We start from the raw sequence: 69998 nt of genomic DNA, 5'->3' as shown, positions 1-69998 counted from the left end.
AGAGTCTGTTTAGGAACACTCTCTGTCCCCTGCCTTGGATCCTGTTTAGGAACTATCCCAGTCCCTGGCCTGTGACTCCGTTTAGGAACTCTCCTGTCACCTGTCTGTGTTCCTCTTTATGAACTCACCCATTCTCCTGTCTGGGATTCTGTTTAGGAAATGTCCAGTCTCCTTCCTGGGACTCTGGTTAGGAACTCTCCCTGTCCCCTGCCTGCGACTCTGTTTAGCAAGTCTCCCTGTCCCCTTGCTGTGACTCAGTTTAGGAACTCTCCCTGTCTCCTCTCTGGGAGTCCCTTTAGGAAATCTCCCTGTCCCCTGCCTCTGACTCAGTTTAGGAACTCTCCATGTCCCCTGTCTGGGACTCCATTTAGGAACTGTCCCTGTCCCTGTCTTGGACTCTAGTTAGGAAATCACCCTGTCAACTGTATGGGATTCTGTTTAGGAATTCTCTCTGTCCCCTGCCTATGAGTCTGTTTAGGAACTCTCTCTGTCCCATTCCTTTGAGTCTGTTTAGGAAATCTCTCTGTCCCCTGCCTGTGACTCTGTTTACGAACTATCCCTGTCCACTGCCTGGGATTCTGTTTAGGAACTCTCCCTGTGCCCTGTCCGGAAAAGTGTTTAGTAAATCACCCAATCCCCTGCCTTTCAATCAGTTTAGGAACCCTCCCTGTCCCCTCTCTGGGACACCCTTTTGGAACCCACCCTTTCCCCTGCTGCGACTCTGTTTAGGAATTCTCCCTGTCCCCTGTCTGGGATTCTGTTTAGGAACTCTCCCATTCCCCTTTCTGGGACTCTGTTTATGAAATCTCCCTTTCCCCTGTCTGGGACTCTGTTTAGGAACTCTCCCTGTCCCATGCCTTTGAGGATGTTTAGGAACTCTCCCCGTTCCCTGTCTTGGACTCTGTTTAAGAACTCTCCCTGTCCGCTGCCTTGGGATCCTGTTTAGGAACTCTCCCAGTCACCTGCCTGTGACTCTGTTTAGGAAACGCCCTTTCCTCTGCCTGGCACTCTGGTTAGGAACTCACCCTTTCCCCAGTCTGGGACTCCCTTTAGGAACTCACCTTGTCCCGTGCTTGGGAGTCTGTTTTTAGAACTCTCCCTGTACCCTGTCTGGGACTTTGATTAGGAACTCACCCTGTCCTCTGCCGGCGAGTCTGTTTTGGAACACGCCCTGTCCCCTGTCTGTGACTCTGTTTAGGAACTCTCCCTGTCCCCTGTCTATGACTCTGTTTAGGAAATCTCCCTGTCCACTGTCTGGGACTCCCTTTACGAACTCTCACTGTCCCCTGTCTGGGACTCTGTTTAGGAACTCTCCCTCTCTCCTGTCTGGGACTCTGTTTAGTAACACTCCCTGTCCCCTGTCTGGGATTCTGTTTAGGAACTCTGCCTGTCCCCTGTATGGGACTCTGTTCAGGAATTCTTTCTGTCTCCTGCCTGTGAGTCTGTTTATGAACTCTCCCTGTCCCATGCCTTTGAGTCTGTTTAGGAACTCTCTCTGTCCCCTGTCTGACTCTGTTCTTAGAACTCTCCCTGTTCCCTGTCTGGGACTCTGTTCAGGGATTCTCGCTGTCTCCTGCCTGTGAGTCTGTGTAGCAACTCTCTCTGTCCCATGCAGTTGAGTCTGTTTAGGAACTCTCTCTGTCCCCTGCCTCTGACTGTGTTTAGGAACTCTCCCTGTTCCCTGTCTTGGACTCTGTTTAAGAACTCACCCTGTCCCCTGTCTGGGACTCCCTTTAGGAACTCTCCCTCTCCCTTGTCTTGGACTCTGTTTAGGAACTCTCCCTATCCCCTGTCTGGGACTCTGTTTAGGAACTCTCCCTGTCCCCTGTCTGGGACTATGTTTAGGAATTCTCTCTGTCTCCAGCCTGTGAGTCTGTTTAGGAACACTCCCAGTCCCCTGACTGTGACTCTGTTTATGAACTATCCCTGACCCTTCTCTCGGACTCCAGTTAGGAAATCTCCCTGTCTCCTGCCTGCGAGTCTGCTTAGGAACACTCCCTGTCCCCTGCCTCGGATCCTGTTTAGGAACTCTCCCTGTCCCCTGTCTGTGTCTCTGTTTAGGAACTCTCCCTGTCCTTATCTGGGACTCTGTTTAGGAACTCTCCCTGTCTCCTTTGTGGGATTCTGTTTAGGAACTCGCCCTGTCCCCAGTCTAGGACTTTGTTTAGGAACTCTCTTTGTCCAGTGACTGCGATTCTGTTTTGGAACTCTCCCTGTCCCCTCTCTGTGACTGTGTTTAGAAACTCTCCCTGTCTCCTGTCTGGGACTCTGTTTAGGAACTCTCCCTGTCCCCTGTCTGGGACTCCCTTTATGAACTCTCTTTGTCCCCTGCCTGGGAATATGTTTAGGAACTCTCCTTGTCCCCTGTCTGGGACTCAATTTAGAACCTCGCCCTGTCCCCTGTTACGTAAACTGTTTAGGAACTCTCCCTGTCCCCTGCCTGTAACTCTGTTTAGGAACTCGCCCTGTCCCCTGCCAGTGTCGCTGTTTAGGAACTCCCACTCTCCCCGGCCTCTGACTCTGTTTACTAACTCTCACTGGCTCCTGTCTGGGACTCTGTTTAGGAACTCTCGCTAAACCCTGCCTTGGACACTGTTTAGGAAATCTCCCTGTCTCCTGCCTGTGAGTCTGCTTAGGAACACTCCCTGCCCCTGCCTGGGATCCTGTTCAGGAACTCTCCCAGTACCCTGCCTGTGACTCTGTTTAGGAAGTCTCCCTCTCCCCGGTCTGGGACTCCCTTTAAGAATTCTCCCAGTCCCCTTCCTGTGACTCTGTTTACGAACTCTACCTTTCCCTTCTCTGGGATACCAATGATGCAATCTCCCAGTCCCCTGACTGGGACTCCCATTAGCAACTCTACCTGTCCCCCCAAGTCTGAGACTCCCAATCGGAAATCTCCCTTTCCCCTGTATGGGACTCTGTTTAGGATCTCTCCTTGTCCCCTGTCTGGGACTCTGTTAAAGTACTTTCCCTGTCCCCTGTCTGGGACTCTGTTTAGGAACGCCCCCTGTCCAGTGCTTGGGACTCTGTTTAGGAACTCTCCCTATCTCCTGCCTGGGACTCTGTACAGGAACTCTCCCTGTCCCCTATCTGGGACGCTGTTTAGGAACTCTGCATATCCCCTGCCTGTGACTTTGTTTATGAACTCTCCCTGTCCCTTCTCTGGGACTCCAATTAGGAGATCTCCCTGTCCCCTGCCTGCGAGTCTGTTTAGGAACTCTCCCTGCCCCATGACTGGGACTCTGTTTAGGAACTCACCCTGTTCCCTGCCTGGGTCTCTGTTTAGGAAAACGCGCTGTCCACTGTCTGGGATTCTGTTTAGGAACTCGCCCAGTCCCCTCTCTGAGACTGTGTTTAGGTATGCTCCCTATCTCCTGCCTGGGACTATGATTAGGAACTCTCCCTGCCCTCTGTCTGCGAATCCCTTTATGAACTCTCTTATTCCCCTGGCTGGGACTCTGTTTAGGAACTCTCCCTGTCCCCATTCTGGGAATCCGTTTAGGAACTCTCCCTGTCCCCTCTCTGTAATTCTGTTTATGAACTCTCCCTGTCCCCTCTCTGGGACTCCCATTAGGAACTCTCCCAGTCCCCTGTCTGGGACTCTGTTTAGGACCTCTCCGTGTCCCCTGTCTGTGACTCTGTATAGTACTTCTCCCTGCCCCTGCCTGTCACTCTGTTTAGGAACTCTCCATGTCCCATGCCTGGGAGTCTGTTTAGGAACTCTCTCGTTCCCCTGCCTGGTACACTGCTAAGAAACTCTCCCTATCCCCTGTCTGGGACTCTGTTTAGGAATTCTGCCTGTCTCCTGCCTGTGAGTCTGTTTAGGAACTCTCTCTGCCCTTGCCTTTGACTCTGATTAGGAACTCTACCTATCCCCTGCCTGTGACTCTGTTTAGGACCTCTCCCATTTCCCTGACTGTGACTCTGTTTATGGACTCTCCCTGTCCCATCTCTAGGACTCCAATTAGGAAATCTCCCTGTCTCCTGCCTGCGAGTCTGTTTGGGAACACTCCCTGTCCCCTGCCTGGCATCCTGTTTAGGAACTCTCCTTGTCCGCTGCCTGGGACTCTGTTTAGGAACTCTCTTGGTCCCCTGCCTGGTACACTGTTTAGGAACGCTCCCGGTCCCCTGTCTGGGACTCTGTTAGGAATTAAGCCTGTCTCTTGCCTGTGACTCTGTTTAGGAACTCTCTCTGTCCCATGCCTTTGACTCTATTTAGGAACTCTACCTATCCCCTGCCTCTGACACTTTTTAGGAACTCTCCCAGTCCCCTCTCTGTGAACTCTGTTTATGAACTCTCCCTATCCCTTCTCTGGGATTTCAATTAGGAAATCTCCCTCTCCCCTGTCTGCGAGTCTGTTTAGGAACACTCCCTATCCCCTGCCTGGGATCCTGTTTAGGAACTCTCCCTGTCCCCTGCCTGTGACACTGTTCAGGAACTCTCCCTGTCATTGTCTGGGACTCTGTTTAGGAACTCTCCCTGTCCCCTGTGTTGGATTCTGTTTAGGAACTCGCCCTGTCCCCAGTCTGGGACTTTGTTTAGGAACTCACCCCCCGGTCCGCTGCCTGCGATTCTATTTTGGCACTCTCCCTGTCCCCTCTCTGTGACTGTGTTTAGGAACTCTCCCTGTCCCATGCCTTTGAGTCTGTTTAGGAACTCTCTCTGACCCCTGCCTCTGACTCTGTTTTGAGAACTCTCCCTGTTGCCTGTCTGGGACTCTGTTCAGGAATTCTCGCTGTCTCCTGCCTGTGAGTCTGTGTAACAACTCTCCCTGTCCCATGCACTTGAGTCTGTTTAGGAACTCTCTCTGTCCCCTGCCTCTGACTGTGTTTAGGAACTCTCCCCGATCCCTGTCTTGGACTCTGTTTAAGAACCCACCCTGTCCCCTGCCTGGGATTATGTTTAGGAACTCACCCTGTCCCCTGTCTGTGAATCTGTTTAGGAACATCCCCTGTCCCCTGCCTGGGACACTGTTTAGGAAATCTCCCTGTCCCCTCGTGTGACTCAATTTAGGAACTCCCCCAGTCCCCTCAATGGGTCTCCAATTAGGGACTCGCCCTATCTCCTGACTGGGACTTCCATTAGTAACTCTCCCTGTCCCCAGTCTGGTCTATCTGTCGGAACTCTCCCTGTACCCTGCCTCAGACTCTGTTTAGGATCTCTCACTGGCTCCTGTCTGGGACTCTGTTTAGGAACTCTCCCTGTCCGCTACCTGAGATCCTGTTTACGAACTCTCCCAGTCACCTGCATGTGACTCTGTTTAGGAAATCGCCCTTTCCCCTGCCTGGGACTCTGGTTAAGAACTCTCCCTTTCCCCTGTCTGGGACTCCCTTTAGCAACTCACCTTGTCCCCTGCCTGGGATTCTGTTTAATAACTCTCCCTGTTCCCTGTCTGGGACCCTGTTTGGGAACTCCGCCTGTCCACTGCCTGGGACTCTGTTTAGGAATTCTCTATGTCTCCTGCCTGTGAGTCTGTTTAGGAAAAATCTCTGTCCCCTCCCTCTGACTGTGTTTAGGAACTCTCCCTGTTCCCTATCTAGGACTCTCTTTACGAACCCACCCTGTCCCCTGCCTGGAATTATGTTTAGGAACTCGCCCTGTCCCCTATCTGGGTCTTTGTTTAGGAACTTTCCCTCTCCCCTGCCTGCGACTCTGTTTTGGAATTCTCCCTGTCCCCTGTATGTGACTGTTTAGGAACTCTCCCTGTCCCCTGCCTGTGACTCAGTTTAGGAACTCTCCCTATTCCCTGTCTGGGACTGCCATTACAAACTCTCCCTGTCCTCTGTCTGAGACTCTGTTTAGGAACTCTCTTTATCCCCTGTCTTGGACTCTGCTTAGGAACTCTCCTTGTCCCCGCCTGGGAATCTGTTTAGGAAATATCCCTGTTCCCTGCCTGTGACTTTGTTTAGGATGTCGCCCTGTCCCCGGCCTGTGACTCTCTTTAGGAACTCTCCCTGTCCCCTGTCTGTGACTCTGTTTATGAACTCTCTCTGTCCCCTGCCTTGAACTGTGTTGAGCATCTCTCCATGTCCCCTGTCTGTGACTCTGTTTAGGAAACCTCCCTGTCCCCAGCCTGCGACTCTGTTTAGAAACTCTCCCTGTCCCCATGCTTGTGCCGCTGTTTAGGAACAATTCCTGTCACCTGCCTTGGGCTCTGTTTAGGAACTCTTCCTGTTCCTTGTCTGGAAATCTGTTTACGAACTCTCCCTGTACCCTGTCTGCGACTCTGTTTGGGAACTCTCCCTGACAACTGTCTGGGTTCATCTTTACGAACTCTCCCCGTCTCCTGTCTGGGATTCTGTATAGGAATTCTCCCTATCCCCAGTCTGGAACTCTGTTAAGGAAATCTCCTCGTCTCCTGCCTGTGATGCTGTTTAGTAACTATCCCAGTCCCCTGCCTGCGACTCTGTTTAGGAACTCACTCTGTCTCCTCTCTGGGACGCTGTATAGGAACTCCCCCTGTCCCCTGACTGTGACTCTGTTTAGGAACTCTCCCTTTCCCTTCTCTGGGACTCTGTTCAGGAATTCTTTCTGTCTCCTGTCTGTGTGTCTGTATATGAACTCTCTCTGTCCCATGCCTTTGATTCTGTTTAGGAACTCTCTCTGTCCCCTGCCTGTGACTCTGCTTAGGAACTCTCCCTGCTCCCTATCTGGGACTCTGTTTAGGAATTCCACCTCTCCCCTGCCTGGGACTCTGTTTAGGAAAACTACCTGTCCCCTGTCTGGGATTCTGTTTAGGAACTCGCCCTCTCCCCTGTCTGGGACTTTGTTTAGGAACTCTCCCTGTCCCCTGCCTGTGAGTCCGTTTTGGAAATCTCCCTGTCCCCTGTCTGTGACTCTCTTTAGGAACTCTTCTTGTCCCCTTCCTGGGACTCTGTTTAGGAACTCTCACTGTCCCCTGTCTGGGACTCCATTTACGAACTCTCCCTGTCCCCCTTATGGGACTCTGTTCAGGAATTCTTTCTGTCTCCTGACTGTGAGTCTGTATATGAACTCTTTCTGTCCCATGCCTTTGAGTCTGTTTAGGAACTCTCTCTGTCCCCTGCCTCTGACTCTGTTTTTAGAACTCTCCCTGTTCCCTATCTGGGACTCTGTTTACGAACTCACCCTGTCTCCTGCCTGGGATTATGTTTAGGAACTCGCCCTAACCCCTGTCTGGGACTATGTTTAGAAACTTTCCCTGTCCCCTGCCTGCGAGCCTGTTTTGGAACTCTCCCTGTCCCCTGTCTGAGACTTTTTAGGAACTCTCCCTGTACCCTGTCTGCGACTCTGTTTGGGAACTCTCCCTGTCAACTGTCTGGGTTCCTCTTTATGAACTCTCCCTGTCTCCTGTCTGGGATTCTTTATTGGAATTCTCCCTATCCCCAGTCTGGAACTCTGTTTAGGAACTCGCCTTGTCCCCTGCCTGTGACTCGGTTAAAGAAAAATCCATGTCCCCTATCTGGGACTCCCTTTAGGAAAACTCCCTGCCCCTGTCTGGGACTCTGTTTAGGAAATCTCCCTGTCCCCTGGCTGTGAATCAGTTTAGGAACTCTCCCTGTCCCCTCTCTGGGTCTCCCTTTAGGATGTCTCCCTGTCCCCTGCCTGTGACTCATTTTAGGGACTCTCCCTGACCCCTCTCTAGGACTCCTTTTAGGAACTCTCCCTTTCCCCTTCCTGCGACTCTGTTTAGGATCTCTCCCTGACCCTGTCTGGGATTCTGTTTAGGAACTCTCCCTGTCCCCTGTCTGGGTCTCTCTTTAGGAACTCTCCCTGTCCCCTCTCTGGGAATCTGTTTATGAACTCACCCTGACCCCTGCCTGGGATTTTGTTTAGGAACTCGCCCTGTCCACTCCCTGGGACTCCAATTAGGGACTCTCCCTGTCTCCTGACTGGGACTTCCATTAGTAACTCTCCCTGTCCCCAGTCTGGGTCTACCTTTCAGAACTCTCCCTGTAACCTGCTTCAGACTCTGTTCAGGATCTCTCCCTGGCTCCTGTCTGGGACTCTGTTTGGGAACTCTCCCTGTCCTCTACCTGAGATCCTGTTTACGAACTCTCCCAGTCACCTGCATGTGACTCTGTTTAGGAAATCGCCCTTTCCCCTGCCTGGGACTCTGGTTAGGAACTCTCCCTTTGCCCTGTCTGGGACTCCCTTTAGCAATTCAACTTGTCCCCTGCCTAGGATTCTGTTTAATAACTCTCCCTGTTCCCTGTCTGGGACTCTGTTTGGGAACTCCCCCTGTCCACTGCCTGGGACTCTGTTTAGGAACACGACCTGTCCCCTGTCTGGGACTCTGTTTAGGAATTCTCAATGTCTCCTGCCTGTGAGTCTGTTTAGGAACACTCTCTGTCCCCTCCCTCTGACTGTGTTTAGGAACTCTCCCCGTTCCCTGTCTAGGACTCTCTTTACGAACCCACCCTGTTCCCTGCCTGGAATTATGTTTAGGAACTTGCCCTATCCCCTGTCTGGGTCTTTGTTTAGGAACTTTCCCTCTCCCCTGCCTGCGACTCTGTTTTGGAATTCTCCCTGTCCCCTCTCTGTGACTGCTTAGGAACTCTCCCTGTCCCCTGCCTGTGACTCAGTTTATGAACTCTCCCTATTCCCTGTCTGGGACTGCCATTACGAACTCTCCCTGTCCTCTGTCTGAGACTCTGTTCAGGAACTCTCTTTATCCCCTGTCTTGGACTCTGCTTAGGAACTCTCCTTGTCCCCGCCTGGGAATCAGTTTAGGAACTCTCCCTGTCCCCTGTCTGCGACTCTGTTTATGAACTCTCTCTGTCCCCTGCCTTGGACTGTGTTGAGGATCTCTCCATGTCCCCTGTCTGTGACTCTGTTTGGGAAACCTCCCTGTCCCCAGCCTGCGACTCTGTTTAGGAACACTCCCTGTCCCCATGCCTGTGCCTCTGTTTAGAAACAATCCCTGTCACCTGTCTTGGGCTCTGTTTAGGAACTCTTCCTGTTCCTTGTATGGAAATCTGTTTACGAACTCTCCCTGTACCCTGTCTGCGACTCTGTTTGGGAACTCTCCCTGACAACTGTCTGGGTTCATCTTTACGAACTCTCCCCGTCTCCTGTCTGGGATTCTGTATAGGAATTCTCCCCATCCCCAGTCTGGAACTCTGTAAAGGAAATCTCCCCGTCCCCTGCCTGTGATCCTGTTTAGTAACTATCCCAGTCCCCTGCCTGCGACTCTGTTTAGGAACTCACCCTGTCTCCTCTCTGGGACGCTGTATAGGAACTCCCCCTGTCCCCTGACTGTGACTCTGATTAGGAACTCTCCCTGTCCCTTCTCTGGGACTCCAATTAGGATATCTCTCTGTCTGCTGCCTTCGAGTCTGTTTAACAACACGCTCTGTCCCCTGCCACGGATCCTGTTTAGCAACTATCCCAGTCCCCTGCATGTGACTCTGTTTAGGAACTCTCCCTGTCCCCTGTGTGGGATTCTGTTTTGGAACTCGCCCTGTCCCCAGTCTGGGACTTTGTTTAGGAACTCTCCTTGTCCCCTGCCTGTGACTCAGTTAAAGAAAAATCCCTGTCCCCTATCTGGGACTCCCTTTAGGAAAACTCCCTGCCCCTGTCTGGGACTCTGTTTAGGAAATCTCCCTGTCCCCTGCCTGTGAATCAGTTTAGGAACTCTCCCTGTCCCCTCTCTGGGTCTCCCTTTAGGATGTCTCCCTGTCCCCTGCCTGTGACTCATTTTAGGGACTCTCCCTGACCCCTCTCTAGGACTCCTTTTAGGAACTCTCCCTTTCCCCTTCCTGCGACTCTGTTTAGGATCTCTCCCTGACCCTGTCTGGGATTCTGTTTAGGAACTCTCCCTGTCCCCTGTCTGGGTCTCTCTTTAGGAACTCTCCCTGTCCCCTCTCTGGGAATCTGTTTATGAACTCACCCTGACCCCTGCCTGGGATTATGTTTAGGAACTCGCCCTGTCCCCTCCCTGGGACTCCAATTAGGGACTCTCCCTGTCTCCTGACTGGGACTTCCATTAGTAACTCACCCTGTCCCCAGTCTGGGTCTACCTTTCAGAACTCTTCCTGTAACCTGCCTCAGACTCTGTTTAGGATCTCTCCCTGGCTCCTGTCTGGGACTCTATTTAGGAACTCTCCCTGTCCGCTACCTGAGATCCTGTTTACGAACTCTCCCAGTCACCTGCATGTGACTCTGTTTAGGAAATCGCCCTTTCCCCTGCCTGGGACTCTGGTTAGGAACTCTCCCTTTCCCCTGTCTGGGACTCCCTTTAGCAACTCACCTTGTCCCCTGCCTGGGATTCTGTTTAATAACTCTCCCTGTTCCCTGTCTGGGACTCTGTTTGGGAACTCCGCCTGTCCACTGCCTGGGACTCTGTTTAGGAATTCTCTATGTCTCCTGCCTGTGAGTCTTTTAGGAACACTCTCTGACCCTCCCTGTGACTGTGTTTAGGAACACTCCCCGATCCCTGTCTAGGACTCTCTTTACTAACCCACCCTGTCCCCTGCCTGGAATTATGTTTAGGAACTCGCACTATCCCCTGTCTGGGTCTTTGCTTAGGAACTTTCCCTCTCCCCTGCCTGCGACTCTGTTTTGGAATTCTCCCTGTCCCCTGTATGTGACTGTTTAGGAACTCTCCCTGTCCCCTGCCTGTGACTCATTTTAGGAAATCTCCCTATTCCCTGTCTGGGACTGCCATTACAAACTCTCCCTGTCCTCTGTCTGAGACTCTGTTTAGGAACTCTCTTTATCCCCTGTCTTGGACTCTGCTTAGGAGCTCTCCTTGTCCCCGCCTGGGAATCTGTTCAGGAAATATCCCTGTTCCCTGCCTGTGACTTTGTTTAGGATGTCACCCTGTCCCCTGCCTGTGACTCTCTTTAGGAACTCTCCCTGTCCCCTGTCTGGGACTCTGTTTATGAACTCTCTCTGTCCCCTGCCTTGGACTGTGTTGAGGATCTCTCCATGTCCCCTGTCTGTGACTCTATTTAGGAAACCTCCCTGTCCCCAGCCTGCGACTCTGTTTAGGAACTCTCCCTGACCCATGCCTGTGCCTCTGTTTAGAAACAATCCCTGTCACCTGTCTTGGGCTCTGTTTAGGAACTCTTCCTGTTCCTTGTATGGAAATCTGTTTACGAACTCTCCCTGTACCCTGTCTGCGACTCTGTTTGGGAACTCTCCCTGACAACTGTCTGGGTTCATCTTTACGAACTCTCCCCATCTCCTGTCTGGGATTCTGTATAGGAATTCTCCCTATCCCCAGTCTGGAACTCTGTTAAGGAAATCTCCCCGTCCCCTGCCTGTGAACCTGTTTAGTAACTATCCCAGTCCCCTGCCTGCGACTCTGTTTTGGAACTCACCCTGTCTCCTCTCTGGGACGCTGTATAGGAACTCCCCCTGTCCCCTGACTGTGACTCTGATTAGGAACTCTCCCTGTCCCTTCTCTCGGACACCAATTGGGATATCTCTCTGCTGCCTTCGAGTCTGTTTAGCAACACGACCTGTCCCCTGCCACGGATCCTGTTTAGCAACTATCCCAGTCCCCTGCATGTGACTCTGTTTAGGAACTCTCCCTGTCCCCTGTGTGGGATTCTGTTTTGGAACTCGCCCTGTCCCCAGTCTGGGACTTGGTTTAGGAACTCTCCCTGTCCACTGCCTGTGACTCGGTTAAAGAAAAATCCCTGTCCCCTATCTGGGACTCCCTTTAGGAAAACTCCCTGCCCCTGTCTGGGACTCTGTTTAGGAAATCTCCCTGTCCCCTGCCTGTGAGTCAGTTTAGGAACTCTCCCTGTCCCCTCTCTGGGTCTCCCTTTAGGATGTCTCCCTGTCCCCTGCCTGTGACTCATTTTAGGGTCTCTCCCTGACACCTCTCTGGGACTCCCTTTAGGAACTCTCCCTATCCCCTCCCTGCGACTCTGTTTAGGATCTCTCCCTGACCCTGTCTGGGATTCTGTTTAGGAACTCTCCCTGTCCCCTGTCTTGGTCTCTCTTTAGGAACTCTCCCTGTCCCCTCTCTGGGAATCTGTTTATGAACTCACCCTGACCCCTGCCTGGGATTATGTTTAGGAACTCGCCCTGTCCCCTCCCTGGGACTCCAATTAGGGACTCGCCCTATCTCCTGACTGGGACTTCCATTAGTAACTCTCCCTGTCCCCAGTCTGGTCTATCTGTCGGAACTCTCCCTGTACCCTGCCTCAGACTCTGTTTAGGATCTCTCACTGGCTCCTGTCTGGGACTCTGTTTAGGAACTCTCCCTGTCCGCTACCTGAGATCCTGTTTACGAACTCTCCCAGTCACCTGCATGTGACTCTGTTTAGGAAATCGCCCTTTCCCCTGCCTGGGACTCTGGTTAGGAACTCTCCCTTTCCCCTGTCTGGGACTCCCTTTAGCAACTCATCTTGTCCCCTGCCTGGGATTCTGTTTAATAACTCTCCCTGTTCCCTGTCTGGGACTCTGTTTGGGAACTCCGCCTGTCCACTGCCTGGGACTCTGTTTAGGAATTCTCTATGTCTCCTGCCTGTGAGTATTTTAGGAACACTCTCTGACCCTCCCTGTGACTGTGTTTAGGAACACTCCCCGTTCCCTGTCTTGGACTCTCTTTATTAACCCACCCTGTCCCCTGCCTGGAATTATGTTTAGGAACTCGCCCTGTCCCCTGTCTGGGACTCTGTTAATGAACTCTCTCTGTCCCCTGCCTTGGACTGTGTTGAGGATCTCTCCATGTCCCCTGTCTGTGACTCTGTTTAGGAAACCTCCCTGTCCCCTGCCTGTGACTCATTTTAGGAACTCTCCCTGTCCCCATGCCTGTGCCTCTGTTTAGAAACAATCCCTGTCACCTGTCTTGGTCTCTGTTTAGGAATTCTCTATGTCTCCTGCTTGTGAGTCTGTTTAGGAACACTCTCTGACCCCTCCCTGTGACTGTGTTTAGGAACACTCCCCGTTCCCTGTCTAGGACTCTCTTTATGAACCCACCCTGTCCCCTGCCTGGAATTATGTTTAGGAACTCGCACTATCCCCTGTCTGGGTCTTTGTTTAGGAACTCTCCCTGTCCCCTGCCTGTGACTCAGTTTAGGAACTCTCCCTATTCCCTGTCTGGGACTGCCATTACGAACTCTCCCTGTCCTCTGTCTGAGACTCTGTTTAGGAACTCTCTTTATCCCCTGTCTTGGACTCTGCTTAGGAACTCTCCTTGTCCCCGCCTGGGAATCTGTTCAGGAAATATCCCTGTTCCCTGCCTGTGACTTTGTTTAGGATGTCACCCTGTCCCCTGCCTGTGACTCTCTTTAGGAACTCTCCCTGTCCCCTGTCTTTGACTCTGTTTAGGAAACCTCCCTGTCCCCAGCCTGCGACTCTGTTCAGGAACTCTCCCTGTCCCCTGTCTGGGACTCTGTTTATGAACTCTCTCTGTCCCCTACCTTGGACTGTGTTGAGGATCTCTCCATGTCCCGTCTGTGACTCTGTTTAGGAAACCTCCCTGTCCCCAGCCTGCGACTCTGTTTAGGAACTCTCCCTGTCGCCATGCCTGTGCCTCTATTTAGAAACAATCCCTGTCACCTGCCTTGGGCTCTGTTTAGGAACTCTTCCTGTTCATTGTCTGGAAATCTGTTTACGAACTCTCCCTGTACCCTGTCTGCGACTCTGTTTGGGAATTCTCCCTGACAACTGTCTGGGTTCATCTTTACGAACTCTCCCCGTCTCCTATCAGGGATTCTGTATAGGAATTCTCCCTATCCTCAGTCTGGAACTCTGTTAAGGAAATTTCCCATCCCCTGCCTGTGATCCTGTTTAGTAACTATCCCAGTCCCCTGCCTGCGACTCTGTTTTGGAACTCACCCTGTCTCCTCTCTGGGACGCTGTATAGGAACTCCCCCTGTCCCCTGACTGTGACTCTGTTTAGGATCTCTCCCTGACCCTCTCTGGGACTCTGTTTATGAACTCACCCTGACTCCTGCCTGGGATTATGTTTAGGAACTCGCCCTGTCCACTCCCTGGGACTCCAATTAGGGACTCTCCCTGTCTCCTGACTGGGACTTCCATTAGTAAGTAAACCCTGTCTCCAGTCTGGGTCTACCTTTCGGAACTCTCCCTGTAAACTGCCTCAGACTCTATTTAGGATCTCTCCCTGGCTCCTGTCTGGGACTCTGTTTAGGGACTCTCCCTGTCCGCTACCTGAGATCCTGTGTACGAACTCTCCCAGTCACCTGCATGTGACTCTGTTTAGGAAATCGCCCTTTCCCCTGCCTGGGACTCTGGTTAGAAACTCTCCCTTTCCCCTGTCTTGGACTCCCTTTAGGAACTCACCTTGTCCCCTGCCTGGGATTCTGTTTAATAACTCTCCCTGTTCCCTGTCTGGGACTCTGTTTAGGAACTCCCCCTGTCCACTGCCTGGGACTCTGTTTAGGAATTCTCTATGTCTCCTGCATGTGAGTCTGTTTAGGAACACTCTCTGTCCCCTCCCTGTGACTGTGTTTAGGAACTCTCCCTGTTCCCTATCTAGGACTCTCTTTACGAACTCACCCTGTCCCCTGCCTGGAATTATGTTTAGGAACTCACCCTGTCCACTGTCTGCGTCTTTGTTTAGGAACTTTCCCTGTCCCCTGCCTGCGACTATGTTTGGGAACTCATCCTGTCCACTGTCTGCGTCTTTGTTTAGGAACTTTCCCTCTCCCCTGCCTGCGACTCTGTTTTGGAATTCTCCCTGCCCACTGTCTGTGACTGTTTAGGAACTCTCCCTGTCCCCTGCCTGTGACTCAGTTTAGGAACTCTCCCTATTCCCTGTCTGGGACTGCCATTACGAACTCTTCCTGTCCTCTGTATGAGATTCTGTTTAGGAACTCTTTTATCCCCTGTCTTGGACTCTGCTTAGGAACTCTCCTTTTCCCCGCCTGGAAATCTGTTTAGGAAATATCCCTGTTCCCTGCCTGTGACTTTGTTTAGGAAATCGCCCTGTCCCCTGCCTGTGACTCTCTTTAGGAACTCTCCCTGTCCCCTGTCTGGGACTCTGTTTATGAACTCTCTCTGTCCCCTACCTTGGACTGTGTTGAGGATCTCTCCATGTCCCCTGTCTGTGACTCTGTTTAGGAAACCTCCCTGTCCCCAGCCTGCGACTCTGTTTAGGAACTCTCCCTGTCGCCATGCCTGTGCCTCTATTTAGAAACAATCCCTGTCACCTGCCTTGGGCTCTGTTTAGGAACTCTTCCTGTTCATTGTCTGGAAATCTGTTTACAAACTCTCCCTGTACCCTGTCTGCGACTCTGTTTGGGAATTCTCCCTGACAACTGTCTGGGTTCATCTTTACGAACTCTCCCCGTCTCCTATCAGGGATTCTGTATAGGAATTCTCCCTATCCTCAGTCTGGAACTCTGTTAAGGAAATTTCCCATCCCCTGCCTGTGATCCTGTTTAGTAACTATCCCAGTCCCCTGCCTGCGACTCTGTTTTGGAACTCACCCTGTCTCCTCTCTGGGACGCTGTATAGGAACTCCCCCTGTCCCCTGACTGTGACTCTGTTTAGGAACTCTCCCTGTTCCTTCTCTGGGACTCCAATTAGGACATCTCTCTGTCTCCTGCCTTCAAGTCTGTTTAGCAACACGCCCTGGCCCCTGCCTGGGATCCTGTTTAGCAATTATCCCAGTCCCCTGCATGTGACTCTGTTCAGGAACTCTCCCTGTCCCCTGTGTGGGATTCTGTTTTGGAACTCGCCCTGTCCCCTTTCTGGGACTCTTTTAAGGAACTCACCCTGTCCCCTGTCTGGGACTCCATTTAGCAATACTCCCTGTCCCCTATCTTGAATTCTGTTTACAAACTCACCCTGTCCCCTCTCTGGGACTCCCATTAGGAACTCTCCCTGTCCCCTGTCTGGGACTCTGTTGAGGAATTCTCCCTGTCTCCGGCCTGTGAGTCGGTTTGTGAACTCTATCTGTCCCATGCCTTTGACTCTTTTTAGGAACTCTCTCTGTCCCCTGCCTGTGACTCTGATTAGGATCTCTCCCAGTTCCCTATCTGGGACTCTCTTTTGGAATTCCACCTCTCCCCTGCCTGGGACTCTGTTTAGGAAAACTCCCTGTCCCCTGTCTGGGATTCTGTTTAGGAACTCGCCCTGTCCCCTGTCTGGTACTTTGTTTAGGAACTCTCCCTGTCCCCTGCCTGTGAGTCTGTTTTGGAAATCTCCCTGTCCCCTGTCTGTGACTCTCTTTAGGAACTCTCCTTGTCCCCTGTCTGGGTCTCTGTTTAGGAACTCTCACGGTCCCCTGTCTGGGACTCCCTTTACGGGCTCTCCCTGTCCCATGTCTGGGACCCCAATTAGCGACGCTCCCTGTCCCCTGACTTGGACTTCCATTAATAACTCTCCCTGTCCCCAGTCTGGGTCTATCTTTTGGAACATTCCCTGTACCCAGCCTCAGACTCTGTTTAGTAACTCTCCCTGGCTCCTGTCTGGGACTCTGTTTAGGAACTCTCGCTGTCCCCTTCCTGCGAATCTGTTTAGGAACTCTCCTTGTCCTCTACCTGGAATCCTGATTAGGAACTCTCCCAGTCACCTGCCTGTGACTCTGTTTAGGAACTCTCCCTGTCCCCTGTATGGGACTCTGTTCAGGAATTCTTTCTGTCGCCTGACTGTGAGTCTGTATATGAACTCTCTCTGTCCCATGCCTTTGAGTCTGTTTAGGAACTCTCCCTGTCCCCTGTATGGGACTCTGTTCAGGGATTCTTTCTGTCTCCTGACTGTGAGTCTGTTCAGGAACTCTCTCTGTCCCCTGCCTCTGACTCTGTTTTTAGAACTCTCCCTGTTCCCTGTCTGGGACTCTGTTCAGGAATTCTCTCTGTCTCCTGCCTGTGAGTCTGTTTAGGAACTAGCTCTGTCCCATGCATTTGAATCTCTTTAGGATCTCTCTCTGACCCCTGCCTCTGACTGTGTTTAGGAACTCTCCCTGTTCCCTCTCTGCGAATCTGTTTACGAACTCACCGTTTCCCCTGCCAGGGATTATGTTTAGGAACTCGCCCTAACCCCTGTCTGGGACTTTGTTTAGGAACTTTCCCTGTCCCCTGCCTGCGAGCCTGTTTTGGAACTCTCTCTGTCCCCTGTCTGTGACTGTTTAGGAACTCTCCCTAACCCATGCCTGGGACTCTGTTTAGGAACTCACCCTGTCCCCTGTCTGGGACTCCGTTTAGGAAAACTCCCTGTCCCCTGTCTGGAATTCTGTTTATGAACTCACCCTGTCCCCTCTCTAGGACACCCATTATGAACTCGCCCTGTTCCCTGTCTGGGACTCTGTTTAGGAATTCTCCCTGTCTCCTGCCTGTGAGGCTGTTTGGGAACTCCCTCTGTCCCATGCCTTTGACTCTTTTTAGGAACTATCTCTGTACCCTGCCTGTGACTCTGATTAGGAATTCGCCCTGTTCCCTAACTGGGACTCTGTTTAGGAATTCCCCCTGTCCCCTGGCGGGGACTCTGTTAAGGAAAATCCGTCCCCTGTCTGGGATTCTGTTTAGGAACTCGCCCTCTCACCGGTCTGGGACTTTGTTTAGGAACTCTCCCTGTCTCCTGCCTGTGAGTCTGTTTTGGAATTCTCCCTGGTCCCCTGTCTGTGACTCTCTTTAGGAACTCTCCTTGACCCCTGCCTGGGACTCTGCTTAGTAACTCTCCCTGTCCCCAGTCTGGTTCTACCTTTCGGAACTCTCCTTGCCCCCTGGCTGGGATTCTGTTTAGGAACTCTCCCTGGCTCCTGTCTGGGACTCTGTTTAGGAAATCTCCCTGTCCGCTGCCTGGGATCCTGTTTAGGAACTCTCCCAGTCACCTGCATGTGACTCTGTTTAGGAAATCGCCCTTTCCCCTGCCTGGGACTCTGGTTAGGAACTCTCCCTTTCCCCTGTCTGGGACTCCCTTTAGGAACTCACCTTGTCCCCTGACTGTGACTCTGTTTAAGAACCCTCTCTCTTCCCTGTCTGGGACTCTGTTTATGAACTCCCCCTGTCCCATGCCTGGGACCCTGTGTAGGAACTCTTCCTGTCCCCTTTGTGGGATTCTGTTTTGGAACTCGCCCTGTACACTGTCTGGGACATTGATTAGGAGCTCGCCCTGTCCTCTGCCTGCGAGTCTGTTTTGCACTCTCCCTGTCCCCTGTCTGTGACTCTGTTTAGGAAATCTCACTGTCCCCTGCCTGCGACTCTGTTTAGGAACTCTCCTTGTTTCCTGTCTATGACGCGGTTTAGGAACTCTCCCTGTTCACTGTCTGGGACTCCCTTAACGAACTCTCCCTGTCCCCAGCCTGTGACTCTCTTGAGGAACTCTCCCTGTCCCCTGTCTGGGACTCTGTGTAGGAAATATCCCTGTCCCCTGCCTGGGACTCTGTGGAGGATCTCTCCATGGCCCCTGTCTGTGACTCAGTTTAGGAAACCTCACTGTCCCCTGCCTACGACTCTGTTTCGGAACTCTCCCTGTCCCCATGCCTGTGCCTCAGTTTAGGAACATTACCTGTCGCCTGCGTGTGGCTCTGTTTAGGAACTCTTCCTGCTCCTTGTCTGGAAATCTGTTTAGGAACTCTCCCTGTACCCTGTCTGCGACTCTGTTTGGGAACTCTCCCTGTCAACTGTCTGGGTTCCTCTTTACGAACTCCCCCGTCTCCTGTCTGGGATTCTGTATCAGAATTCTGCCTATCCCCAGTCTGGAACTCTGTTTAGGAAATCTCCCTGTCCACTGCCTGTGACTCGGTTAAAGAAAAATCCCTGTCCCCTCTCTGGGACTCCCTTTAGGAAAACTCCCTGCCCCTGTCTGGGACTCTGTTTAGGAAATCTCCCTGAACCCTGCCTGTGAATCAGTTTAGGAACTCTCCCTGTCCCCTCTCTGGGTCTCCCTTTAGGATGACTCCTGTCCCCTGCCTGTGACTCATTTTAGGGACTCTCCCTGTCCCCTCTCTGGGACTCCCTTTAGGAACTCTCGCTTTCCCCTTCCTGTGACTCTGTGTAGGATCTCTCCCTGTCCCCTGTCTGGGATTCTGTTTAGGAACTCTCCCTGTCCCCTGTCTTGGTCTCCCTTTAGGAACTCTCCCTGTCCCCTCTCTGGGACTCTGTTTAGGAACTCTCCCTATCCCCTGGCTGCCAATCAGTTCAGGAAATCTCCCCGTCCCCTGCCTGGGATCCTGTTTAGCAACTATCCCTGTCCCCTGCCTGCGACTCTGTTTAGGAACTCTCCCTGTCTCCTGTCTGGGACGCTGTATAGGAACTCCCCCTGTCCCGTGACTGTGACTCTGTTTAGGAACTCCCCCTGTCCCCTGCCAGTGACTCTGTTTAGGAACCCTCCCTGTCCCTTCTCTGGGACTCCAGTTAGGATATCTCCCTGTCTCCTGCCTGCGAATCTGTTTAGGAACACTCCCTGTCCCCTGCCTGGGATCCAGTTTAACAACTATACCAGTCCCCTGCCTGGGACTCTGTTTAAGAACTCTCCCTGTCCCCTGTGTGGGATTCTGTTTTGGAACTCGCCCTGACCCCAGTCTGGGACATTGTTTAGGAACTCTCCCTGTCCCCTGCTTGAGAGTCTGTTTTGGATCTCTCCCTGTCCCCTGTCTGTGACTCTTTTTAGGAACTCGCCCTATCCTCTGTCTGGGACCCTGTTTAGGAACTCGCCCTATCCCCTGTCTGGGACTCTGTTTAGGAACTCTCCCTGTCCCCTGTCTGGGACTCCATTTAGGAAAACTACCTGTCCCGTGTCTGGAATTCTGTCTATGAACTCAGCCTGTCCCCTCTCTGGGACTCCCATTAGTAACTCTCCCTGTTCCCTATCTGGGACTCTGTTAATGAATTCCCCCTGTCCCCTGCCTGGGACTCCGTTTAGGAAAACTCCTGGTCCCCAGTCTGGGATTCTGCTAGGAACTCGCCCTCTCCCCTGTCTGGGTCTTCGTTTAGGAACTCTCCCTGTCCCCTGCCTGTAAGTCTGTTTTGGAATTCTCCCTGTCACCAGTCTTTGACTCTCTTTAGGAACTCTCACTTTCCCCTGCCTGGGACTCAGTTTAGGAACTCTCACTGTCCCCTGTCTGGGAATCCCTTTACGAACTCTCCCTGTCCACTGTTTGGGACTCTGTTTAGGAACTCTCTTTCTCCCCTGTCTAGGTCTCCATTTAGGAACTCTCCCTGTCCCCTGTCTGGAATTCACTTTACGAACTCTCCCTTTCCCCTCTTGGGTCTTCCATTAGTAACTCTCTCTGTCCCCAGTCTGGGTCTACCTTTCGGAACTCTCCCTGTACCCTGCCTCAGGCTCTGTTTAGGATCTCTCCCTGGCTCCTGTCTGGGACTCTGTTTAGGAACTCTCGCTGTCCCCTGCCTGCGACTCTGTTTAGGAACTCTCCCAGTCACATGCCTGTGACTCTGTTTAGGAAATCGCCCTTTCCCCTGCCTGGGACTCTGGTTAGGAACTCTCCCTTTCCCCTGTCTGGGACTCCCTTTAGGACCTCACCTTGTCCCCTGCCTGGGACTCTGTTTAAGAACTCTCCATGTTCCCTGTCTGGGACTCTGTTTAGGAACTCTCCCTGTCCACTGCCTGGGACTCTGTTTAGGAACTCTCCCTGTCCCCTGTATGGGACTCTGTTCAGGAATTCTTTCTGTCTCCTGACTGTGAGTCTGCATATGAACTCTCTCTGTCCCATCCCTTTGAGACTGTTTAGGAACTCTCTCTGTCCCCTGCCTCTGACTCTGTTTTTAGAACTCTCCCTGTTCCCTGTCTGGGACTCTGTGCAGGAATTCTCTCTGTCTCCTGCCTGTGAGTCTGTTTAGGAACTATCTCTGTCACAAGCATTTGAGTCTGTTTAGGAACTCTCTCTGACCCCTGCCTCTGACTGTGTTTAGGAACTCTCCCCGTTCCCTATCTGGGACTCTGTTTACGAACTCACCCTGTCTCCTGCCTGGGATTATGTTCAGGAACTCGCCCTGTCCCCTGTCTGAGACTTTGTTTAGGAACTCTCCCTGTCCCCTGCCTGTGACTCAATTTAGGAACTCTCCCTATTCCCTGTCTGGGACTCTGTTTAGGAACTCTCCCTGTCCCCTGTCTGGGACTCCCTTTACGAAATCTCCCTGTCCCCTGTCTGGAATTCTGTTTGGGTTCTCTGTTTAACACCTGACTTGGTCTCCATATAGGAACTCTCCCTGTCCCCTATCTGGAATTCAGTTTACGAACTCTCACTGTCCCCTCTCAGGGAATCCATTTAGGGACTTTCTCTGTCCCCTGACTGGGATTTCAATTGGTAACTCTCTCTGTCCCCAGTCTGGGTCTACCTTTCGGAACTCACCCTGTACCCAGCCTCAGGCTCTGTTTAGGATCTCTCCCTGGCTCCTGTCTGGGACTCTGTTTAGGAACTCTCGCTGTCCCCTGCCTGCGACTCTGTTTAGGAACTCTCCCAGTCACATGCCTGTGACTCTGTTTAGGAAATCGCCCTTTCCCCTGCCTGGGACTCTGGTTAGGAACTCTCCCTTTCCCCTGTCTGGGACTCCCTTTAGGACCTCACCTTGTCCCCTGCCTGGGACTCTGTTTAAGAACTCTCCATGTTCCCTGTCTGGGACTCTGTTTAGGAACTCTCCCTGTCCACTGCCTGGGACTCTGTTTAGGAACTCTCCCTGTCCCCTGTATGGGACTCTGTTCAGGAATTCTTTCTGTCTCCTGACTGTGAGTCTGCATATGAACTCTCTCTGTCCCATGCCTTTGAGACTGTTTAGGAACTCTCTCTGTCCCCTGCCTCTGACTCTGTTTTTAGAACTCTCCCTGTTCCCTGTCTGGGACTCTGTGCAGGAATTCTCTCTGTCTCCTGCCTGTTAGTCTGTTTAGGAACTATCTCTGTCACAAGCATTTGAGTCTGTTTAGGAACTCTCTCTGACCCCTGCCTCTGACTGTGTTTAGGAACTCTCCCCGTTCCCTATCTGGGACTCTGTTTACGAACTCACCCTGTCTCCTGCCTGGGATTATGTTCAGGAACTCGCCCTGTCCCCTGTCTGAGACTTTGTTTAGGAACTCTCCCTGTCCCCTGCCTGTGACTCAATTTAGGAACTCTCCCTATTCCCTGTCTGGGACTCTGTTTAGGAACTCTCCCTGTCCCCTGTCTGGGACTCCCTTTACGAAATCTCCCTGTCCCCTGTCTGGAATTCTGTTTGGGTTCTCTGTTTAACACCTGACTTGGTCTCCATATAGGAACTCTCCCTGTCCCCTATCTGGAATTCAGTTTACGAACTCTCACTGTCCCCTCTCAGGGAATCCATTTAGGGACTTTCTCTGTCCCCTGACTGGGATTTCAATTGGTAACTCTCCCTGTCCCCAGTCTGGGTCTACCTTTCGGAACTCACCCTGTACCCTGCCTCAGGCTCTGTTTAGGAACTCTCCCTGGCTCCTGTCTGGGACTCTGTTTAGGAACTCACGCTGTCCCTTGCCTGCGACTCTGTTTAGGGACTCTCCCTGTCCGCTGCCTGGTATCCTGTTTAGGAACTCTCCCAGTCACCTGCCTGTGACTCTGTTTAGGAAATTGCCCTTTCCCCTGCCTGGGACTCTGGTTAGGAACTCTCCCTTTCCCCTGTCTGGGACTACCTTCAGGAACTCAACTTGTCCCCTGCCTGGGACTCTGTTTTTAGAACTCTTCCTGTCCCCTGTGTGGGATTCTGTTTTGGAAATTGCACTGTACCCTGTCTGGGAACTTGATTAGGAACGCGCCCTGTCCTCTGCCTGCGAGTCTGTTTTGGAACTCTCCCTGTCCCCTGTCTGTGACTCTGTTTATGAACTCTCCCTGCCCCTGCCTGGGACTCTGTTTAGGAACTCTCCCTGTCCCCTGTCTATGACTCTGTTTAGGAACTCTCCCTGTCCACTGTCTGGTACTCCCTTTATGAACTCTCCCTGTCCCCTTTCTGGGACTCTGTTTAGGAACTCTCCCTGTCTCCTTTCTGGGACGCTGTTTAGGAAATTTCCCTGTCCCCTGTCTGGTTCTCTGTTCAGGAACTCTCCCTGTCCCCTGTATAGGACTCTGTTCAGGCATTCTTTCTGTCTCCTGCCTTTGAGTCATTTTATGAACTCTCTCTGTCCCATGACTGTGAGACTGTTTAGGAACTTCTCTGTCCCCTGTCTCTGACTCTGTTTTTAGAACTCTCCCTGTTCCCTGTCTGGGACTCTGTTCAGGAATTCTCTCTGTCCCCTGCCTGTGAGTCTGCTTAGGAAATCTCTCTGTCCCATGCATTTGAGTCTGTTTAGGAACTCTTTCTGTCCCCTGCCTCTGACTGTTTTTAGGAACTCACCCTGTCCCCTGCCTGGGATTATGTTTAGGAACTCGCCCTGTCCCCTCGCTGGGACTTTAATTAGGGACTCTCCCTGTCTCCTGACTGGGACTTCCATTAGTAACTCTCACTGTCCACAGTCGTGGTCTACCTTTCGGAACTCTCCCTGTAACCTGCTTCAGACTCTGTTTAGGATTTCTCCCTGGCTCCTGTCTGGGACTCTGTTTAAGAACTCTCCTTGTCCGCTACCTGAGATCCTGTTTACGAACTCTCCCAGTCACCTGCCAGTGACTCTGTTTTGGAATTCTCCCTGTCCCCTGTGTGTGGCTGTTTAGGAACTCTCCCTGTCCCCTGCCTGTGACTCAGTTTTGGAACTCTCCCTATTCCCTGTCTGGGACTGCCATTACGAACTCTCCCTGTCCTCTGTCTGAGACTCTGTTTAGGAACTCTCTTTATCCCCTGTCTTGGACTATGCTTAGGAACTCTCCTTGTCCCCGCCTGGAATCTGTTTAGGAAATATCCCTGTTCCCTGACTCCGACTTTGTTTAGGAAATCACCCTGTCCCCTCTCTGGGACTCCCATTATGAACTCGCCCTGTCCCCTGTCTGAGTCTCTGTTTAGGAATTCTCCCTGTCTCCTGCCTGTGAGGCTGTTTGGGAACTCCCTCTGTCCCATGCCTTTGACTCTTTTTAGGAACTATCTCTGTACCCTGCCTGTGACTCTGATTAGGAATTCGCCCTGTTCCCTAACTGGGACTCTGTTTAGGAATTCCCCCTGTCCCCTGGCGGGGACTCTGTTTAGGAAAACTCCCTGTCCCCTGTCTGGGATTCTGTTTAGGAACTCGCCCTCTCCCCTGTCTGGGACTTTGTTTAGGAACTCTCCTTGTCCCCTGCCTGTGAGTCTGTTTTGGAATTCTCCCTGGTCCCCTGTCTGTGACTCTCTTTAGGAACTCTCCTTGACCCCTGCCTGGGATTCTGTTTAGGTACTCTCACTGTCCCCTGTCTGGGATTCTGTATAGGAAATCTCCCTATCCCCAGTCTGGAACTCTGTTAAGGAAATCTCACCGTCCCCTGCCTGGGATCCTGTTTAACAAATATCCCATTCCCCTGCCTGTGACTCTGTTTAGGAACTCTCCCTGTCCCCAGTCTGGGTCTCTGTTTAGGAATTCTCCCTGACTCCTGCCTGTGAGTCTGTTTGGGAACTCTATCTGTCCCATGCCTTTGAGTCTTTTTAGGAACTCTCTCTGTCCCCTGCCTGTGACTCTGCTTAGGAACTCTCCCTGCTCCCTATCTGGGACTCTGTTTAGGAATTCCACCTCTCCCCTGCCTGGAACTCTGTTTAGGAAAACTACCTGTCCCCTGTCTGGGATTCTGTTTAGGAACTCGCCCTCTCCCCTGTCTGGGACTTTGTTTAGGAACTCTCCCTGTCCCCTGTCTGTGAGTCCGTTTTGGAAATCTCCCTGTCCCCTGTCTGTGACTCTCTTTAGGAACTCTCCTTGTCCCCTTCCTGGGACTCTGTTTAGGAACTCTCACTGTCCCCTGTCTGGGACTCCATTTACGAACTCTCCCTGTCCCCTTTATGGGACTCTGTTCAGGAATTCTTTCTGTCTCCTGACTGTGAGTCTGTATATGAACTCTTTCTGTCCCCTGCCTCTGACTCTGTTTTTAGAACTCTCCCTGTTCCCTGTCTGGGACTCTGTTCAGGAATTCTCTCTGTCTCCTGCCTGTGAGTCTGTTTAGGAACTATCTCTGTCCCAAGCATTTGAATCTCTTTAGGATCTCTCTCTGACCCCTGTCTCTGACTGGGTTTAGGAACTCTCCCCGTTCCCTATCTGGGAATCTGTTTACGAACTCACCCTGTCCCCGGCCAGGGATTATGTTTAGGAACTCGCCCTGTCCCCTGTCTGGGACTTTGTTTAGGAACTTTCCCTGTCCCCTGTCTGTGACTGTTTAGGAACTCTGCCTAACCCCTGACTGGGACTCTGTTTAGGAACTCACCCTGTCCCCTGTCTGGGACTCCGTTTAGGAAAACTCCCTGTCCCCTGTCTGGAATTCTGTTTATGAACTCACCCTGTCCCCGCTCTAGGACTCCCATTAGGAACTCGCCCTGTCCCCTGTCTGGGACTCTGTTTAGGAATTCTCCCTGTCTCCTGCCTGTGAGGCTGTTTGGGAACTCCCTCTGTCCCATGCCTTTGACTCTTTTTAGGAACTATCTCTGTACCCTGCCTGTGACTCTGATTAGGAATTCGCCCTGTTCCCTAACTGGGACTCTGTTTAGGAATTCCCCCTGTCCCCTGGCGGGGACTCTGTTTAGGAAAACTCCCTGTCCCCTGTCTGGGATTCTGTTTAGGAACTCGCCTTCTCCCCTGTCTGGGACTTTGTTTAGGAACTCTCCTTGTCCCCTGCCTGTGAGTCTGTTTTGGAATTCTCCCTGGTCCCCTGTCTGTGACTCTCTTTAGGAACTCTCCTTGCCCCCTGCCTGGGATTCTGTTTAGGTACTCTCACTGTCCCCTGTCTGGGACTTCCATTAGTAACTATCCCTGTCCCCAGTCTGGTTCTGCCTTTCGGAACTCTCCCTGGACCCTGCCTGGGACTCTGTTTAGGAAATCTCCCTGGCTCCTGTCTGGGACTCTGTTTAGGAAATCTCCCTGACCGCTGTCTGAGATCCTGTTGAGGAACTCTCCCAGTCACCTGCCTGGGACGCTGTTGAGGATCTCTCCATGTCCCCTGCCTGTGACTCTGTTTAGGAACTTTCCCTGTCCCCTCTCTGCATCTCCCTTTATGAATACTCCCTGTCCCCTGCCTGTGACTCATTGTAGGAACTCTCCCTGACCTCCCTCTGGGACTCCCTTCAGGAACTCTCCCTTTCCCCTTCCTGCAACTGTGTATAGGAACTCTCCCTGTCCCCTGTCTGGGATTCTGTTTAGGAACTCTCCCTGTCCCCTGTCTGGGACTCTGTTTAGGAACTCTCCCTGTCCCCTGTCTGGGATTCATTTAGGAACTCTCCCTGCGCCCTGTCTGGGTCTCCCTTTAGGAACTCTCCCTGTCCCCTCTCTGGGACTCTGTTTAGCAACTCTCCCTGTCCCCTACCTGTGAATCTGTTCAGGAAATCTCCCCGTCCCCTGTCTGGGGTTTGTTTAGCAATTATCCCAGTCCCCTGCCTGCGACTCTGTTTAGGAACTCTCCCTGTCTCCTCTCTGGGACGCTGTATAGGAACTCCCCCTGACCCTGACTCTGACTTTGTTTAGGAATTCCCCCTGTACCCTGCCTGTGACTCTGTTTAGGAACTCTCCCTGTCCCTTCTCTGGGACTCCAATTAGGATATCTCCCTGTCTCCTGCCTGCGAGTCTGTTTAGGAACATGCCCTGTCCCCTGCCTGGGATCGTGTTAAGCAACTATCCCAGTCCCCTGCCTGTGACTCTTTTAGGAACTCTCCCTGCCACCTGTGTGGGATTCTGTTTTGGAAATCGCCCTGTCCCCAGTTTGGGACTTTGTTTAAAAACTCGCCCTGTCCCCTGCCTGGGACTCTGTTTACTGACTCTCCCTGTCCACTCTGTGGGATTCTGTTTTGGAACTCGCCCTGTACCCTCTCTGGGACTTTGATTAGGAACTCGCACTGTCCTCTGCCTGTGAGTCTGTTTATGATTTCCCGCAGTTCCCTGTCTGTGACTCTGTTTAGGAACTCCCCCTGTCCCGTGTCTGGGACTCTGTTTAGGAACTCTCCCTGGCCCCTGTCTATGATTCTGTTTAGGAACTCTCCCTGTCCCCTGTCTGGGACTCCTTTAACGAAATTTCCCTATCCTCTGTCTGGGAAACTGTTTAGGAATTCTGTTTGTCCCCTGCCTAGGACAAAGTTAAGGAACTCTCCCTGTCCCATGTCTGGGATTCCGTTTAGGAACTCTCCCTGACCCCTCTCTGGGAAACCCATTAGCAACTCTCCCTGTCCCCTGTCTGGGACTCTGTTTAGGAATTCTACCTTTCTCCTGCCTGTGAGTCTGTTTAGGAAATCTCTCTGTCCCATGCCTGTGACCCTGTTTAGGAACTCTCCCAGTCCCCTGCTTGGGACTCTGCTGAGGATCTCTCCATGTCCCCTGTCTGTGACTCTGTTTAGGAAACCTCCCTGTGCCCTGCCTGCAACTCTGTTTACGAACTCTCCCTGTCCCCATGCCTGTGCCTCTGTTTAGGAACTCTCCCTGTCCCCTGTCTATGAATCTGATTCAGAACGCTCCCTGTCGACTGTTTGGGATTCCCTTTACGAAATCTGCACTGTCCCCTCTCTGGGACTCTGTTTGGGAATCTCGCTGTCCACTGCCTGCGAATCTATTCAGGAAATCTCCCCGTCCCATGAATGGGAGCCTGATGGGAAATCTCCCTGTCCACTGTCTTGGACTCTGTTTAGGAGAACTCCCTGTCTACTGTCTGGGACGCTGTTTAGGAACTCCACCTGTCCCCTGCCTGGGATAATGTTTAGCAACTATCCAAGTCCGCTGCCTGTGACTCTGATTAGGAACTATGACTGTCCTTGTATGGGACTCTGTTTAGGAACTCTCCCTGTCCCCTGTGTGGGATTCTGTTTTGGGTCTCTCCCTGTCCCCTGACTGGGACTCTGTTTAGGAACTCTCCCTATACCCTGTCTGGGACTCTGTTTACGACCTCACCCTGTCCCGTAACTGGGACACCCATTAGGAACTCTCCTTGTCCCCTGTCAGGGACTCTGTTTAGGAATTCTTCCAGTCTCCTGCATGTGAGTCTATTTGGGAACTCTCACTGTCCCATGCCTTTTACTCTTTTTAGGAACTCCCTCTGTCCCCTGACTGTGACACTGTTTAGGAACTCTCCCTGTCCCTGACCGGGACTCCCATTAGCAACTCTCCATGTCCCAGGTCTGGGACTCCCTATCGGAAATCTCCCATTCCCCTGTCTGGGACTCCCTTTAGGAACTCACCTTGTCCCGTGCCTGGGACTGTGCTTAAGAACAATCACTGTTCCCGGTCTGGGACTCTGTTTAGGAACTCCCCCTGTCCACTGCCTGGGACTCTGTTTAGGAACTCTCCCTGTCAACTGTGTGGGATTCTGTTTTGGAACTCACCCTGTACCCTGTCTGGGACTTTGATTAGGAACTCGCACTGTCCTCTGCCTGCGAGTCTGTTTTGGAATTCCTGCTGTCCACTGTCTGTGACTCTGTTTAGGAACTCTCCCTCTCCCCTGCCTGGGACTCTGTTTAGGAACTCTCCCTGTCCCCTATCTGGGACTCCTTTAACAAACTTTCCCTGTCCCCTGTCTGGGAAACTGTTTAGGAACTCTCTTTGTCCCCTGCCTGGGACACAGTAAAGGAACTCTCACTGTTCCCTGTCTGGGATTCCATTTAGGAACTATCCCTGTCCCCTGTCTGGATACTGTTTACGAACTCCCCCTGTCCACTCTCTAGGACTCCCATTAGCAACGCTCCCTGTCCCCGGTCTGGGACTCTGTTTAGGAATTCTCCCTGTCTCCCGCCTGTGAGTCTGTTTAGGAAATCTCTCTGTCCCATGCCGGTGACCATGTTTAGTAACTCTCTCAGTCCCCTGTCTGTGACTCTGTTTAGGAAATCTCTATGTCCCCTGCCTGGGACTCTGTTGAGGATCTCTCCATGTCCCCTGTCTGTGACTCTGTTTAGGAACTCTCCCTGTCCCTTCTCTGGGTCTCCCTTTATGAAGACTCCCTGTCCCCTGCCTTTGACTCATTTTAGGAACTCTCATTGACCCCTCTCTGGGACTCCATTTAGGAACTCTCCCTTTCCCCTTCCTGCGACTGTGTATAGGAAATCTCCCTGTCCCCTGTCTGGGATTCTGTTTAGGAACTCTACTTGTCCCCTGTCTGGGACTATCTTTAGGAACTCTCCCTGTCCCCTGTCTGGGAAACGTTAAGGAACTCTCCCTGCGCCCTGTCTGGGTCTCCCTTTAGGAACTCTCCCTGTCCCCTGTCAGGGATTCTGTTTAGGAATTCTTCCAGTCTCCTGCATGTGAGTCTGTTTGGGAACTCTCACTGTCCCATGCCTTTGACTCTTTTTAGGAACTCCCTCTGTCCCCTGACTGTGACACTGTTTAGGAACACTCCCTGTCCCCTGACTGGGACTCCCATTAGCAACTCTCCCTGTCCCAAGTCTGGGACTCCCTATCGGAAATCTCCCATTCTTCTGTATGGGACTCCCTTTAGGAACTCACCTTGTCCCGTGCCTGGGACTCTGTTTAAGAATTCTCCCTGTTCCCAGTCTGGTACTCTGTTTAGGAACTCCCCCTGTCAAATGTGTGGTATTCTGTTTTGGAACTCACCCTGTACCCTGTCTGGGACTTTGATTAGGAACTCGCACTGTCCTCTGCCTGCGAGTCTGTTTTGGAATTCCCGCTGTCCCCTGTCTGTGACTCTGTTTAGGAACTCTCCCTGTCCCATGCCTTGGAATCTGTTTAGGAACTTTCCCTGGCCCCTGTCTATGACTGTTTAGGAACCATCCCTGTCCCCTGTGTGGGACTCCTTTAACGAACTTTCCCTGTCCCCTGTCTGGGAAACTGTTTAGGAAATCTCTTTGTCCCCTGCCTGGGACACAGTTAAGAAACTCTCCCTGTTCCCTGTCTGGGATTCCGTTTAGGAACTATCCCTGTCCCCTTTCTGGAATACTGTTTACGAACTCTCCCTGTCACCTCTCTAGGACTCCCATTAGCAACTCTTCCTGTCCCCTGTCTGGGACTCTGTTTAGGAACTCTCCCTGCCACCTGTGTGGGATTCTGTTTTGGAACTCGCCCTGTCCCCAGTCTGGGACTTTGTTTAGGAACTCGCCCTGTCCCCTGCCTGGGACTCTGTTTAGTGACTCTCCCTGTCCACTGTGTGGGATTCTGTTTTGGAACTCGCCCTGTACCCTCTCTGGGACTTTGATTAAGAACTCGCACTGTCCTCTGCCTGTGAGTCTGTTTATGATTTCCCGCAGTTCCCTGTCTGTGACTCTGTTTAGGAACTCCCCCAGTCCCCTGCCTGGGACTCCTTTAACGAAATTTCCCTATCCTCTGTCTGGGAAACTGTTTAGGAACTCTGTTTGTCCCCTGCCTAGGACAAAGTTAAGGAACTCTCCCTGTCCCATGTCTGGGATTCCGTTTAGGAACTCTCCCTGACCCCTCTCTGGGAAACCCATTAGCAACTCTCTCTGTCCCCTGTCTGGGACTCTGTTTAGGAATTCTCCCTTCTCCTGCCTGTGAGTCTGTTTAGGAAATCTCTCTGTCCCATGCCTGTGACCCTGTTTAGGAACTCTCTCAGTCCCCTGCCTGCGACTCTGTTGAGGATCTCTCCATGTCCCCTGTCTGTGACTCTGTTTAGGAAACCTCCCTGTGCCCTGCCTGCGACTCTGTTTACGAACTCTCCCTGTCCCCATGCCTGTGCCTCTGTTTATTAACTCTCCCTGTCCCCTGTCTATGAATCTGTTTCGGAACTCTCCCTGTCAACTGTTTGGGACTTCTTTACGAAATCTCCCTGTCCCCCCTCTGGGACTCTGTTTGGGAATCTCGCTTTCCCCTGCCTGCGAATCTGTTCAGGAAATCTCCCCGTCCCATGCCTGGGAGCCTGATGGGAAATCTCCCTGTCCACTGTCTGGGACTCTGTTTAGGAGCACTCCCTGTCTCCTGTCTGGGACGCTGTTTAGGAACTCCACCTGTCCCCTGCCTGGGATACTGTTTAGCAACTATCCAAGTCCGCTGCCTGTGACTCTGATTAGGAACTATCCCTGTCCTTGTATGGGACTCTGTTTAGGAACACTCCCTGTCCCCTGCCTGCGAGTCTGTTTTGGGTCTCTCCCTGCCCCCTGTCTGTGCCTCTGTTTAGGAAGTCTCCCTATCCCCTGCCTGGGACCCTGTTTAGGAACTCTCCCTTTCCACTGTCTGGGACACTGTTTAGGAACTATCCCTGTCCCCTGTCTGGAATTCTGTTTGCGACCTCACCCTGTCCCCTCGCTGGGACGCCCATTAGGAACTCTCCCTGTCCCCTGTCAGGGACTCTGTTTAGGAATTCTTCCAGTCTCCTGCATGTGACTCTATTTGGGAACTCTCACTGTCCCATGCCTTTGACTCTTTTTAGGAACTCCCTCTGTCCTCTGACTGTGACACTGTTTAGGAACTCTCCCTGTCCCCTGACTGGGAATCCCATTAGCAACTCTCCCTGTCCCAAATCTGGGACTCCCTATCGGAAATCTCCCTTTCCCTTGTATGGGACTCCCTTTTGGAACTCACCTTGTCCCGTGCCTGGGACTCTGTTTAAGAACTCTCCCTGTTCCCGGTCTGGGACTCTGTTTAGGAACTCCCCCTGTCCACTGCCTGGGACTCTGTTAAGGAACTCTCCCTGTCAACTGTGTGGGATTCTGTTTTGGAACTCACCCTGTACCCTGTCTGGGACTTTGATGAGGAACTCGCACTGTCCTCTGCCTGCGAGTCTGTTTTGGAATTCCCGCTGTCCACTGTCTGTGACTCTGTTTAGGAACTCTCCCTCTCCCCTGCCTGGGACTCCTTTAAGGAACTTTCCCTGTCCCCTGTCTGGGAATCTGTTTAGGAACTCTCTTTGTCCCCTGCCTGGGACACAGTAAAGGAACTCTCCCTGTTCCCTTTCTGGGATTCCATTTAGGAACTATCCGTGTCCCCTGTCTGGAATACTGTTTACGAACTCCCCCTGTCCCCTCTCTTAGACTCCCATTTGCATCTCTCCCTGTCCCCTGTCAGGGACTCTGTTTAGGAATTCTCCCTGTCTCCTGCCTGTGAGTCTGTTTAGGAAATCTCTCTGTCCCATGCCGGTGACCATGTTTAGGAACTCTCTCAGTCCCCTGCCTGTGACTCTGTTTAGGAAATCTCTCTCTCCCAAGCCTGGGACTCTGTTGAGGATCTCTCCATGTCCCCTGTCTGTGACTCTGTTTAGGAACTCTCCCTGTCCCTTCTCTGGGTCTCCCTTTATGAAGACTCCGTGTCCCCTGCCTGTGACTCATTTTATGAACTCTCCCTGACCCCTCTCTGGGACTCGGTTTAGGAACTCTCCCTTTACCCTTCCTGCGACTGTGTATAGGAAATCTCCCTGACCCCTGTCTGGGATTCTGTTTAGGAACTCTCCTTGTCCTCTGTCTGGGACTATGTTTAGGAACTCTCCCTGTCCCCTGTCTGGGATTCGTTTAGGAACTCTCCCTGCGCCCTGTCTGGGTCTCCCTTTAGGAACTCTCCCTGTCCCCTCTCTGGGACTCTGTTTAGGAACTCTCACTGTCCCCTACCAGCGAATCTGTAAAGGAAATCTCCCCGTCCCCTGTCTGGGGTCTTGTTTAGCAACTATCCCAGTCCCCTGCCTGTGACTCTGTTTAGGAACTCTCCCTGTCTCCTCTCTGGGACGCGGTATAGGAACTCTCCCTGTCCCTTGACTCTGACTCTGTTTAGGAATTCCCCCTGTCCCCTGCCTGTGAATCTGTTTAGGATCTCTCCCTGTCCCTTCTCTGGGACTCCAATTAGGATATCTCCCTGTCTCCTGCCTGGGATCGTGTTAAGCAACTATACCAGTCCCCTGCCTGTGACTCTGTTTAGGAACTCTCCCTGCCCCCTGTGTGGGATTCTCTTTTGGAACTCGCCCTGTCCCCTCTCTGGGACTCTGTTTAGGAACTCTCCCTGTCCCCTGCCTGGGACTCTGTTTAGGAACTCTCCCTGGCCCCTTTCCATGACTGTTTAGGAACTCTCCCTGTCCCCTGTCTGGGACTCCTTTAATGAAATTTCCCTAACCTCTGTCTGGGAAACTGTTTTGGAACACTCTTTGTAACCTGTCTGGGACAAAGTTAAGGAACTCTCCCTGTCCCATGTCTGGGATTCCGTTTAGGAACTCTCCCTGACCCCTCTCTGGGAATCCCATTAACAACTCTCCCTGTCCCCTTTCTTGGACTCTGTTTAGGAATTCTCCCTGTCTCCTGCCTGTGAGTCTGTTTAGGAAATCTCTCTGTCCCCTGCCTGTGACCCTGTTTAGGAACTCTCTCAGTCCCCTGCCTGGGAGTCTGTTGAGGATCTCTCCATGTCCCCTGTCTGTGACTCTGTTTAGGAATCCTCCCTGTGCCCTACCTGCGACTCTGTTTACGAACTCTCCCTGTCCCCTGCCTAGGAATCTGTTTCGGAACTCTCCCTGTCAACTGTTTGGGACTTGTTTACGAAATCTGCACTGTCCCATCTCTGGGACTCTGTTTGGGAATCTCGCTTTCCCCTGCCTGCGAATCTTTTCAGGAAATCTCCCCGTCCCATGCCTGGGAGCCTGATGGGAAATCTCCCTGTCCACTGTCTTGGACTCTGTTTAGGAGCACTCCCTGTCTCCTGTCTGGGACGCTGTTTAGGAACTCCACCTGTCCCCTGCCTGGGATAATGTTTAGCAACTATCCAAGTCCGCTGCCTGTGACTCTGATTAGGAACTATCCCTGTCCTTGTATGGGACTCTGTTTAGGAACGCTCCCTGTCCCCTGTGTGGGATTCTGTTTTGGGTCTCACCCTGCCCCCTGTCTGTGAATCTGTTTAGGATCTCTCCCTATCCCCTGCCTGGGACTCTGTTTAGGAACTCTCCCTGTCCACTGTCTGGGAAACTCTTTAGGAACTATCCATGTCCCCTGTCTTTAATTCTGTTTACAACCTCACCCTGTCCCCTCGCTGGGACGCCCATTAGGAACTCTCCCTGTCCCCTGTCAGGGACTCTGTTTAGGAATTCTTCCAGTCTCCTGCATGTGAGTCTATTTGGGAACTCTCACTGTCCCATGCCTTTGACTCTTTTTTGGAACTCCCTCTGTCCACTGACTGTGACACTGTTTAGGAACTCTCCCTGTCCCCTGACTGGGACTCCCATTAGCAACTCCCATGTCCCAGGTCTGGGACTCCCTAACGGAAATCTCCCATTCCCCTGTATGGGACTCCCTTTAGGAACTCACCTTGTCCCCTGCCTGGGACACTGCTTAAGAACGCTCCCTGTTCCCGGTCTGGGACTCTGATTAGGAACTCCCCCTGTCCACTGCCTGGGACTCTGTTTAGGAACTCTCCCTGTCAACTGTGTGGGATTCTGTTTTGGAATTCACCCTGTACCCTGTCTGGGACTTTGATTAGGAACTCGCACTGTCCTCTGCCTGCGAGTCTGTTTTGGAATTCCCGCTGTCCCCTGACTGTGAGTCTGTTTAGGAAATCTTTCTGTCCCATGCCTGTGACCCTGTTTAGGAACTCTCTCAGTCCCCTGCCTGCGACTCTGTTGAGGATCTCTCCATGTCCCCTGTCTGTGACTCTGTTTAGAAATCCTCCCTGTGCCCTGCCTGCGACTCTGTTTACGAACTCTCCCTGTCCCCATGCCTGTGCCTCTGTTTAGGAACTCTCCCTGACCCCTGTCTATGAATCTGTTTCGGAACTCTCCCTGTCAACTGTTGGGAATCCCTTTACGAAATCTCCCTGTCCCCTCTCTGGGACTCTGTTTGGGAATCTCGCTTTCCCCTGCCTGCGAATCTGTTCAGGAAATCTCCCCGTCCCATGCTTGGGAGCCTGAGGGGAAATCTCCCTGTCCACTGTCTGGGACTCTTTTTAGCAGCACTCCCTGTCTCCTGTCTGGGACGCTGTTTAGGAACTCCACCTGTCCCCTGCCTGGGATACTGTTTAGCAACTATCCAAGTCTGCTGCCGGTGACTCTGATTAGGAACTATCCCTGTCCTTGTATGGGACTCTGTTTAGGAACGCTCCCTGTCCCCTGTGTGGGATTCTGTTTTGGGTCTCTCGCGTCCCCTGTCTGTGCCTCTGTTTAGGAACTCTCCCTATCCCCTGCCTGGGACTCTGTTTAGGAACTCTCCCTTTCCACTGTCTGGGACTCTGTTTAGGAACTATCCATGTCCCCTGTCTGGAATTCTGTTTACGACCTCACCCTGCCCCTCGCTGGGATGCCCATTAGCCTTTGACTCTTTTTAGGAACTCCCTCTGTCCCCTGTCTGTGACTCTGTTTAGGAACTCTCCCTGTCTCCTGCCTGGGACTCTGTTTAGGAACTCTCCCTGGCCCCTGTCTATGACTCTGTTTAGGAACTCTCCCTGTCCCCTGTCTGGGACTCCTTTAACAAACTTTCCCTGTCCCCTGTCTGGGAAACTGTTTAGGAACTCTCTTTGTCCCCTGCCTGGGACACAGTTAAGGATCTCTCCCTGATCCCTGTCTGGGATTCGGTTCAGGAACTATCCGTGTCCCCTGTCTGGAATACTGTTTACGAACTCTCCATGTCCCCTCTCTAGGACTCCCATTAGCAAATCTCCCTGTCCGCTGTCTGGGACTCTGTTTAGGAATTCTCCCTGTCTCCCGCCTGTGAGTCTGTTTAGGAAATCTCTCTGTCCCATGCCGGTGACCCTGTTTAGGAACTCTCTCAGTACCCTGCCTGTGACTCTGTTTAGGAAATCTCTATGTCCCCTGCCTGGGACTCCGTTGAGGATCTCTCCATGTCCCCTGTCTGTGACTCTGTTTAGGAACTCTCCCTGTCCCTTCTCTGGGTCTCCCTTTATGAAGACTCCGTGTCCCCTGCCTGTGACTCATTTTATGAACTCTCCCTGACCCCTCTCTGGGACTCGGTTTAGGAACTCTCCCTTTCCCCTTCCTGCGACTGTGTATAGGAAATCTCCCTGACCCCTGTCTGGGATTCTGTTTAGGAACTCTCCTTATCCCCTGTCGGGGACTATGTTTAGGAACTCTCCCTGTCCCCTGTCTGGGATTCGTTTAGGAACTCCACCTGCGCCCTGTCTGGGTCTCCATTTAGGAACTCTCCCTATCCCCTGTCAGGGATTCTGTTTAGGAATTCTTCCAGTCTCCTGCATGTGAGTCTGTTTGGGAACTCTCACTGTCCCATGCCTTTGACTCTTTTTAGGAACTCCCTCTGTCCCCTGACTGTGACACTGTTTAGGAACTCTCCCTGTCCCCTGACTGGGACTCCCATTAGCAACTCTCCCTGTCCCAAGTCAGGGACTCCCTATCGGAAATCTCCCATTCCCCTGTATGGGTCTCCCTTTAGGAACTCACCTTGTCCCCTGCCTGGGACTCTGTTAAGAACTCTCCCTGTTCCTGGTCTGGGAGTCTGTTTAGGAACTCCCCCTGTCCACTGCCTGGGACTCTGTTTAGGAACTATCCCTGTCAACTGTGTGGGATTCTGTTTTGGAACTCACCCTGTACCCTGTCTGGGACTTTGATTAGGAACTCGCACTGTCATCTGCCTGCGAGTCTGTTTTGGAATTCCCGCTGTCCCCTGTCTGTGACTCTGTTTAGGAACTCTCCCTGTCCCCTGCCTGGGTCTCTGTTTAGGAACTTTCCCTGGCCCCTGTCTATGACGCTGTTTAGGAACCATCCCTGTCTCCTGTCTGGGACTCCTTTAATGAACTTTTCCTGTCTCCGGTCTGGGAAAATGTTTCGGAACTCTCTTTGTCCCCTGCCTGGGACACAGTTAAGGAACTCTCCCTGTTCCCTGTCTGGGATTCCATTTAGGAACTATCCCTTTCCACTGTCTGGAATACTGTTTACGCACTCTCCCTGTCAACTCTCTAGCACTCCCATTAGCAACTCTCTCTGTCCCATGCCAGTGACTCTGTTTAGGAACTCTCTCAGTCCCCTGCCTGTGACTCTGCTTAGGAAATCGCTCTGTTCCCTGCCTGGGACTCCGTAGAGGAACTCTCCCTGTCCCCTGCCTGCTACTCATTTTAGGAACTCTCCATGACCCCTCTCTGGGACTCGGTTTAGGAACTCTCCCTTTCCCCTTCCTGCGACTGTGTATAGGAAATCTCCCTGTCCACTGTCTGGGACTATGTTTAGGAACTCTCCCTGTCCCCTGTCTCGGAATCGTTTAGGAACTCTCCCTGCGCCACGTCTGGGTCTCCCTTTAGGAAATCTCCCTGTCCCCTCTCTGGGACTCAGTTTGGGAATTCTCGCTGTCCCCTGCCTGTGAATCTGTTCAGGAAATCTCCCCGTCCCCTGCCTGGGTGCCTGTTGGGAAATCGCCCTGTCCACTGTCTGGGACTCTGTTTAGGAGCACTCCCTGTCTCCTGTCTGGGACGCTGTTTAGGAACTCCAACTGTCCCCTGCCTGGGATACTGTTTAGCAACTATCCAAGTCCTCTGCCTGTGACTCTGATTAGGAACTATCCCTGTCCTTGTATGGGACTCTGTTTAGGAACTCTCCCTGTCCCCTCTCTAGGACTCCCATTAGCAAATCTCCCTGTGCCCTGTCTGGGACACTGTTTAGGAATTCTCCCTGTCTCCCGCCTGTGAGTCTGTTTAGGAAATCTCTATGTCCCCTGCCTGGGACTCTGTTGAGGATCTCTCCATGTCCCCTGTCTGTGACTCTGTTTAGGAACTCTCCCTGTCCCGTCTCTGGGTCACCCTTTATGAAGACTCCCTGTCACCTGCCTGTGACTCATTTCAGGAACTCTCCCTGACCCCTCTCTGGGACTCGGTTTAGGAACTCTCCCTTTCCCCTTCCTGCGACTGTGTATAGGAAATCTCCCTGTCCCCTGTCTGGGATTCTGTTTAGGAACTCTCCTTGTCCCCTGTCTGGGACTATGTTTAGGAACTCTCCCTGTCCCCTGTCTGGCATTGATTTAGGAACTCTCCCTGCGCCCTGTCTGGCTCTCCCTTTAGGAAATCTCCCTGTCCCCTCTCTGGGACTCTGTTTGGGAACTCTCGCTGTCCCCTGCCTGCGAATCTGTTCAGGAAATCTCCCCGTCCCATGCCTGGGAGCCTGATGGGAAATCGCCCTGTCCACTGTCTGGGACTCTGTTTATGAGCTCTCCCTTTCTCCTTTCTGGGACGCTGTTTAGGAACTCCACCTGTCCCCTGCCTGGGATACTGTTTAGCAACTATCCAAGTCCTCTGCCTGTGACTCTGATTAGGAACTATCCCTGTCCTTGTATGGGAATCTGTTTAGGAAATTGCCCTGTCCCCTGTGTGGGATTCTGTTTTGGGTCTCTCCCTGTCCCCTGTCTGTGACTCTGTTTACGAACTTTCCCTATCCCCTGCCTGGGACTCTGTTTAGGAACTCTCCCTGTCCCCTGCCTGGGACTCTGCTTAAGAACTCTCCCTGTTCCCGGTCTGGGACTCTGTTTAGGAACTCCCCCTGTCCACTGCCTGGGACTCTGTTTAGGAATTATCCCTGTCAACTGTTTGGGATTCTGTTTTGGAACTCACCCTGTACCCTGTCTGGGACTTTGATGAGGAACTCGCACTGTCCTCTGCCTGCGAGTCTGTTTTGGAATTCCCGCTGTTCCCTGTCTGTGACTCTGTTTAGGAACTTTCCCTGTCTCCTGCCTGGGACTCTGTTTAGGAACTCTCCCTGGCCCCTGTCTATGACTCTGTTTAGGAACTTCCCTTTCCCCTGTCTGGGACTCCTTTAACAAACTTTCCCTGTCCCCTGTCTGGGAAACTTTTCAGGAACTCTCTTTGTCCCCTGCCTGGGACACAGTTAAGGAACTCTCCCTGTCCCCTGTCTGGAATACTGTTTACCAACTCTCCCTGTCCCCTCTCTAGGACTCCCATTAGCAACTCTCCCTGTCCCCTGTCTGGGACTCTGTTTAGGAATTCTCCCTGTCTCCCGCCTGTGAGTCTGTTTGGGAAGTCTCTCTGTCCCATGCCGGTGACTCTGTTTAGGAAGTCTCTCAGTCCCCTGCCTGTGACTCTGTTTAGGAAATCTCTCTGTCCACTGCCTGGGACTCTGTTGAGGATCTCTCCATGTCCCCTGTCTGTGACTCTGTTTAGGAACTCTCCCTATTCCTTCTCTGGGCCCTCCTTTATGAAGACTCCCTGTCCCCTGCATGTGACTCATTTTAGGAACTCTCCCTGACCCCTCTCTGGGACTCGGTTTAGGAACTCTCCCTTTCCACTTCCTGCGACTGTGTATAGGAAATCTCCCTGACCACTGTCTGGGATTCTGTTTAGGAGCTCTCCTAGTCCCCTGTCTGGGACTATCTTTAGGAACTCTCCCTGTCCCCTGTCTGGGATTCGTTTAGGTACTCCCCCTGCGCCCTGTCTGGGGGTCTCCCTTTAGGAACTCTCCCTGTCCCCTGTCAAGGATTCTGTTTAGGAATTCTTCCAGTCTCCTGCATGTGAGTATGTTTGGGAACTCTCACTGTCCCATGCCTTTGACTCTTTTTAGGAACACCGTCTGTCCCCTGACTGTGACACTGTTTAGGAACTCTCATTAGCAACTCTACCTGTCCCAAGTCTGGGACTCCCTATCGGAAATCTCCCATTCCCCTGTATGGGACTCCCTATAGGAACTCACCTTGTCGCCTGCCTGGGACTCTGTTTAACAACTCTCCCTGTTCCCGGTCTGGTACTCTGTTTAGGAACTCTCCCTGTCAACTGTGTGGGATTCTGTTTTGGGACTCACCCTGTACCCTGTCTAGAACTTTGATTTGGAACTCTCCCTGTCCCCTGCCTGGGACTCTGTTTAGGAACTTTCCCTGGCCCCTGTCTATGACTCTGTTTAGGAACAATCCCTGTCCCCTGTCTGGGACACCTTTAACGAACTTTCCCTGTCCCCTGTCTGGGAAACTGTTTAGGAACTCTCTTTGTCTCCTGCCTGGGACACAGTTAACGGACTCTCCCTGTTCCCTGTCTGGGATTCCGTTTAGGAACTATCCCTGTCCCCTGTCTGGAATACTGTTTATGAACTCTCCCTGTCAACTCTCTAGGAATCCCATTAGCAACTCTCCCTGTCCCCTGTCTGGGACTCTGTTTAGGAATTCTCCCTGTCTCCCACCTGTGAGTCTGTTTAGGAAATCTCTCTGTCCCATGCCGGTAACCCTGTTTAGGAACTCTCTCAGTCCCCTGACTGTGACTCTGCTTAGGAAATCTCTCTGATCCCTGCCTGGGACTCTGTTGAGGAACTCTCTCTGTCCCCTGCCTGCGACTCATTTTAGGAACTCTCCCTGACCCCTCTCAGGGACTCCGTTTAGGATCACTCCCTTTCCCCTTCCTGCGACTGTGTATAGGAAATCTCCCGGTCCCCTGTCTGGGACTATGTTATGGAACTATCCCTGTCACCTTTCTGGGATTCGTTTAGGAACTCTCCCTGCGACTTTCTGGGTCTCCCTTTAGGAACTCTCCCTGTCCCCTCTCTGGGACTCTGTTTGGGAACTCTCGCTGTCCCCGGCCTGCGAATCTGTTCAGGAAATCTACCCGTCCCCTGCCTGGAAGCCTGATGGGAAATTGCCCTGCCCGCTGTCTGGGACTCTGTTTAGTAGCACTCCCTGTCTCCTGTCTGGGACGCTGTTTAGGAACACCACCTGTCCCCTGCCTGGGATACTGTTTAGCAACTATCCAAGTCCGCTGCCTGAGACTCTGATTAGGAACTCTCCCTGTCCTTGTATGGGACTCTGTTTAGGAACACTCCCTGTCCCCTGTATGGGATTCTGTTTTGGGTCTCTCCCTGACCCCTGTCTGTGACTCTGTTTAGGAAATCTCCCTATCCCCTGCCTGAGAATATGTTTAGGAACTCTCCCTGTCCACTGTCTGGGACTCTGTTTAGGAATTCTTCCAGTCTCTTGCACGTGAGTCTGTTTGGGAACTCTCACTGTCCCATGCCTTTGACTTTTTTTAGGAACTCCCTCTGTCCCCTGACTGTGACACTGTTTAGGAACTCTCCCTGTCCCCTGACTGGGAATCCCATTAGCAACTCTTCCTATCCCAAGTCTGGGACTCCCGATCGGAAATCTCCCTTTCCCCTGTTTGGGACTCCCTTTAGGAACTCAAATTGACCCCGCCTGGGACTTTGATTAGGAACTCGCACTGTCCTCTGCCTGCGAGTCCATTTTGGAATTCCCGCTCTCCACTGTCTGTGACTCTGTTTAGTAAATCTCCCTGTCCCCTGCCTGGGACTCTGTTTAGGAACTCTCCCTGGCCCCTGTCTATGACTCTGTTTAGGAACTCTCCCTGTCCCCTGTCTGGGACTCCTTTAACGAACCTTCCCTGTCCCCTGGCAGGGAAAATGTTTAGGAACACTCTTTGTTCCCTGCCTGGGACACAGTTAAGGAACTCTCCCTGTTCTCTGTCTGGGATTCCATTTAGGAACTATCCCTGTCCCCTGTCTGGAATACTGTTTATGAACTCTCCCTGTCCCCTATCTAGGACTCCCATTAGCAACACTTCCTGTCCCCTGTCTGGGACTCTGTTTAGGAAATCTCCCTGTCTCCCGCCTGCGAGTCTGTTTAGGAAATCTCACTGTCCAATGCCGGTGACCCTGTTTAGGAACTCTCTCAGTCCCCTGCACATGACTCTGTTCAGGAAATCTCTCTTTCCCCTGCCTGGGACTCTGTTGAGGATCTCTCAATGTCTCCTGTCTGTGACTCTGTTTAGGAACTCTCCATGTCCCTTCTCTGGGTCTCCCTTTATGAAGACTCCCTGTCCCCTGCCTGTGACTCTTTTTAGGAACTCTCCCTGACCCCTCTCTGGGACTCGGTTTAGGAACTCTCCCTTTCCCCTTCCTGCGACTGTGTACAGGAAATCTCCCTGTCCCCTGTCAGGGATTCTGTTTAGGAACTCTCCTTGTCCCCTGTCTGGGACTATGTTTAGGAACTCTCCCTGTCCCCTGTCTGGGATTCGTTTAGGAAATCCCCCTGCGCCCTGTCTGGGTCTCCCTTTAGGAACTCACCCTGTCCCCTGTCAGGGATTCTGTTTAGAAATTCTTCCAGTCTCCTGCATGTGAGTCTGTTTGGGAAAGCTCACTGTCCCATGCCTTTGACTCTTTTTAGGAATTCCCTCTGTCCCCTGACTGTGACACTGTTTAGGAACTCTCCCTGTTTCCTGACTGGGACTCCCATTAGCAACTCTCCATGTCCCAAGTCTGGGACTCCGTATCGGAAATCTCCCCTTCCCCTGTATGGGACTCCCTTTAGGAACTCACTTTGTCCCCTGCCTGGGAGTCTGTTTAAGAACTCTCCCTGTTCCCGGTCTGGGACTCTGTTTAGGAACTCCCCCTGTCCACTGCTTGGGACTCTGTTTAGGAACTCTCCCTGTCAACTGTGTGGGATTCTGTTTTGGAACTCACCCTGTACCCTGTCTGGGACTTTGATGAGGAACTCGCAATGTCATCTCCCTGCGAGTCTGTTTTGGAATTCCCGCTGTCCACTGTCTGTGACTCTGATTAGGAACTCTCTCTGTCCCCTGCCTGGGACTCTGTTTAGGAACTCTCCCTGGCCCCTGTCTGGGACTCTGTATAGGAACTCTCCCTTTCCCCTGTCTGGAATACTGTTTACGACCTCACCCTGTCCCCTCTCTGGGACGCCCATTAGGAACTCTCCCTGTCCCCTGTCAGGGACTCTGTTTAGGAATTCTCCCTGTCTCCCGCCTGTGAGTCTGTGTAGGAAATCTCTCTGTCCCATGCCGGTGACCCTGTTTAGGAACTCTCTCAGTCCCCTGCCTGTGACTCTGTTTAGGAAATCTCTCTGTCCCCTGCCTGGGACTCTGTTGAGGACCTCTCCACGTCCCCTGTCTGTGACTCTGTTTAGGAACTCTCCCTGTCCCTTCTCTGGGTCTCCCTTTATGAAGACTCCCTGTCCTCTGCCTGTGACTCATTTTAGGAACTCTCCCTGACCCCACTCTGGGACTCCATTTAGGAACTCTCCCTTTCCCCTTCCTGCGACTGCGTATAGGAAATCTCCCTGACCCCTTCCTGGGACCCTGTTTAGGAACTGTCCCTGTCCCCTGTCTGGAACTCTGTTCAGGAACTCTCCCTTTCCCCTGTCTGGAATTCTGTTTACGACGTCACACTGTCCCCACTCTGGGACACCCATTAGTAATTCACCCTGTCCCCTGTCAGGGATTCTGTTTAGGAATTCTTCCAGTCTCCTGCATGTGAGTCTGTTTGGGAACTCTCACTGTCCCATGCCTTTGTCTCTTTTAGGAATTCCCTCTGTCCCCCGACTGTGACACTGTTTAGGAACTCTCCCTGTCCCCTGACTGGGACTCCCATTAGCAACTCTCCCTGTCCCAAGTCTGGGACTCCCTATAGGAAATCTCCCTTTCCCCTGAATGGGACTCCCTTTAGGAACTCACCTTGTACCCTGCCTTGGAATCTGTTTAAGAACTATCCCTGTTCCCGGTCTGGGACTCTGTTTAGGAACTCCCCCTGTCCCCTGTCTGGGACTCCTTTAACGAAATTTCCCTGTCCCCTGTCTGGGAAACTGTTTAGGAACTCTCTTTGTTCCCTGCCTGGGAGACAGTTAAGGAACTCTCCCTGTTCCCTGTCTGTGATTCGGTTTAGGAACTATCCCTGTCCCCTGTCTGGAATACTGTTTACCAACTCTCCCTGTCCCCTCTCTAGGACTCCCATTAGCAACTCTAAATGTCCCCTGTCTGGGACTCTGTTTAGGAATTCTCCCTGTCTCCCGCCTGTGAGTCTGTTTAGGAAATCTCTCTGTCCCATGCCGGTGACCCTGTTTAGGAACTCTCTCAGTCCCCTGCCTGTGACTCTGTTTAGGAAATCTCTCTGTCCCTTGCCTGGGACTCTGTTGAGGATCTCTCCAAATCCCCTGTCTGTGACTCTGTTTAGGAACTCCCCCTCTCCCTTCTCTGGATCGCCCTTTATGAAGACTCCCTGTCCCCTGCCTGTGGCTCATTTTAGGAACTCTCCCAAACCCCTCTCTGGGACTCCGTTTAGGAACTCTCCCTTTCACCAACCTGCGACTGTGTATAGGAAATCTCCCTGTCCCCTGTCTGGGAGTCTGTTTAGGAACTCTCCTTGTCCCCTGTCTGGGACTATGTTTAGGAACTCTCCCTGTCCCCTGTCTGGGATTCATTTAGGAACTCTCCCTGCACCCTGTCTGGTTCTCCCTTTAGGAACTCTCCCAAACCCCTCTCTGGGACTCCGTTTAGGAACTCTCCCTTTCACCAACCTGCGACTGTGTATAGGAACTCTCCCTGTCCCCTGCCTGGGACTCTGTTTAGGAACTCTCCCTGGCCCCTGTCTATGACGCTGTTTAGGAACCATCCCTCTCCCCTGTCTGGGACTCCTTTCACGAACTTTCCCTGTCCCCTGTCACCTGCATGCGAGTCACTTTTGGGTCTCTCCCTGTCCCCTGCCTGTGACTCTGTTTAGGAACTCTCCCTGTCCCCTGTCTGGGACTCTGTATAGGAACTCTCCCTTTCCCCTGTCTGGAATACTGTTTACGACCTCACCCTGTCCCCTCTCTGGGACGCCCATTAGGAACTCTCCCTGTCCCCTGTCAGGGACTCTGTTTAGGAATTCTCCCTGTCTCCCGCCTGTGAGTCTGTGTAGGAAATCTCTCTGTCCCATGCCGGTGACCCTGTTTAGGAACTCTCTCAGTCCCCTGCCTGTGACTCTGTTTAGGAAATCTCTCTGTCCCCTGCCTGGGACTCTGTTGAGGATCTCTCCACGTCCCCTGTCTGTGACTCTGTTTAGGAACTCTCCCTGTCCCTTCTCTGGGTCTCCCTTTATGAAGACTCCCTGTCCTCTGCCTGTGACTCATTTTAGGAACTCTCCCTGACCCCACTCTGGGACTCCATTTAGGAACTCTCCCTTTCCCCTTCCTGCGACTGCGTATAGGAAATCTCCCTGACCCCTTCCTGGGACCCTGTTTAGGAACTCTCCCTGTCCCCTGACTGGGACTCCCATTAGCAACTCTCCCTGTCCCAAGTCTGGGACTCCCTATAGGAAATCTCCCTTTCCCCTGTATGGGACTCCCTTTAGGAACTCACCTTGTACCCTGCCTTGGACTCTGTTTAAGAACTATCCCTGTTCCCGGTCTGGGACTCTGTTTAGGAACTCCCCCTGTCCCCTGTCTGGGACTCCTTTAACGAAATTTCCCTGTCCCCTGTCTGGGAAACTGTTTAGGAACTCTCTTTGTTCCCTGCCTGGGAGACAGTTAAGGAACTCTCCCTGTTCCCTGTCTGTGATTCGGTTTAGGAACTATCCCTGTCCCCTGTCTGGAATACTGTTTACCAACTCTCCCTGTCCCCTCTCTAGGACTCCCATTAGCAACTCTAAATGTCCCCTGTCTGGGACTCTGTTTAGGAATTCTCCCTGTCTCCCGCCTGTGAGTCTGTTTAGGAAATCTCTCTGTCCCATGCTGGTGACCCTGTTTAGGAACTCTCTCAGTCCCCTGCCTGTGACTCTGTTTAGGAAATCTCTCTGTCCCTTGCCTGGGACTCTGTTGAGGATCTCTCCAAATCCCCTGTCTGTGACTCTGTTTAGGAACTCCCCCTCTCCCTTCTCTGGATCGCCCTTTATGAAGACTCCCTGTCCCCTGCCTGTGGCTCATTTTAGGAACTCTCCCAGACCCCTCTCTGGGACTCCGTTTAGGAACTCTCCCTTTCACCAACCTGCGACTGTGTATAGGAAATCTCCCTGTCCCCTGTCTGGGAGTCTGTTTAGGAACTCTCCTTGTCCCCTGTCTGGGACTATGTTTAGGAACTCTCCCTGTCCCCTGTCTGGGATTCATTTAGGAACTCTCCCTGCACCCTGTCTGGTTCTCCCTTTAGGAACTCTCCCTGTCCCCTCTCTGGGACTCTGTTTGGGAACTCTCGCTGTCCCCTGCCTGTGAATCTGTTCAGGAAATCTCCCCGTCCTCTGCCTGGGAGCCTGCTTGGGAAATATCCCTGTTCGCTGTCTGGGACTCTGTTTAGGAGCACTCCCTGTCTCCTGTCTGGGACGCTGTTTAGGAACTCCACCTGTCCCCTGCCTGGGATACTGTTTAGCAACTATCCAAGTCCGCTGCCTGTGACTCTGATTAGGAAATATCCCTGTCCTTGTATGGGACTCTGTTTAGGAACTCTCCCTGTCACCTGTGTGGGATTCTGTATTTGAACTCGCCCTTTCCCCAGTCTGGGACTTTGTTTAGGAAGTCTGCCTGTCCCCTGCCGGTGAGTCTCTTTTGGGTCTCTCCCTGTCCTCTGTCTGTGACTCTGTTTAGGAACTCTCCCTATCCCCTGCCTGGGACACTGTTTAGGAACCGTCCCTGTCCCCTGTCTGGAACTCTGTTTAGGAACTCTCCCTTTCCCCTGTCTGGAATTCTGTTTACGATCTCACCCTGACCCTCTCTGGACGCCCATTAAGAACTCTCCCTGTCCCCTGTCAGGGACTCTGTTTAGGAATTCTTCCAGTCTCCTGCATGTGAGTCTATTTGGGAACTCTCACTGTCCCATGCCTTTGACTCTTTTTAGGAATTCCCTCTGTCCCCTGACTGTGACACTGTTTAGGAACTCTCCCTGTCCCCTGACTGGGACTCCCATTAGCAACTCTCCCTGTCCCAAGTCTGGGACTCCCTAGCGGAAATGTCCCTTTCCCCTGTATGGGTCTCCCTTTAGGAACTCATCTTGTCCCCTGCCTGGGAATCTGTTTTAGAACTCTCCCTGTTCCCGGTCCTGGACTCTGTTTAGGAACTCCCCCTGTCCACTGCCTGGGACTCTGTTTAGGGACTCTATCTGTCCACTGTGTGGGAATCTGTTTTGGGACTCACCCTGTACCCTGTCTGGGACTTTGATTAGGAACTCGCACTGTCCTCTGCCTGCGAGTCTGTTTTGGAATTCCTGCTGTCCCCTGTCTGTGACTCTGTTTAGGAACTCTCCCTGGCCCCTGTCTATGACTCTGTTTAGGAAATCTCCCTGTCCCCTGTCTGGGACTCCTTTAACGAACTTTCCCTGTCCCCTGTCTGGGAATCTGTTTAGGAACTCTCTTTGTCCCTTGCCTGGGACACAGTTAAGGAACTCTCCCTGTTCCCTGTTCCCTGTCTGGGATTCCGTTTAGGAACTATCCCTGTCCCGTGTCTGGAATACTGTTTACGAACTCTCCCTGTCCCCTCTCTAGGACTCCCATTAGCAACTCTCCCTGTCCCCTGTCTGGGACTCTGTTTAGGAATTCACCCTGTCTCCCGCCTGTGATTCTGTTTAGGAAATCTCTCTGTCCCATGCCTGGGCCTCTGTTAAGGATCTCTCCATGTCCCCTGTCTGTGACTCTGTTTAGCAACTCGCCCTGTCCCTTCTGGGGGTCTCCCTTTAGGAAATCTCCCTGTCCCCTCTCTGGGACGCTGTTTAGGAACTCCACCTGTCCCCTGACTGGGATACTGTTTAGCAACTATCCAAGTCCGCTGCCTGTGACTCTGATTAGGAACTATCCCTGTCCTTGTATGGGACTCTGTTTAGGAACTCTCCCTGTCCCCTGCCTGCGAGTCTCTTTTGGGTCTCTCCATGTCCCCTGTCTGTGACTCTTTTTAGGAAGTCTCCCTATCCCCTGCCTGGGACCCTGTTTAGGAACTCTCCCTGTCCCCTGTCTTTGACTCTGTTTAGGAACTCTCCCTGTCCCCTGACTGGGACTCCCATTAGCAACTCTCCCTGTCCCAAGTCTGGGACTCCCTATAGGAAATCTCCCTTTCCCCTGTATGGGACTCCCTTTAGGAACTCACCTTGTCCCCTGCGTGGGACTCTGTTTGAGAACTCTCCCTATTCCTGGTCTGGGAATCTGTTTAGGAACACCCCCTGTCTAATGCCTGCGATTCTGTTTTGGAACACACCCTGTACCCTGTCTGGGACTTTGATTAGGAACTCGCACTGTCCTCTGCCTGCGAGTCTGTTTTGGAATTCCTGCAGTCGCCTGCCTTTGACTCATTTTAGGAACTCTCCCTGACCCCTCTCTGGGACTATGTTTAGGAACTCTCCCTGTCCCCTGTCTGGCATTCGTTTAGGAACTCTCCCTGTGCCCTGTCTGGTTCTCCCTTTAGGAGCTCTCCCTGTCCCCTCTCTGGGACTCTGGGAACTCTCACTGTCCCATGCCTTTGACTCTTTTTAGGAATTCCCTCTGTCCCCTGACTGTGACACTGTTTAGGAACTCTCCCTGTCCCCTGACTGGGACTCCCATTAGCAACTCTCCCTGTCCCAAGTCTGGGACTCCCTATCGGAAATCTCCCTTTCCCCTGTATGGGACTCCCTTTAGGAACTCACCTTGTCCCCTGCCTGGGACTCTGTTTAAGAACTCTCTCTGTTCCCGGTCTGGGACTCTGTTTAGAAACTCCCCCTGTCCACTGCCTGGGACTCTGTTTAGGAACTCTCCCTGTCAACTGTGTGGGATTCTGTTTTGGAACTCACCCTGTACCCTGTCTGGGACTTTGATTAGGAACTCGCACTGTCCTCTGCCTGCGAGTCTGTTTTGGAATTCCCGCTGTCCCCTGTCTGTGACTCTGTTTAGGAACTCTCCCTGTCCCCTGCCTGGGACTCTGAATAGGAACTCGCCCTGGCCACTGTCTATGACTCTGTTTAGGAACTCTCCCTGTCCCCTGTCTAGGACTCCTTTAACGAACTTTCCCTGTCCCCTGTCTGGGAAACCGTTTAGGAACTCTGTTCCCTGCCTGGGACACAGTTAAGGAACTCCCACTGTTCCCTATTTGGGATTCCGTTTAGGAACTATCCTTGTCCCCTTTCTGGAATACTGTTTACGATCCCTTCCTGTCCCCTCTCTAGGACTCCCATTAGCAAATCTCCCTGTCCCCTGTCTGGGACTCTGTTTAGGAATTCTCCCTGTCTCCTGACTGGGAATCTGTTGAGGATCTCTCCATGTCCCCTGTCTCTGACTCTGTTTAGAAACTCTCCCTGTCCCCTCTCTGGGTCTCCCTTTATGAAGACTCCCTGTCCCCTGCCTGTGACTCATTTTAGGAACACTCCCTGACCCCTCTCTGGGACTCCGTTTAGGAACTCTCCCTTTCCCCTTCCTGCGACTGTGTATAGGAAATCTCTCTGTCCCCTGTCTGGGAGTCTGTTTAGGAACTCTCCTTGTCCCCTGTCTAGGACTATGTTTAGGAACTCTCCCTGTCCCCTGTCTGGGATTCGTTTAGGAACTCTCCCTGCGCCTTGTCTGGGTCTCCCTTTAGGAACTCTCCCTGTCCCCTCTCAGGGACTCTGTTTGGGAACTCTCGCTGTCCCCTGCCTGCGAATCTGTTTAGGAAATCTCCCCGTCCTCTGCCTGGGATCCTGCTTGGGAAATATCCCTGTCCGCTGTCTGGAAATCTGTTTAGGAGCACTTCCTGTCTCCTGTCTGGGACGCTGTTTAGGAACTCCACATGTCCCCTGACTGGAACACTGTTTAGCAACTATCCAAGTCCGCTGCCTGTGACTCTGATTAGGAACTATCCCTGTCCTTGTATGGGACTCTGTTTAGGAACTCTCCCTGTCCCCTGCCTGCGAGTCTCTTTTGGGTCTCTCCCTGTCCCCTGTCTGTGACTCTTTTTAGGAAGTCTCCCTATCCCCTGCCTGGGACCCTGTTTAGGAACTCTCCCTGTCCCCTGTCTTTGACTCTGTTTAGGAACTCTCCCTTTCCCCTGTCTGGAATTCTGTTTATGACCTCACCCTGACCCCTCTCTGGGACGCCCATTAGGAACTCTCCCTGTCCCTTGTCAGGGACTCGGTTTAGGAATTCTTCCAGTCTCCTGCATGTGACTCTGTTTGGGAACTCTCACTTTCCCATGCCTTTGACTCTTTTTAGGAACTCCCTCTGTCCCCTGACTGTGACACTGTTTAGGAACTCTCCCTGTCCCCTGACTGGGACTCCCATTAGCAACACTCCCTGTCCCAAGTCTGGGACTCCCTATCGGAAATCTCCCTTTCCCCTGTATGGGACTCCCTTTAGGAACTCACCTTGACCCTGCCTGGAACTCTGTTTAAGAACTCTCCCTGTTCCCGGTCTGGGACTGTGTTTAGGAACTCCCCCTGTCCACTGCCTGGGACTCTGTTTAGGAACTCTCCCCGTCAACTGTGTGGGATTCTGTTTTGGAACTCACCCTGTACCCTGTCTGGGACTTTGATTAGGAACTCGCACTGTCCTCTGCCTGCGAGTCTGTTTTGGAATTCCCGCTGTCCCCTGTCTGTGACTCTGTTTAGGAACTCTCCCTGTCCCGTGCCTGGGACTCGGAATAGGAACTCGCCCTGGCCCCTGTCTATGACTCTGTTTAGGAACTCTCCCTGTCCCCTGTCTAGGACTCCTTTAACGAAATTTCCCTGTCCCCTGTCTGGGAAACCGTTTAGGAAATCTGTTTGTTCCCTGCCTGGGACACAGTTAAGGAACTCTCCCAGTTCCCTGTCTGGGATTCTGTTCAGGAACTATTCCTGTCCCCTGTCTGGAATACTGTTTATGAACTCTCCCTGTCCCCTCTCTAGGACTCCCATTAGCAAATCTCCCTATCCCCTGTCTGGGACTCTGTTTAGGAATTCTCCCTGTCTCCCGCCTGTGAGTCTGTTTAGGAAATCTCTCTGTCCCATGCCTGTGACCCTGTTTAGGAACTCTCTCTGTCCCCTGCCTGGGACTCTGTTGAGGATCTCTCCATATCCCCTGTCTCTGACTCTGTTTAGAAACTCTCCTTGTCCCCTCTCTGGGTCTCCTTTTATGAAGACACCCTGTCCCCTGCCTGTGACTCATTTTAGGAACACTCCCTGACCCCTCTCTGGGATTCCGTTTAGGAACTCTCCCTTTCCCCCTCCTGCCACTGTGTATAGGAACTCTCCTTGTCCCCTGTCTGGGACTACCTTTAGGAACTCTCCCTGTCCCCTGTCTGGCATTCGTTTAGGAACTCTCCCTGCGCCCTGTCTGGCTCTCCCTTTAGGAACTCTCCCTGTCCCCTCTCAGGGACTCTGTTTGGGAACTCTCGCTGTCCCCTGCCTGCGAATCTGTTCAGGAAATCTCCCCGTCCTCTGCTTGGAAGCCTGCTTGGTAAATCTCCCTGTCCGCTGTCTGGGAGTCTGTTTAGGAGCACTCCCTGTCTCCTGTCTGGGATGCTGTTTAGGAACTCCACCTGTCCCCTGACTGGGTTACTGTTTAGCAACTATCCAAGTCCGCTGCCTGTGACTCTGATTAGGAAATATCCCTGTCCATCTATGGGACTCTGTTTAGGAACTCTCCCTGTCCCCTGCGTGGGATTCTGTTTTGGAACTCGCCCTTTCCCCAGTCTGGGACTTTGTTTAGGAACTCTCCCTGTCCCCTGCCTGCGAGTCTCTTTTGGGTCTCTCCCTGTCCCCTGTCTGTGACTCTGTTTAGGAACTCTCCCTATCCCCTGCCTGGGACCCTGTTTAGGAACTCTCCCTGTCCCCTTTCTTTGACTCTGTTTAGGAACTCTCCCTTTCCCCTGTCTGGAATTCTGTTTATGACCTCACCCTGACCCCTCTCTGGGACGCCCATTAGGAACTCTCCCTGTCCCTTGTCAGGGACTCGGTTTAGGAATTCTTCCAGTCTCCTGCATGTGAGTCTGTTTGGAAACTCTCACTGTCCCATGCCTTTGACTCTTTTTAGGAACTCCCTCTGTCCCCTGACTGTGACACTGTTTAGGAACTCTCCCTGTCCCGTGACCGGGACTCCCATTTGCAACTCTCCCTGTCCCAAGTCTGGGACTCCCTATCGGAAATCTCCCTTTCCCCTGTATGGGACTCCCTTTAGGAACTCACCTTGTCCCCTGCCTGGGACTCTGTTTAAGAACTCTCTCTGTTCCCGGTCTGGGACTCTGTTTAGGAACTCTCCCTGTCAACTGTGTGGGATTCTGTTTCGGAACTCACCCTGTACCCTGTCTGGGACTTCGATTAGGAACTCGCACTGTCCTCTGCCTGCGAGTCTGTTTTGGAATTCCCGCTGTCCCCTGTCTGTGACTCTGTTTAGGAAATCTCCCTGTCCCCTGCCTGGGACTCTGTTTAGGATCTCTCCCTCGCCCCTGTCTATGACTCTGTTTAGGATCTCTCCCTGTCCCCTGTCTGGGACTCCTTTAACGAACTTTCCCTGTCCCCTGTCTGGGAAACTGTTTAGGAACTCTCTTTGTTCCCTGCCTGGGACACAGTTAAGGAACTCTCCCTGTTCCCTGTCTGGGATTCCGTTTAGGAACTATCCCTGTCCCCTGTATGGAATACTGTTCACGAACTCTCCCTGTCCCCTCTCTAGGACTCCCATTAGCAACTCTCCCTGTCCCCTGTCTGGGACTCTGTTTAGGAATTCTCCCTGTGTCCCGCCTGCGAGTCTGTTTAGGAAATCTCTCTGTCCCATGCCGGTGACCCTGTTTAGGAACTCTCTCAGTCCCCTGCCTGTGACTCTGTTTAGGAAATCTCTCTGTCCCCTGCCTGGGACTCTGTTGAGGATCTCTCCATGTCCCCTGTCTGTGACTCTGTTTAGGAACTCTCCCTGTCCCTTCTCTGGTTCTCCCTTTATGAAGACTCCCTGTCCCCTGCCTGTGACTCATTTTAGGAACTCTCCCTGACCCCTCTCTGGGACTCCGTTTAGGAACTCTCCCTTTCCACTTCCTGCGACTGTGTATACGAAATCTCCCTGCCCCCTGTCTGGCATTCTGTTTAGGAACTCTCCTTGTCCCCTATCTGGGATTATGTTTAGGAACTCTCCCTGTCCCCTGTCTGGGATTCATTTAGGAACTCTCCCTGCGCCCTGTCTGGGTCTCCCTTTAGGTACTCTCCCTGTCCCCTCTCTGGGACTCTGTTTGGGAAATCTCACTGTCCCCTGACTGTGAATCTATTCAGGAAATCTCCCCGTCCTCTGCCTGGGAGCCTGCTTGGGAAATCTCCCTGTCCGCTGTCTGGGACTCTGTTTATGAGCACTCCCTGTCTCCTGTCTGGGACGCTGTGTAGGAACCCCACCTGTCCCCTGACTGGGATACTTTTTAGAATCTATCCAATTCCGCTGCCTGTGACTTTGATTAGTAACTATCCCTGTCTTTGTATGGGACTCTGTTTAGGAACTCTCCCTGTCCCCTGTGTGGGATTCTGTTTTGGAACTCGCCATTTCCCCAGTCTGGGACTTTGTTTAGGATCTCTCCCTGTCCCCTGCCTGCGAGTCTCTTTTGGGTCTCTCCCTGTCCCCTGTCTGTGACTCTGTTTAGGAACTCTCCCTATCCCATGCATGGGACCCTGTTTAGGAACTCTCCCTGTCCCCTGTCTGGGACTCTGTTTAGGAACTCTCCCTTTCCCCTGTCTGGAATTCTGTTTACGACCTCACCCTGTTCCCTCTCTGGGATGCCCATTAGGAACTCTCCCTGTCCCCTGTCAGGGATTCTGTTTAGGTATTCTTCCGGTCTCCTGCATGTGAGTCTTTTTGGGAACTCTCACGGTCCCATGCCTTTGACTCTTTTTAGGAACTCCCTCTGTCCCCTGACTTTGACTCTGTTCAGGAAGTCTCCCTGTCCCCTGACCGGGACTCCCATTAGCAACTTTCCCTGTCCGAAGTCTGGGACTCCGTATCGGAAATCTCCCTGTCCCCTGTATGGGGCTCCCTTTAGGAACTCACCTTGTCCCCTGCATGGGACTCTGTTTAAGAACTCTCCCTGTTCCCGGTCTGGGACTCTGTTTAGAAACTCCCCCTGTCCACTGCCTGGGACTCTGTTTACGAGCTATCCCTGGCTCCTGTCTGGGACTCTGTTTAGGAACTCTCCCTGTCCGCTGCCCCGGATCCTGTTTGGGAATTCTCCCAGTCACCTGCCTGTGACTCTAATTAGGAAATAGCCCTTTCCCCTGCCTGGGACTCTGGTTAGGAACTCACCCATTCCCCTGTCTGGGACTCCCTTTAGGAACTCACCTCGTCCCCTGCCTGGTTCCCTGTTTAAGAACTCTCCCTGTCCCCTGTCTGGGACTCTGTTTAGGAACTCTCCCTGTCCCCTGTCTGTGACTCTGTTTAGGAACTCTCCCTGGCCCCTGTCTGGGACCCCATTTACGAATTCTCACTGTCCCCTCTCTGGGACTCTGCTTAGGAACTTTCTTTGTCCTCTAACTGGGATACTGTTTAGGATCTCTCCCTTTCCCTTGTCTGTGATTCCATTTTGGAACTCTCCCTGTCCGCTGTCAGGAACTGTTTACAAACTCACCCTGTCCTCTCTCTGGGACTCTGTTTATGAGCACTCCCTGTCTCCTGTATGGGACGCTGTTTAGGAACTCCCCCTGTCCCTGCCTGTGACTCTGTTTAGGAAAAATCTCTGTCCCCTACCTATGAATCTGTTTAGGAACTCTCCCTGATAACTATCTGGGACTTTGTTTAGGAACTCGACCTGTCCACTGCCTGGGATTCTGTTTAGGGAAAAACCCTGGCCCCTGTCTGGGATTCTGATTAGGAACTCTCCCTGTCCCCTGACCTGGAGTCTGTATAGGAACAATGCCTGTCCCCTGCCAGGGAGTCTGTTTATAAACTCTCCCTGTCCCCTGTCTGGGACTCTGCTTAGGAACTTTCTTTGTCCTCTGCCTGGGACACTGTTTATGATCTCTCCATTTCCTCTGTCTGGGACTCCATTTAGGAAATATCCCTGTCCCCTGTCAGGAACTATATACAAACTCTCCCTGTCCCTTCTCTGGGACTCTGTTTAGGAGCACTCCCTGTCTCCAGTATGGGACGCTGTTTAGGAACTCCCCCTGTCCCTGCCTGTGACTCTGGTTAGGAAATCTCTCAGTCCCCTGCCTGTGACTCTGTTTAGGAAAAGTCCCTGGCCCCTGTCTGGGATTCTGTTTAGGAACTCTCCCTGTCACCTGCCTGTGAGTCTGTTTTGGAACTCTCCCTATTCCCTGTCTGGGACTATGATTAGGAACAATTCCTGTCCCCTGCCTGGGACTCTGTTTAGGAAATCTCCCTGTCCCCGTTCTGGGACTCTATTTACGAACTCTCCCTGTCCCCTGTCTGGGACTCTATTTAGGAACTTTCTTTGTCCTCTGCCTGGGAAGGTGTTTAGGATCTCTTCCTTTCGTCTGTCTGGGACTCCATTTAGGAACTATCCCTGTCCCCTGTCAGGAACTGCTTACAAACGCTCCCTGTCCCCTGACTGGGACTCCCATTAGCAAATGTGTTTGTCCTCTGACTGGGACTCCCATTAGCAACTGTCCCTGTCCCCAGTCAGGGACTCCCTATCGGAAATCTCCCTGTCCCCTGTATGGGACTCTGTTTAGGAACTCTCCCTGTCCCCTGTCTGGCATTCGTTTAGGAACACTCCTTGTCCCCTGCCTGGGATCCTGTTCAGGAACTCTCCTTGTCCCCTGTCTGGGACTCTGTTTAGGAACTCTCCCTGTCCACTGCCTGGGAATCTGTTTAGGTACTCTCCCTGTCCCCTGTGTGAGATTCTGTTTTGGAACTCTACCTGTCCCATGCCTGCGACTCTGTTCAGGAAATCTCCCCGTACCCTGCCTGGGACTCTGTATGGGAACTCTCCCTGTCCCCTCCCTGGGTCTCCCTTCAGGATATCCCCCTGTCCCCTGTCAGGGACTCATTTTAGGAACTCTCCCTGTCCCCTCTCTGGGACTCCCATTAGTAACTCTCCCTTTCCCCTTCCTGCGACTCTGTTTAGGAAATCTCCATGTCCCCTGCCTGTGAGTCTGTTTAGGAACTCTCCTTGTCCCCTTTCTGGGATTCGTTTAGGAACTCTCCCTGTCCCCTGTCTGGGATATGTTTAGGAACTCTACCTGTGCGCTTCCTGTCTCCTGTATGGGACGCTGTTTAGGTTCTCCCTTTGTCCCTGCCTATGACTCTGTTTAGGAAATCTATCTGTCCCCTGCCTCTGACTGTGTTTAGGATCTCTCCCTGATCCCTATCTGTGACTCTGTTTAGGAACTCCCGCTGTCCACTGCCTGGGACTCTGTTTAGGAAAACTCCCTGGCCCCTGTCTGGGATTCTGTTTAGGAACTCTCCCTGTCCCCTGCCTGCGAGTCTGTTTTGGAACTCTCCCTGATCCCTGTCTGGGTCTATGATTAGGAACACTCCCTGTCCCCTGCCTGGGACTCTGTTTAGGAACTCTCCCTGTCCCCTGTCTGGGACTCTATTTACGAAATCCCCCTTGACCCCTGTCTGGGACTCTATTTAGGAATTATCCCTGTCTTCTGTCAGGAACTGTTTACAAACTCTCCCTGTCCCCTGACTGGGACTCCAATTAGCAAATGTGTTTGTCCCCTGACTGGGACTCCCATTAGCAACTGTCCCTGTCCCCAGTCAGGGACTCCCTATCGGAAATCTCCCTGTCCCCTGTATGGGACTCTGTTTAGGATCTCTCCTTGTCCCCTGTCTGGGACTCTGTTTAGGAACTCTCCCTGTCCCCTGTCTGGCATTCGTTTAGGAACTCTCCCTGTCCGCTGCCTGTGACTCCGTTCAGGAAATCTCCCCGTCCCCTGCCTGGAACTCTGTTTAGGAACTTCACCCAGTCCACTGCCTGGGACTCTGTTTAGGAACTCTCCTTGTCCCCTGTGTGAGATTCTGTTTTGGAACTCGCCATGTCCCCTGTCTGGGACTCTGTTTAGGAAATCTCCCTGTCCCCTGTCTGGCATTCATTTAGGAACTCTCCCTGTGCCCTGTCTCGGTCTCCCTTTGGGAACTCTCAAAGCCCCCTTTCTGGGTCTCTGTTTAGGAGCACGCCCTGTCTCCTGTCTGTGACTCAGTTTAGGAACTCTCCCTCTCCCCTCTCAGGGTCTCCCTTCAGGAAATCTCCCTGTCCCCTAACTTGGACACATTTTACATACTCTCCCAGTCCACTCTCTGGGATTCCCTTTAGGAACTCTCCCTGTCCCATCTCTGGGACTCTGTTTAGGAACTCTCCCTGTCCCCTGCCTGTGACTCCGTTCAGGAAATATCCCCGTCCCCTGCCTGGGAGTCTGCTTGGGAACTCTCCTTGTCCCCTGTCTGGGACTCTGTTTAGGAGTACTCCCTGTCTCCTGTATGGGACGCTTTTTAGGAAATCCCCATGTCCCTGCTTTGACTCTGTTTAGGAACACTCCCTGATTCCTATCTGGGACTTTGTTTAGGAAATCCCCCAGTCCACTGCCTGGGACTCTGTTTAGGAACTCTCCTTGTCCCCTGTGTGAGATTCTGTTTTGGAACTCGCCATGTCCCCTGTCTTGGACTCTGTTTAGGAAATCTCCCTGTCCCCTGTCTGGCATTCGTTTAGGAACTCTCCCTGTGCCCTGTCTCGGCCTACTTTGGAAACTCTCAAAGCCCCCTTTCTGGGTCTCTGTTTAGGAGCACGCCCTGTCTCCTGTCTGGGACTCTGTTTAGGAACTCTCCCTGTCCCCTGCCTGTGACTCCATTCAGGAAATCTCCCCGTCCCCTGCCTGGGAGTCTGCTTGGGAACTCTCCTTGTCCCCTGTCTCGGACTCTGTTTAGGAGTACTCCCTGTCTCCTGTATGGGACGCTGTTCAGGAAATCCCCATGTCCCTGATTTGACTCTGTTTAGGAACACTCCCTGATTTCTATCTGGGACTTTGTTTAGGAAATCCCCCTGTCCACAGCCTGGGACTCTGTTTAGGAAAACTCCCTGGCCCCTGTCTGGGATTCTGTTTAGGAACTCGCGCTGTCCCCTGTCTGGGACTTTGCTTAGGAACTCTCCCAGTCCCTTGCCTGTGAGTCTATTTTGGAAACCTCCCTGTCCCCTATCTGTGACTTACTTTAGGAATGCTCCCTGTCCCCTGCCTGGAACTCTGTTTAGGAACTCTCCCTGTCCCCTGTCTGGGACTCCCTTTACGAAATCTACCTGTACCCTGTCTGGGACACTGTTTAGGAGCACTCCCTGTCTCCAGTATGGGACGCTGTTTAGGACCTCTCCCTGTCCCTGCCTGTGACTGTGGTTAGGAAATCTCTCTGTCCCCTGCCTGTGACTCTGTTTAGGAAAACTCCCTGGCTCCTGTCTGGGATTCTGTTTAGGAACTCTCCCTGTCACCTGCCTGCGAATCTGTTTTGGAACTCTACCTGTTCCCTGTCTGTGACTCTGTTTAGGAAATCTCCCTGTCCCCTGTCTTGGACTCTATTTACGAACTCTCCCTGTCCCCTGTCTGGGACTCCATTTAGGAACTATCCCTGTCCCCTGTCAGGAACTGTTTACAAACGCTCCCTGTCCCCTGACTGGGACTCCCATTAGCAAATGTGTTTGTCCTCTGACTGGGATTCCCATTAGCAACTGTCCCAGTCCCCATTCAGGGACTCCCTATCAGAAATCTCCCTGTCCCCTCTCTGGAACTCTGTTTAGGAACTCTCCCTGTCCCCTGCCTGTGACTCCGTTCAGGAAATCTCCCCGTTCCCTGCCTGGGACTCTGTTTAGGAACTCCCCCTGTCCACTGCCCGGGACTCTGTTTCGGAACTCTCCCTGTTCCCTGTGTGAGATTCTGTATTGGAACTCGCCATGTCCCCTGTCTGTGACTCAGTTTAGGAACTCTCCCTCTCCCCTCTCAGGGTGTCCCTTCGGGAAATCTCCCTGTTCCCTATTTGGACTCATTTTATATACTCTCCCTGTCCACTCTCTGGGATTCCCTTTAGGAACTCTCCCTGTCCCGTCTCTGGCACTCTGTTTAGGAACTCTCCCTGTCCCCTGCCTGTGACTCCATGCAGGAAATCTCCACGTCCCCTGCCTGGGAGTCTGCTTGGGAACTCTCCTTGTCCCCTGTCTGGGACTCTGTTTAGGAGTACTCCCTGTCTCCTGTATGGGACGCTGTTTAGGAAATCCCCATGTCCCTGCTTTGACTCTGTTTAGGAACACTCCCTGATCCCTATCTGGGACTTTGTTTAGGAAATCCCCCTGTCCACAGCCTGGGACTCTGTTTAGGAAAACTCCCTGGCCCCTGTCTGGGATTCTGTTTAGGAACTCGCGCTGTCGCCTGTCTCGGACTTTGCTTAGGAACTCTCCCAGTCCCTTGCCTGTGAGTCTATTTTGGAACTCTCCCTGTCCCCTATCTGTGACTTACTTTAGGAACGCTCCCTGTCCCCTGCCTGGGACTCTGTTTAGGAACTCTCCCTGTCCCCTGTCTGGGACTCCCTTTACAAAATCTACCTGTCCCCTCTCTGGGACTCTGTTTAGGAACTCCCCCTGTCCACTGCCTGGGACTCTGTTTAGGAACTCTCCCTGTCCCCTGTCTGGCATTCATTTAGGAACTCTCCCTGTTCCCTGTGTCGGTCTCCCTTTAGGAAATCTCCCTGTCCCATGCCTGCGACTCTGTTCAGGAAATCTCCCCGTACCCTGCCTGGGAGTCTCCATGGGAACTCTCCCTGTCCCCTCCCTGGGTCTCCCTTCGGGATATCCCCCTGTCCCCTGTCAGGGACTCATTTTAGGAACTCTCCCTGTCCCCTCTCTGGGACTCCCATTAGTAACTCTCCCTTTCCCCTTCCTGCGACTCTGTTTAGGAAATCTCCATGTCCCCTGCCTGTGAGTCTGTTTAGGAACTCTCCTTGTCCCCTTTCTGGGACCCCCGTTAGGAACTCTCCCTTTCCCCTTCCAGCAACGCTGTTTAGGAACTCTCCCTGTCCACTGTCTGGTATTCTGTTTAGGAACTCTCCCTGTCCACTGCCTAGGACTCTGTTTAGGAACTCTCCCTGTCCCCTGTCTGGGATTCGTTTAGGAACTCTCCCTGTCACCTGTCTGGGATACGTTTAGGAACTCTACCTGTGCCCTGTCTGGGGCTCTGTTTAGGAGCGCTTCCTGTCTCCTTTATGGGACGCTGTTTAGGTTCTCCCTTTGTCCCTGCCTATGACTCTGTTTAGGAAATCTATCTGTCCCCTGCCTCTGACTGTGTTTAGGATCTCTCCCTGATCCCTATCTGTGACTCTGTTTAGGAACTCCCGCTGTCCACTGCCTGGGACTCTGTTTAGGAAAACTCCCTGGCCCCTGTCTGGGATTCTGTTTAGGAACTCTCCCTGTCCCCTGCCTGCGAGTCTGTTTTGGAACTCTCCCTGATCCCTGTCTGGGTCTATGATTAGGAACACTCCCTGTCCCCTGCAAGGGACTCTGTTTAGGAACTCTCCCTGTCCCCTGTCTGGGACTCTATTTACGAAATCTCCCTGACCCCTGTCTGGGACTCTATTTAGGAATTATCCCTGTCTTCTGTCAGGAACTGTTTACAAACTCTCCCTGTCCCCTGACTGGCACTCCAATTAGCAAATGTGTTTGTCCCCTGACTGGGACTCCCATTAGCAACTGTCCCTGTCCCCAGTCAGGGACTCCCTATCGGAAATCTCCCTGTCCCCTGTATGGGACTCTGTTTAGGATCTCTCCTTGTCCCCAGTCAGGGACTCTGTTTAGGAACTCTCCCTGTCCCCTATCTGGGACTCTGTTTAGGAACTCTCCCTGTCCGCTGCCTGTGACTCATTTCAGGAAATCTCCCCGTCCCCTGCCTGGGACTCTGTTTAAGAACTTCCCCCAGTCCACTGCCTGGGACTCCGTTTAGGAACTCTCCTTGTCCCCTGTGTGAGATTCTGTTTTGGAACTCGCCATGTCCCCTGTCTGGGACTCTGTTTAGGAAATCTCCCTGTCCCCTGTCTGGCATTCGTTTAGGAACTCTCCCTGTGCCCTGTCTCGGTCTCCCTTTGGGAACTCTCAAAGCCCCCTTTCTGGGTCTCTGTTTAGGAGCACGCCCTGTCTCCTGTCTGTGACTCAGTTTAGGAAATCTCCCTCTCCCCTCTCAGGATCTCCCCTCAGGAAATCTCCCTGTCCCCTAACTTGGACACATTTTACATACTCTCCCAGTCCACTCTCTGGAATTCCGTTTAGGAACTCTCCCTGTCCCATCTCTGGGACTCTGTTTAGGAACTCTCCCTGTCCCCTGCCTGTGACTCCGTTCAGGAAATATCCCCGTCCCCTGCCTGGGAGTCTGCTTGGGAACTCTCCTTGTCCCCTGTCTGGGACTCTGTTTAGGAGTACTCCCTGTCTCCTGTATGGGACGCTGTTTAGGAAATCCCCATGTCCCTGCTTTGACTCTGTTTAGGAACACTTCCTGATTCCTATCTGGGACTTTGTTTAGGAAATCCCCCAGTCCACAGCCTGGGACTCTGTTTAGGAAAACTCCCTGGCCCCTGTCTGGGATTCTGTTTAGAAACTCTCTCTGTCACCTGCCTGCGAATCTGTTTTGGAACTCTACCTGTTCCCTGTCTGGGACTATGATTAGGAACACTCCCTGTCCCCTGCCTGGGACACTGTTTAGGAATCTCCCTGTCCCCTGTCTGTGACTCTGTTTAGGAACTCTCCCTGTCCCCTGCCTGGGCGTCTCTTTCGGAACTCTCCCTGTCACCTGTCTGGGAAACTGTTTAGGAGCAATCCCTGTCTCCTATCTGGGACTTTGTTTAGGAAATCCCCTGTCCACAGCCTGGGACTCTGTTTAGGAAAACTCCCTGGCCCCTGTCTGGGACTTTGCTTAGGAACTCTCCCAGTCCCTTGCCTGTGAGTCTATTTTGGAACTCTCCCTGTCCCCTATCTGTGACTTACTTTAGGAATGCTCCCTGTCCCCTGCCTGGGACTCTGTTTAGGAACTCTCCCTGTCCCCTGTCTGGGACACCCTTTACGAAATCTACATGTCCCCTTTCTGGGACACTGTTTAGGAGCACTCCCTGTCTCCAGTATGGGACGCTGTTTAGGATCTCTCCCGGTCCCTGCCTGTGACTCTGGTTAGGAAATCTCTCTGTCCCCTGCCTGTGACTCTGTTTAGGAAAACTCCCTGGCCCCTGTCTGGGATTCTGTTTAGAAACTCTCTCTGTCACCTGCCTGCGAATCTGTTTTGGAACTCTACCTGTTCCCTGTCTGGGACTATGATTAGGAACACTCCCTGTCCCCTGCCTGGGACACTGTTTAGGAGCACTCCCTGTCTCCAGTATGGGACGCTGTTTAGGATCTCTCCCGGTCCCTGCCTGTGACTCTGGTTAGGAAATCTCTCTGTCCCCTGCCTGTGACTCTTTTTAGGAAAACTCCCTGGCCCCTGTCTGGGATTCTGTTTAGAAACTCTCTCTGTCACCTGCCTGCGAATCCGTTTTGGAACTCTCCCTGTCCCCTGTCTGGCATTCGTTTAGGAACTCTCCCTGTGCCCTGTCTCGGTCTCCCTTTGGGAACTCTTAATGTCCCCTTTCTGGGTCTCTGTTTAGGAGCACGCCCTGTCTCCTGTCTGGGACTCTGTTTAGGAACTCTCCCTGTCCCCTGCCTGTGGCTCCGTTCAGGAAATCTCCCCGTCCCCTGCCTGGGAATCTGCTTGGGAACTCTCCTTGTCCCCTGTCTCGGACTCTGTTTAGGAGTACTCCCTGTCTCCTGTATGGGACGCTGTTTAGGATATCCCCATGTCCCTGCTTTGACTCTGTTTTGGAACACTCCCTGATCCCTATCTGGGACTTTGTTTAGGAAATCCCCCTGTCCACAGCCTGGGACTCTGTTTAGGAAAACTCCCTGGCCCCTGTCTGGGATTCTGTTTAGGAACTCGCGCTGTCCCCTGTCTCGGACTTTGCTTAGGGACTCTCCCAGTCCCTTGCCTGTGAGTCTATTTTGGAACTCTCCCTGGCCCCTATCTGTGACTTACTTTAGGAATGCTCCATGTCCCCTGCTTGGGACTCTGTTTAGGAACTCCCCCTGTCCACTGCCTGGGACTCTGTTTAGGAACTCTCCCTGTTCCCTGTGTTGGTCTCCCTTTAGGAACACTCCCTGTCCCATGCCTGCGACTCTGTTCAGGAAATCTCCCCGTCCCCTGCCTGGGCGTCTCTTTCGGAACTCTCCCTGTCACCTGTCTGGGAAACTGTTTAGGAGCAATCCCTGTCTCCTGTCTGGGACTCTGTTTGGGAAATCTCCCTGTCCCCTGCCTGGGACTCATTTTAGGAAATCTCCCTGTCCCCTCTCTGGGACTCCTATTAGGAACTCTCCCTTTCCCCTTCCTGCGACGCTGTTTAGGAACTCTCCCAGTCCTCTGTCTGGGATTCGGTTTAGGAACTCTCCCAGTCCCTTGTCTGGGACTCTGTTAGGAACTCTCCCTGTCCCCTGCCTGGGATTCGTTTAGGAACTCTCCCTGTGAACTGTCTGGGTCTTCCTTTAGGAACTTTCCCTGTCCCCTCTCTGGGACTCTGTTTAGGAACTCTCCCTGTCCACTGCCTGCGACTCCGTTCAAGTAATCTCCCTTTCCCCTGTCTGGGGCTCTGCTTAGGAACTTTCTTTGTCCTCTGCCTGGGACACTGTTTAGGATCTTTCCATTTCCCCTGTCTGGGACTCCATTTAGGAAATATCCCTGTCCCCTGTCAGGAACTGTTTACAAACTCTCCCTGTCCCCTCTCTGGGACTCTGTTTAGGAGCACTCCCTGTCTCCTGTATGGGATGCTCTTTAGGAACTCCCCCTGTCCCTGCCTGTGACTCTGTTTAGGAAATCTCTCTGTCCCCTGCCTGTGACTCTGTTTAGGAACTCTCCCTGATCCCTATCTGGGACTCTGTTTAGGAACTCCTGCTGTCCACTGCCTGGGACTCTGTTTAGAAAAACTCCCTGGCCCCTCTCTGGGATTCTGTTTAAGAACTCTCCCTGTCCCCTGTCTGTGACTCTGTTTATGAAATCTCCCTGTCCCCTGCGTGAGATTCTGTTTTGGAACTCGCCATGTCCCCTGTCTGGGACTCTGTTTAGGAACTCTCCCTGTCCCCTGTCTGGCATTCGTTTTGGAACTCTCCCTGTGCCCTGTCTCGGTCTCCCTTTGGGAACTCTCAATGTCCCCTTTATGGGACTCTGTTTAGGAGCACGCCCTGTCTCCTGTCTGGGACTCTGTTTAGGAAATCTCTCTGTCCCCTGTCTGTGACTCAGTTAAGGAACCCTCCCTGTCCCCTCTCAGGGTCTCCCTTCAGGAAATCTCCCTGTCCCCTATCTTGGACTCATTTTATTAACTCTCCCTGTCCACCCTCTGGGATTCCCTTTAGGAACTCTCCCTGTCCCCTCTCTGGGACTCTGTTTAGGAACTCTCCCTGTTCCCTGTCTGGGACTCTATTTACGAACTCTCCATGTCCCCTGTCTGGGATTCTATTTAGGAACTTTCTTTGTCCTCTGCCTGGGACACTGTTTATGATCTCTCCCTTTCCTCTGCCTGGGACTCCATTTAGGAACTATCCCTGTCCCCTGTGAGGAACTGTTTACAAACTTTCCCTGTCCCCTGACTGGGACTCCCATTAGCAAATGTGTTTGACGCCTGACTGGGACTCCTATTAGCGACTGTCCCTGTCCCCATTCAGGGACTCCCTATTGGAAATCTCCCTGTCCCCTGTCTGGGACTCTGTTTAGGATCTCTCCTTGTCCCCTGTCTGGGACTCTGTTTAGGAACTCCACCTGTCCACTGCCTGGGACTCTGTTTAGGAACTCTCCCTGTCCCCTCTCTGGGACTCTGTTTAGGAATTCTCCCTGTCCCCTGCCTGTGACTCCTTCAGGAAATCTCCCCGTCCCCTGCCTGGGAGTCTGCTTGGGAACTCTCCTTGTCCCCTGTCTGGTACTATGTTTAGGAGTACTCCCTGTCTCCTGTATGGGACGCTGTTTAGGAACTCCCCATGTCCCTGCTTGTGACTCTGTTTAGGAACACTTCCTGAACCCTATCTGGGACTTTGTTTAGGAACGCTCCCTGTCCCCTGCCTGGGACTCTGTTTAGGAACTCTCCCTGTCCCCTGTCTGGGACTCCCTTTACGAACTCTCCCTGTCCCATCTCTGGGACTCAGTTTAGGAACTCCCCCTGTCCACTGCCTGGGACTCTGTTTAGGAACTCTCCCTGTCCATGTGTGGGATTCTGTTTTGGAATCGCCCTGTCCCCTGTCTGGCATTCGTTTAGGAACTCTCCCTGTGCCCTGTGTCAGTCTCCCTGTAGGAAATCTCCCCGTACCCTGCCTGGGACTCTCTATGGGAACTCTCCCTGTCCCCTCTCTGGGTCTGCCTTCAGGATATCTCCCTGTCCCCTGTCTGGGACTCATTTTAGGAACTCTCCCTGTCCCCTCTCTGGGACTCCCATTAGTAACTCTCCCTTTCCCCTTCCTGCGACTCTGTTTAGGAAATCTCCATGTCCCCTGCCTGTGAGTCTGTTTAGGAACTCTCCTTGTCCCCTTTCTGGGACCCCCGTTAGGAACTCTCCCTTTCTCCTTCCAGCAACGCTGTTTAGGAACTCTCCCTGTCCACTGTCTGGTATTCTGTTTAGGAACTCTCCATGTCCCCTGCCTAGGACTCTGTTTCGGGACTTTCCCTGTCCCCTGTCTGGTATTCGTTTAGGAACTCTCCCTGTGCCCTGTCTGCGTCTCTCTTTAGGAACTCTCCCTGTCCCCTCTCTGGGACTCTGTTTAGGAACTCTCCCTGTCCCCTGTCTAGGACTCTGTTTAGGAACTCTCCCTGTCCCCTGAGTGGGATTCTGTTTTGGACCTCGCCCTGTCCCCTGTCTGGGAATTTGTTTAAGAAAACTCCCTGTCCCCTGTCAGGAACTGTTTACAAACTCTCCCTGTCCCCTCTCTGGGACTCTGTTTAGAAGCACTCCCTGTCTCCTGTATGGGATGCTCTTTAGAAACTCCCCCTGTCCCTGCCTGTGACTCTGTTTAGGAAATCTCCCTGTCCCCTGAGTGGGATTCTGTTTTGGACCTCGCCCTGTCCCCTGTCTGGGAATTTGTTTAAGAAAACTCCCTGTCCCCTGCCTGTGAGTCTGTTTTCTAACTCTCCCTGTCCTCTGTCTGTGACTCTGTTTAGGAACTCTCCCTGTACCCTGCCTGTGAATCTGTTTAGGAAATCTCCCTGATCCCTATCTGGGACTCTGTTTAGGAACTCCCGCTGTCCACAGCCTGGGAGTCTGTTTTGGAACTCTCCCTGTCCCCTGTCTGGGACTCTGTTTAGGAACACTCCCTGTCCCCTGTCTGTGACTCTATTTACGAACTCTCCCTGTCCCCTGTCTGGGACTCTATTTAGGAACTTTCTTTGTCCTCTGCCTGGGACACTGTTTATGATCTCTCCCCTTCCTCTGTCTGGGACTCCATTTAGGAAATATCCCTGTCCCCTGTCAGGAACTATTTACAAACTCTCCCTGTCCCGTGACTGGTACTCCCATTAGCAAATGTGTTTGTCCCCTGACTGGGACTCCCATTAGCAACTGTCCCTGTCCCCATTCAGGGACTCCCTATCGTAAATCTCCCTGTCCCCTGTATGGGACTCTGTTTAGGATCTCTCCTTGTCCCCTGTCTGGGACTCTGTTTAGGAACTCTAACCGTCCTCTGTTTGGTATTCTGTTTAGGAACTCTCCCAGTCCCCTGTCTGGGACTCGTTTAGGAAGTCTCCCTCTCCCCTGACTTGGACTCCCTTTAGGATATCTCCCAGTCCCCTGCATGTGACTCTATTTACGAACGCTCCCTGTCCCTTCTCTGGGACTCCAATCATGGACTCTCACAGTCCCCTGACTGGGACTCCAATTTGCAGCTCTCCCTGTCCCAATTCTGGGACTGCCTTTAGGAAATTTCCCTTTCCCCTGTATGGGACACTGTTCAGGAACTCCTGCTGTCCCCTACCTTGGACTCTGTTTAGGAAAAATCCCTGTCCCCTGTCTGGTATTCTGTTTAGGAACTCGATGTGTCCCCTGTCTGGGACTTTGTTTAGGAACTCTCCCTGTCCCCTGCCTGTGAGTCTGTTTTGGATCTCTCCCTGTCCCCTGTCTGTAAATGTGTTTAGGACGTCTCCCTGTCCCCTGTATGTGACTCTGTTTAGGAACTCTCCCTGTCCCCTGCCTGGGATCCTGTTCAGGAACACTCCCTGCCCCCTGTCTTTGACTCTGTTTAGGAACTCTTCCTGTCCCCTGTCTGGTATTCGTTTAGGAACTCTCCCTGTGCCCTGTCTGCGTCTCTCTTTAGGAACTCTCCCTGTCCCCTCTCTGGGACTCTGTTTAGGAACTCTCCCTGTACCCTGCCTGTGAATCTGTTTAGGAAATCTCCCTGATCCCTATCTGGGACTCTGTTTAGGAACTCCCGCTGTCCACAGCCTGGGAGTCTGTTTTGGAACTCTCCCTGTCCCCTGTCTGGGACTCTGTTTAGGAACACTCCCTGTCCCCTGTCTGTGACTCTATTTACGAACTCTCCCTGTCCCCTGTCTGGGACTCTATTTAGGAACTTTCTTTGTCCTCTGCCTGGGACACTGTTTATGATCTCTCCCCTTCCTCTGTCTGGGACTCCATTTAGGAAATATCCCTGTCCCCTGTCAGGAACTATTTACAAACTCTCCCTGTCCCGTGACTGGTACTCCCATTAGCAAATGTGTTTGTCCCCTGACTGGGACTCCCATTAGCAACTGTCCCTGTCCCCATTCAGGGACTCCCTATCGTAAATCTCCCTGTCCCCTGTATGGGACTCTGTTTAGGATCTCTCCTTGTCCCCTGTCTGGGACTCTGTTTAGGAACTCTAACCGTCCTCTGTTTGGTATTCTGTTTAGGAACTCTCCCAGTCCCCTGTCTGGGACTCGTTTAGGAAGTCTCCCTCTCCCCTGACTTGGACTCCCTTTAGGATATCTCCCAGTCCCCTGCATGTGACTCTATTTACGAACGCTCCCTGTCCCTTCTCTGGGACTCCAATCATGGACTCTCACAGTCCCCTGACTGGGACTCCAATTTGCAGCTCTCCCTGTCCCAATTCTGGGACTGCCTTTAGGAAATTTCCCTTTCCCCTGTATGGGACACTGTTCAGGAACTCCTGCTGTCCCCTACCTTGGACTCTGTTTAGGAAAAATCCCTGTCCCCTGTCTGGTATTCTGTTTAGGAACTCGATGTGTCCCCTGTCTGGGACTTTGTTTAGGAACTCTCCCTGTCCCCTGCCTGTGAGTCTGTTTTGGATCTCTCCCTGTCCCCTGTCTGTAAATGTGTTTAGGACGTCTCCCTGTCCCCTGTATGTGACTCTGTTTAGGAACTCTCCCTGTCCCCTGCCTGGGATCCTGTTCAGGAACACTCCCTGCCCCCTGTCTTTGACTCTGTTTAGGAACTCTTCCTGTCCCCTGCCTGGGACTCGGTTTAGGAACACTCCCTGTCCCCTGTCTGGGATCCAGTTCAGGAACTCTCCTTGTCCCCTGCCTGGGACACTGGTTAGGAACTCTCCCTTTTCCCTTGTCTGGGACTCCCTTTAGGAACTCTCCTTGTCCCCTGCCTGTGAATCTGTTTAGGAACACTTCCTGTCCCCTGATTGCGACACTGTTTAGGAACTCGCCCTGTCCACTGCCTGGCACTCTGTTTAGGATCTCTCCCTGTCCCCTGAGTGGGATTCTGTTTTGGAACTCGCCCTGTCCCCTGTCTGGGAATTTGTTTAAGAAAACTCCCTGTCCCCTGCCTGTGAGTCTGTTTTCTAACTCTCCCTGTCCCCTGTCTGTGACTCTGTTTAGGAACTCTCCCTGTACCCTGTCTTTGACTCAGTTTAGGTATTCTCCCTGTCACCTCTCTGGGACTCCCTTTAGGAACACTCCCTCTCCACATCCTGCGACTCTGTTTAGGAACTCTCCCTGTCCCCTGTTTGGGATTCTGTTTTGGAACTCGTCCTGTCCCCAGTTAGGGACTGCCTATCAGAAATCTCTCTGTCCCCTGTATGGGACTCTGTTTAGGATCTCTCCTTGTCCCCTATCTGGGACTCTGTTTAGGAACTCCCCCTGTCTACTGCCTGGCACTCTGTTTAGGAGCACTCCCTGTCCCCTGTGTGGGATTCTGTTTAGGAACTCTCCCTGTCCCCAGTCTGGAACTCTGTTTAGGATCTCTCCCTGTCCCCTGTCTGGGATTCGTTTAGGATCTTTCCATGTGCCCTGTCGCGATCTCCCTTTAGGAACTCTCCCAATCCCCTCTCTGGGACTCTGTTTTGGAACTCTCCCTGTCCACTGCCTGCGACTCTGTTCAGGAAATCTCCCTATCCCCTCTCTGGGAGTCTCTTTGGGAACTCTCAACGTAACCAGTCTGAGACTGTGTTTACGAGCACTCCCTGTCTCCTGTCAGGGACTCTGTTTAGGAAAAACCCATGTCCCCTGCCTGTGACTCATTTTAGGAACTCTCCCTGTCCCCTCTCTGGGACCTCCGTTAGGAACTCTCACTTTGCCCTTCCTGCGACGCTGTTTAGGAACTCTCCCTGTCCTCTGTCTGGCATTCTGTTTAGGAACTCTCCCAGTCCCCTGTCTGGGACTCTGTTTAGGAACTCTCCCTGTCTCCTGCCTGGGATTCGTATAGGAACTCGCCCTGTGCCCTGAATGGGACTCCCTTAAGAACTCTCCTTGTCCACTGCCTCGCACTCATTTTAGGAACTCTCCCTGTCCCCTGCCTGTGAGTCTCTTTTGGATCTCTCCCTGTCCCCTGTCGGTGAATCTGTTTAGGACTTCTCCCTGTGCCCTGTATGTGACTCTGTTTAGGAACTCTCCCTTGCCCCTGCCTGGGACTCTGTTTAGGAACACTCCCTGTCCCCTGCCTGGGATCCTGTTCAGGAACACTCCTTGTCCCCTGCCTGGGACACTGTTTAGGAACGCTCTCTTTTCCCTTGTCTGGGACTCCCTTTAGGAACTCTCCCTGTCCACTGACTGGCACACTGTTTAGGAACTTCCCCTGTCCCCTGAGTGGGATTTTATTTTGGAACTCGCCCTGTCCACAGCCTGGGAATTTGTTTAGGAAAACTCCCTGCCCCCTGCCTGGGATCCTGTTCAGGAACACTCCTTGAGCCCTGCCTGGGACACTGGTTAGGAACTATCTCTTTTCCCTTGTCTGGGACTCCCTTTAGGAACTCTCCTTGTCCCCTGCCTGGGACTGACTTTAGGAAATCTCCCTGTCCACTGACTGGGACACTGTTTAGGAACTCCCCCTGTCCACTGCCTGGCACTCTGTTTAGGAACTCTCCCTGTCCCCTGTCTGGGACTTTGTTTAGGAACTCTCCCTGTCCCTTGCCTGTGAGTCTGTATTGGAACTCTCCCTGTCCCCTGTCTGTGATTCTGTTTAGGAACTCTCCCTGTACCCCGCCTGCGACTCTGTTTAGGAACTCCCCCTGTCCACTGCCTGGGACTCTGTTTAGGAACTCTCCCTGTCCCCTGTGTGGGATTCTGTTTTGGAACTCGCCCTGATCCCTGTCCAGAACTCTGTTTAGGATCTCTG

This window comes from Carcharodon carcharias, chromosome 8 (genome assembly GCF_017639515.1).
Source record: "Carcharodon carcharias isolate sCarCar2 chromosome 8, sCarCar2.pri, whole genome shotgun sequence".
Classification (NCBI taxonomy): domain Eukaryota; kingdom Metazoa; phylum Chordata; class Chondrichthyes; order Lamniformes; family Lamnidae; genus Carcharodon; species Carcharodon carcharias.
Note: the sequence above shows the minus strand (reverse complement) of the source record.